Raw genomic sequence first — 71,299 nt, 5'->3', positions numbered from 1 at the left:
AGACTCTTTGCAGAGGAAGCAAGATTAACAAGTTTTATAAACCTTCCAAAAAGTATGGTACTTATTAGCTTTGAACTCTCATTGCCCCTATCATAAGCATCTTTAATGGTTAAAGTTAATGTGAGTCAAATATGATCTATATGCTTGCAAATCACAAGTTGAAAATCTCATGCCCCTTGAATACAAGTACCTAAACCTCATGCTACTCAACTTAATCCCAAATAAGTTCTTATCATTGTAAGTATACATGTATCATTGAGAACCGCCAACGGGGTACCTCTTGCCCGATGATATGGAGGTACTCTTGTAAGAGCAATCCCATGCCAAAATGACAAGACAAACAGATAATGAGCATCTCAACAATTTTTTATTTACTATGGGTATAGCTTTTTATTGCAAATACTTCGTAGAATGCTCACTATGGTTTAGATGTAAATTTCCATCATGAATGATGCATGTCTTAGATTAGCGGCTCAGGCGTTCTCTAACTCATATACAAACTCCATGGACTTACAAGTTTCCCTTTTATTTTGCACCGCTAGGAATCCATAAACAAAAGAACATGACATCAACTAAATATAAGTGCAATGTCGAAAGTGTTCCCCATGAAAGCATGGTTATACTAACTCCCAACTTGCAATTTGCAAACATATAAACTTCATAAGATAGGCACAATGATCAAGTTTATTAAATGCAAGAAAGTAAATGTGCCATCAAGTTCGTGAGAGCTTTACTGACTAATTTTCTCATGCCAAAATTTAATTTAGAAGATAAATAAAAACATGATGAATTACTTGGAATAACAATAATGCTACTAGGTAGATATGGTGGACACAATTGACAAATTTTGTTTAATGGTGGTTGGATGCACGAGCAGCGTTCATACTCAGTACAAGCGAAGGCTAAAAAAAGACTGGGAGCGACCAACTAAGAGAGCAATAATGGCCATAATCATGCATAGCGACAAAACATTATCAATCAAAGCATAAAGTGATATTACAAGTCAAAAACTAAATGATCATAGAGGCTTTAGTTGACTGGTTACAGTCATAACATGGTATAAGCATGCGCCAAGTCAACCCAATAAAGCATCAAAGGAGAATACCACAATATTATGCTTTTATGATAGAAACAGCACATGATTCTTTCAATGACACATTATGCACTCTCAGCTATTTGAAACAAGTCATGCTACAACAATAAATACTAAGCATATGACAAGAATAACATCCAACATGACATGCCAAAGTCTATGCCACGGTCTAGACAAGCTTCCTTTTTTGCATCACTATAGTCATGAAACATTATACTCGTATCCAACACCAATCAACTTATTTGAAATAGCTCTCAGAGATGAAATACATTATGGACCAGAGAGCTAATCATACATACATAAATAATAGTAACGAGCTCTGAACAAAATTTAAGTGAAAGAACAAGAGCTAAACGCAGTACTAGCAAATTAGAACACTCGCAGAACAATAACAATGACAAAAACTAGAACGTTCTATGCAATTAAAATGGAGTGGGTCTTTCTCCGAAACTAATGTGCCGGGATCCAACATATGCTACAGCAAACAAAATAAAACTAAACTAAAAATAAAAATAAAGACGCTCCAAGAAAAACACATAGCGTATGAAGCAATAAAAATGTAGCGCAAAGAGAGATGACATGTTGCTTTGTTGATGAAAAGGGGATGCCTTGGGCATCCCCATGCTTTGATGCTTGTACCTCTTAAATATTTCTTGGGGTGCAGGGGAATCCTCAAGCTTGAGCGTTTGTTCATTCTTCATCTCATCACATCATTCTTCTCTCCCTACACTTGAAAACTTCCTTCATACTTACACAATTCTTTATTAGCAGCATTAGTACAATCAAAATAAACAAATCCACTTGGGTTCAGTTCTAACATATATCAAACATCTATTAAAGAATTAGCTATTGTAGCAACCTTTCAAAAATATCTTTGATCAAAAGAACTCAAAAATAAAGACATTTAAGAGGCAAATGCAAATATTGCAGAAATGTGTCAAAACAGACAACAGGTAAAGATTGTTTTTTTCGAAAATCCTCTGTTGGTCATCTCGAAAAGTGGTCAACTAACGAAAGTTACATAATAACCTGAGGCATAAACATAAAAAATGACAGCTCAAAATTATGCTCTAGCTTTTTTACGAATTTTTATGTAACTGCACAGAATCTGTTTTCAGGAAAACAACTTCCCCAAATCTTATTGTCTTCCTATATATTAGAGACTATTCTTGGCACAAAACGAAATAAAAATGATAAGGAGAGGTTATTACATAGGTAATAACTTCCAAGACTCAACAAAAAGAAAAAATACAGAAAATAAACATGGGTTATTGATACGTCTCAAACGTATCTATAATTTCTTATGTTCCATGCTAGTTTTATGACAATACCTACATGTTTTATTCATACTTTATATCATTTTTATGCATTTTTCGGTACTAACCTATTAACAAGATGCCGAAGCGCTAGTTCCTGTTTTCTGCTGTTTTTGGTTTCAGAAATCTTACACAGGAAATATTCTCGGAATTGGACGAAACAAAAGCCCACGGCCTTATTTTCCACGGAAGATTCCAGAACATCGAAGAAGAGTCGGAGGCGGCCAGCTGGGGGGCCACCCCATAGGGCAGCGCGCCCCCCCCTGGGGAGCCCACCCTCTGGCTCCCCCGACGCTGCCTCTTCGCCTATATATTCCTTCGTATCGGAAAACCCTAGTACCGAGAGCCAAAATACGAGAAAAGTTACTGAGACACCGCCGCCGTCAATCCCATCTCGGGGGATTCTGGAGATCTCCTCCCGCACCCTGCCGGAGAGGGGAATCATCGCCGGAGGGCTCTACATCACCATGCCCGCCTCCGAACTGATGCGTGAGTAGTTCATCCTTGGACTATGGGTCCATAGCAGTAGCTAGATGGTTGTCTTCTCCTATTGTGCCATCATGTTTAGATCTTGTGAGCTGCCTATCATGATCAAGATCATCTATTTGTAATGCTACATGTTGTGTTTGTTGGGATCCGATGAATATGGAATACTATGTCAAGTTGATTATCGATCTATCATATATGTGTTGTTTATGATCTTGCATGCTCTCCGTTGCTAGTAGAGGCTCTGGCCAAGTTGATACTTGTAACTCCAAGAGGGGGTATTTATTCTAGATAGTGGGTTCATGTCTCCATTGAATCTGGGGGAGTGACAGCAACCCCTAAGGTTGTGGATGTGCTGTTGCCACTAGGGATAAAACATCAATTCTTTGTCTAAGGATATTTGTATTGTTTACATTATGCACAGTACTTAATGCAATTGTCTGTTGTTTGCAACTTAATACTGGAAGGGGTGCGGATGCTAACCCGAAGGTGGACTTTTTAGGCATAGATGCATGCTGGATGGCGGTCTATGTTCTTTGTCCTAATGCCCTAAGTAAATCTCATAGTAGTCATCATGATATGTATGTGCATTGTTATGCCCTCTCTATTTGTCAATTGCCCAACTGTAATTTGTTCACCCAACATGTTATTTATCTTATTGGAGAGACACCACTAGTGAACTGTGGACCCCGGTCCATTCTTTTACATCTGAAATACAACCTACTACAATCATTGTTCTCTGTTGTTCTTTGCAAGCAAACATCATTCTCCACACCATACGTTCAATCCTTTGTTTTCAGCAAGCCGGTGAGATTGACAACCTCACTGTTATGTTGGGGCAAAGTATCTTGATTGTGTTGTGCAGGTTCCACGTTGGCGCCGGAATCCCTGGTGTTGCGCCGCACTACACTCCTTCGCCAACAACCTTCACGTGGCCTTCATCTCCTACTGGTTCGATAAACCTTGGTTTCTTATTGAGGGAAAACTTGCTGCTGTACGCATCATAGATTCCTCTTGGGGTTCCCAACGGACGTGTGCTTTACCGTCACAAGCAGCTTTGCTGGTGCCGTCGCCGGGAAGGAATCAACACTCCATCACCGTCACGCGGCATCAGTTATCTCCCAAGAGTGATTTTTTAACGCCTTTCAGCTAGGCACAGAAAAAGAGCGATCATCAAGTATTATCAAGTGAAGAAGCATAAACATCATAATTGGCGGGAGCCTTGCGCCTGCGCCTCCTACCTTTACGCTTTTTCTTAGGGAAACAATGAGAAGTACCCGGTGAGGAAGGTGAAAGTCATGGTACCTTCCCCAACATCAATCCTTGCTCCCATGAGTTTTAGCAGTGATCGCCCAAGCGTGATTCGTCCTTTCACTACACATTCAATGACAAGATAATCAGTGGATAGAATTTTAGCAAAATTAAAACTAAGGAACAGAAATAACAGCTATAATAGAAACTACTTTTGTGTGTTTTTCATATAAAGACAACTATGAAAGAAACTAATTTTTTGTGTATTTGATATAATGAAGCAAACAAAACAAAATAAAATAAACTAAGCAAAACAATAACAAAGTAAAGAGATTGGAGATGAGAGATTCCCCTTGCAGAAATCATCTTTCTCACCGGCAATAGCGCCAGAAAAAGAGCTTGATGGTTCTTATCGTAACGCCGACTTCACACTGTTGGGGAACCCAAAGTGGAAGGTATGATGAGCACAGTAGAAAGTTGTCCCTCAGTAAGAAACCAAGGTTTAATCGACCAGTAGGAGAAATGCATGACTTCTGAAGATGCTGCTAGCTGAGTAGTGGCAGGGCGCACTACCGGCGTCAGCAACAATGTGGAACCTACACACAATACAACCAAAATACTTTGCCCCAACTTACAGTGAGGTTGTCAATCTCACTGGTTTTGCTGAACACAAAGGATTAAATGTATCGAGTGGAAGGAGATGTTTGCAGTAATTAAAGAGAATATAGCTTTGCAGTAAGTAACATAGAAGGATTGCAGTGGTTGAATTTATCAGTGTAAAAGAAAGGACCGGGGTCCACAGTTCACTAGAGGTGTCTCTCCATAAAGATAAATATCATGTTGGGTGAACAAATTACAGCTGGGCAATTGACATAATATCGACCATACATGACAAGATGATTACTATGAGATTTGTTTGCGTATTACAACATAATACATAGACCGTAATCCAATTGCGTCTATGAATAATAATCCACCTTTCGGTTATCGTCCGAACCCCTTCCAGTATTAAGTTGCAAGCAACAGATTATCACACTAAGCAATGTGTGTAAAGTAAACAATAGAATTACCCTTGGATAAAACATTGTTGTTTTCTCTCTAGTAGCAACAACACATCTACAATCTTAAAAGTTACTGTCACTCTCCCAGATTACTAGAGGCATGAACCTGCTATCGAGTATAAATACCCCCTCTTGGAGTCACAAGCATCTACTTGGCCAAAGTATCTACTAGCAATGGAGAGGATGCGCGATCACAAATAACATATGACATGAATATATAATCGACCTCAACATAGTATACAGTATTCATTGGATCCCAGCAAACACAACATGTAGGATTACATAAAGATTATCTTGATCATGTGGGGAAGCTCACAAGATCTAAACATGAGGCACAAATTGGAGAAGACAACCATCTAGCTACTGCTATGGACCCATAGTCCAGGGATGAACTACTCACACATCACTTCGGAGGGGGGCATGGCGATGTAGATGCCTCTAGCGATGATTCCCCCTCCTAGTGGTGCCGTGAAGAGCTTCAGAACCCCCCGAGATGGGTTCTGCAATGGCGGCCGCGACGGAACTTTTCGTGGATGGAGGATTGGGTATTTAGTGTTTTCCCGAGATTGTGATTAAATAGGCGGAGAGACGATGTCGGTGGAGGCCAGGGTGGCCCACAGCACCCCTAGGCGCGGGCCAGGGCCAGGCCGCACCTAGGGTAGGTGTGGCCACCCTGCTACCCCCCTTCGACTCCCCTCTGGACTCTGCCTTCGTTACGGTAAAATATTGACTTCGGCTTTTGTTTTGTCCAATTCCGAGAATATTTCCTGTGCAACTTTTCTGAAATACAAAAATAGCAGAAAACTAGGAACTAGCATTGTGGCATCTGGTTAATAGGTTAGTGCCGTAAAATATATAAAAGTGCAACGAAGTATGAGCAAAACATATATAAATTGGTATATATAAAAAATTATAGATACATTTGAGGCGTATCACATACCACATCACCTTGGCAGGAACCCTCTTCCTTGACGCTCGCCCTCAACATCACCAGGGTCATCTCGTCTGATTTTATACCACAATGCAGTGCATACCAGGCATGCATCCAAATTCTCGTACTCCTCACCGCGGTCTTGGAAGCTGCTTCTTCATTATTTTCAGCAACTTTTCAAATCCCTTATCAGTCACACCGTTTTCTGCCTTCCATTACAACAATTTCAATGTGCTACCAAGCTTCTTCTGGCCATCTTCGCACGTTGGGTATAACAATTTCTTGTGATCCTCTAACATCTGCTCGAACTTCAACCTCTCCTTTTCAGTTTCACAATCTCTCTTTGCATCAGCAATGGCCCGACGAAGATCATAAGTGGGCTCATCTGATACCTCCTGGTCTTCTGCTTCCATGTTGTGGTATCACCGTATTCAGGGAACATATGATATGTGTCATCATCATCCTCATCTTCTTCTTCTTCATTGTCTTCAATCATAACCCCTCTTTCTTCGTGCTTGGTCCAACAATTATAGCTAGGCATGAAACCAGACTTAAGAAGGTGGATGTGAAGGGTGTCCGAGGAAGAGTAATCCTTCTTATTCTGACAGACAACACATAAAACCTCCCCGTTTGTTTTCCACGGCCACACGGAGAAAACTTTTCAGGCCCTCAATGTACTCATCAATGTGTCGGTCAACGTACATCCATTGCCGGTTCATCTGCATTATACAATTAAGTACATCAAAAACCATTACAGAACATCATGAATAATGAAGCGATGTATATCGACACATGGATTTTATCAATGACAGATGAAAGGATAAAGTTGTTAACCTCGATCGAGAAGGAAAAAAAGGAGAAGAAAGCTTAAGTGTGGCTCGGGCACTTCATATCATTTTTTATGTGAACTCAAGTGGTAACATGCTTTGAGCCATTTAATCGAAAACCTCTTGTGCATAATAAGAGAAAGCAAACCAACATACACCTCTTGTGCTTGGAAAGGAAAAAACTAAGTGTGGCTCACAACCCTGGGCAGGGCTGGGGTATATATAATCGGGACTAAAGGTGATCGCGACCTGCCGCACCCGCCGAATTTCCTTTAGTCCGGGACTAAAGGTCCCGATCGAACCAAGACTAGAGGTGGCTGCGCGTCCTAGCCGTTGGAACCGAGTCTATTCTTAGCAATAGTCCCAATTCAAAACATGGCCCAAACTAATGCTCCTTGCAGCCCTAAGAAAAGACCTGTTTTCTACTAGTGGTGGTAGATGGCACGCCGCTCCACATCCTGGCCACCTCATGAGAGCAAGCAAATATATGCGCCCATTACCAAAGCCATCCACTGAACCCTCCGGCCGATATACGGCTCCAAAGATGATACTCCCAGGTGGGTACGCCGCAGGCACATTGCCATCATCCTATCCGCTCCCCCCCAAACGAGGGGAAGCAGAAATGGAAACAATTGAACAACATATTCAATGAAGTAACAATGCCCACGGGTGTTGCCGTCGACGGTCCCGGCCAATGCCAAAATAAGCTTTCGCTGGCATACTTGCACCAACCGTTACCAGTTGAACCACCGAGCCCATACTCGCTAGCATGCCCCCACAAGAGCGTCTGAACCGTTGCTGGGAAGTATGGGTGCACAGCCAAAGCCACGATCCTGCCCGCACTGCCTAGGTGAGCCATTAACGGTGGCAGAGGCCACATCATTGATCCACTGATGCCGGACAGCTCACACACCGAGCTGTGGAAATCCACGCTGCCGCCGCCACCCTCCCCTATCCAGGCTTTTCCCAGTGGCACTGCAATGGCATCGGCGATATCAGCGGTGGATAGTGGACCCTAGATCGATCGCTAGGAGGAATCTCCATATAATCTATATCTATATCTATATCTATACCTACTAATCTATACCTAATAATAAAGGAGCTAAGGTTTCTGCCAAAAAGTTCCGTCAATCCTTTTTTTGACCGTTTTACCCTCCCACCAAAATACATAATACGCAACTTGCCATGATACCGGTTCGTTTTTAGTTTCTTTCCCCACGGCAGCCTAACCCCAACTCTGCCTCCACCATATCTGATCCAGCCGACACAAGCCGCGTGCATCTCGCCGCCGGCCCTCTCCGACCGCGTTCGGCCAGGCCCCTGCGGCCGGCGCCCCACCTGCGTGTCTCCCGCCGCCGGACATGCCCGCAGACCGCCTTCGGCCAGGCCCCCACCGGCAGCACCTACGCGTGGGATTGCAGATTGAAGAGCCCCAGCAGCCGCCACTCCAAAGTCCCGCCACCGGCCGTCCTCAAGGCTGTACGCTCGCAGCTGGTGGTCACGTTCGCTGTCTCTGATTGAGGGGAGCAGCAACGGGAAGCCGAGCAACGCTGGATGCTGCGACCCGATGGCGTGCCACGACGTGCACACGCCGGCGAAGCGTGCACGATCGTACATCGAGGAGTAGCATCGATGGTAGACCGTGATGTGGAGGTCGTCCGGGAGCTCGGACCATCCGGCCCGTTGGAGGCCTCCGCCGTCCTAGCCATTGCTTGGTCTAAATGCCCGAGCAGTTCATACTTGGTTTCCTACATACAACCAAAACCAGAGGGGAGCAGCGGAAATTTCAGTTGCTGGTTGATGAGGGAGACATGGGAAACGGAATTGAGCCCTCGGGTTCGCAGAATCCAAGGCTTCGCCCGAGAACTCGAGCGGACTGGCACCGGTGGTCTATGGTCTTCTAGGACCTAGGTGATTCACTAATTATTTTGGGGTGAGAGATTGAGTGAGAGGTGAGAGGTAACAGATGGTGTCTGGATTGGCGGGGCGGAGAGCCACAAATCCATGGCCGTGGCCAATGATGCTGCCACTTTTGCTTAGGAGTATTTTGGAGACGAAAGATGTATAGGGAGAGAGAGGATGGACAAGAATTTGGGAATAATTGGAGAGAGAGAGGAGAAAACTGGTGGACGCACTAACTTGGTGCATAGTTTCATGCGTTGGATGAGAAAATCAAACCGGGTCCTATGTCAATTGCACACCGCAGCATCAAGAAGATACGCACGTCGTGATATGACCAGCTATATAATATACTCTCTCCGTTTCTAAACATAAGCCACACCGAAATTAAAGAACACGGACACGTGGAACGAAAATTACATGAGATTTATGTGATAGAACAAAATTCTTGAGATGTTTTTCGTCTTCAAGCTACAGATTGTGTCGATGGCACGCCACCGGTTCCGCTGCTCCCTGAGCTTGCCTGGCCTTGTTGGATGCAAACGGGAAGTTGCCCAAGGAGTTAAGAAGACCACATCCGTCCCAGAGACGTGGAAGAAGGAATAACCGCTGATGAAGCTTCGTGATGATCCGAAGATCCCCCAGCCAGAAAGGTCCTTGTTGACGCGTAAAGCACACGCCCGTTGGGAACCCCAAGTGGAAGGTGTGATGCGTACAGCAGCAAGTTTCCCTCAGTAAGAAACCAAGGTTTATCGAACCAGTAGGAGTCAAGGGCCACGTGAAGGTCGTTGGTGACGGAGTGTAGTGCGGCGCAACACCAGGGATTCCGGTGCCAACGTGGAACCTGCATAACACAATCAAAATACTTTGCCCCAACTTAACAGTGAGGTTGTCAATCTCACCGGCTTGCTGTAAACAAAGGATTAAATGTATGGTGTGGAAAATGATGTTTGTTTGCGAAGAACAGTAGAGAATAATGATTGCAGTAGATTGTATTCAGATGTAAAAGAATGGACCGGGGTCCACAGTTCACTAGTGGTGTCTCTCCAATAAGAAATAGCATGTTGGGTGAACAAATTATAGTTGGGCAATTGACAAATAAAGAGGGCATAACAATGCACATACATATCATGATGAGTAATATGAGATTTAATTGGGCATTACGACAAACTACATAGACCGCTATCCAGCATGCATCTATGCCTAAAAAGTCCACCTTCGGGTTAGCATCCGCACCCCTTCCAGTATTAAGTTGCAAACAACAGACAATAGCATTAAGTATGGTGCGTAATGTAATCAACACAAATATCCTTAGACAAAGCATTGATGTTTTATCCCTAGTGGCAACAACACATCCACAACCTTAGAACTTTCTCACACGTCCTGCATTCAATGGAGGCATGAACCCACTATCGAGCATAAATACTCCCTCTTGGAGTCACAAGTATCAACTTGGCCAGAGCCTCTACTAGCAACGGAGAGCATGCAAGATCATAAACAACACATATATATGATAGATTGATAATCAACTTGACATAGTATTCCATATTCATCGGATCCCAACAAACACAACATGTAGCATTACAAATAGATGATCTTGATCATGATAGGCAGCTCACAAGATCTAACATGATAGCACAATGAGGAGAAGACAACCATCTAGCTACTGCTATGGACCCATAGTCCAAGGATGAACTACTCACACATCAGTCCGGAGGCGATCATGGTGATGTAGAGTCCTCCAGGAGATGATTCCCCTCTCCGGCAGGGTGCCGGAGATGATCTCCTGAATCCCCCGAGATGGGATTGGCGGTGGCGGCGTCTCTGGAACTTTTTCTGTATCTTGGCTCTCGGTGATAGGGTTTTCGCGACGGAGAGTATAAGTAGGCGGAAGGGCAGAGTCGGAGGGCTGACAGGGGCCCCACACCATAGGCCGGGGCGGGCCCCATGCTGGCTACGCCGCCCTATGGTTAGGGCGCCTCGTGGCCCCACTTCGTATGCTCTTCGGTCTTCTGGAAGCTCCGTGCAAAAATAAGACCCTGGGCATTGATTTCGTCCAATTCCGAGAATATTTCCTTTGTAGGATTTCTGAAACCAAAAACAGCAGAAAACAGGAACTGGCGCTTCGGCATCTCGTTAATAGGTTAGTGCCGGAAAATGCATATAAATGATGTAAAGTATGTATAAAACATGTGAGTATTGTCATAAAACTAGCATGGAACATAAGAAATTATAAATACGTTTGAGACGTATCAAGCATCCCCAAGCTTAGTTCCTACTCGCCCTCGAGTAGGTAAACGATAACAAGGATAATTTCTGAAGTGACATGCTATCATAATCTTAATCAATACTATTGTAAAGCATATGAGATGAATGAAGTGATTCGAAGCAATGGTAAAGACAATGATTAAACAACTGAATCATATAGCAAAGACTCTTCATGAATAGTACTTTCAAGATAAGCATCAATAAGACTTAAATAGGAGTTAACTCACAAAGCAATAAATTCTTAGTAGAAAGTTTTGAAGCAACACAAAGGAAGATATAAGTTTCAGCAGTTGCTTTCAACTTCAACATGTATATCTCATGGATAATTGTCAACACAAAGTAATATGATGAATGCAAATAAGCAAATATGTAGGAATCAATGCACACAGTTGACACAAGTGTTTGCTTCTAAGATAGAAAGAAGTAGATAAACTGACTCAACAAAAAGTAAAAGAAAGGCCCTTCGTAGAGGGAAGCATAGATTGCTATATTTGTGCTAGAGCTTTTATTTTGAAAACATAGAAACAATTTTGTCAACGGTAGTAATAATTCATATGTGTTATGCATAAGACATCCTATAAGTTGCAAGCCTCATGCATAGAATACCAATAGTGCTCGCACCTTGTCCTAATTAGCTTGGATTTACATGGATTATCATTGCATAACATATGTTTCAACCAAGTGTCACAAAGGGGTACCTCTATGCCGCCTGTACAAAGGTCCAAGGAGATAGATCGCATTTGATTTCTCGTTTTTGATAGATCTCAACTTAGGAAATTCATACCGGGACAACATAGAAAACAGATAATGGACTCCTCTTTAATGCATAAGCGTTCAACAACAGATATTATTCTCATAAGAGATTGAGGGTTAATGTCCAAACTGAAACTTCCACCATGATACATGGCTTTAGTTGGCGGCCCAATGTTCTTCTCTAACAATATGCATACTCAAACCATTTGATCATGATAAATCACCCTTACTTCAGACAAGACGAACATGCATAGCAACTCACATGATATTCAACAAAGGTGTAATAGTTGATGGCGTCCCCAGAAACATGGTTACCGCTCAACAAGCAACTTATAAGAAATAAGATACATAAGCTACATATTCTTTACCACAATAGTTTTTAAGCTATTTTCCCATGAGCTATATATTGCAAAGACAAGGAATGAAATTTTAAAGGTAGCACTCAAGCAGATTACTTTGGAATGGCAGAGAAATACCATGTAGTAGCTAGGTATGGTGGACACAAATGGCATAGTTTTTGGCTCAAGGATTTGGATGCACGAGAAGTATTACCTCTCAATACAAGGCTTAGGCTAGCAAGGTTGTTTGAAGCAAACTCAAGTATGAACCGGTACAGCAAAACTTACATAAGAACATATTGCAAGCATTATAAGACTCTACACTGTCTTCCTTGTTGTTCAAATACCTCACCAGAAAATATCTAGACTTTAGAGAGACCAATCATGCAAACCAAATTTCAACAAGCTCTATGGTAGTTCTTCATTAATAGGTGCAAAGTACATGATGCAAGAGCTTAAACATGATCTATTTGAGCACAACAATTGCCAAGTATCAAATTATTCAAGACAATATACCAATTACCACATGAAGAATTTTCTGTTTCCAACCATATAACAATGAACGAAGCAGTTTCAACCTTCGCCATGAACATTAAAAGTAAAGCTAAGAACACCAGTGTTCATATGCAACAGCGGAGCGTGTCTCTCTCCCACACAAAGAATGCTAGGATCCGATTTTATTCAAACAAAAACAAAAATAAAAACATACAGACGCTCCAAGTAAAGCACATAAGATGTGACGGAATAAAAATATAGTTTCATTAGAGGTGACCTGATAAGTTGTCGATGAAGAAGGGGATGCTTTGGGCATCCCCAAGCTTAGATGCTTGAGTTTTCTTGAAATATGCAGGGATGAACCACGGGGGCATCCCCAAGCTTAGAGTTTTCACTCTTCTTGATCATATTGTATCATCCTTCTCTCTTGATCCTTGAAAACTTCCTCCACACCAAACTCAAAACAAACTCATTAGAGGGTTAGTGCATAATCAAAAATTCACATATTCAGAGGTTACATAATCATTCTTAACACTTCTGGACATTGCACAAAGCTACTGAAAGTTAATGGAACAAATAAATCAATCCAACATAGCAAAACAGGCAATGCGAAATAAAAGGCAGAATCTGTCAAAACAGAACAGTCCGTAAAGACGAATTTTTAGTGGCACTTAACATGCTCAGATGAAAACTCTCAAATTGAATGAAAGTTGCGTACATATCTGAGGATCATTCACGTAAATTGGCAGAATTTTTTGAGTTACCTACGAAGGGGCTACTCAAATTCGTGACAGCAAGAAATCTGTTTCTGCGCAGTAATCCAAATCTAGTATCAACCTTACTATCAAAGACTTTACTTGGCACAACAATGCAATAAAATAAAGATAAGAAGAGGTTGCTACAGTAGTAACAACTTCCAAGAATCAAATATAAAACAAAAGTGCAGAAGTAAAATAATGGGTTGTCTCCCATAAGCGATTTTCTTTAACGCCTTTCAGCTAGGCGCAGAAAGTGTGAATCAAGTATTATCAAGAGATGAAGCATCAACATCATAATTTGTTCTAATAATAGAATCAAAAGGTAACTTCATTCTCTTTCTAGGGAAGTGTTCCATACCTTTCTTGAGAGGAAATTGATACTTAATATTCCCTTCCTTCATATCAATAATAGCACCAACAGTTCGAAGAAAAGATCTTCCCAAAATAATGGGACAAGATGCATTGCATTCAATATCCAAGACAACAAAATCAACGGGGACAAGGTTATTGTTAACCGTAATGCGAACATTATCAATCCTCCCCAAAGGTTTCTTTATAGAATTATCAGCAAGATTAACATCCAAATAACAATTTTTCAATGGTGGCAAGTCAAGCATATTATAGACATAGTTTTAAAAACCGGACCGGACCGGTGGTTCAACCGGAAAAAACCAGAACCAGAGCCTCCACTGGTTCTATAAGCGCACTGGACCGTCCGCGCAAGTGAACCGGGAAAAACCGAGGGAACCGCGGTCTGACCGGTGGTTCTACACAATAAACCGGACATTCGGTCCGTCCGGCTCGATGGTCAAGTAGTCGAAAAATCTTTTTTTGTGGGGAGCATGATTTGTACCTTGAATCTGACGAGAGAGCGCGCGGTGCGAACATGTCTGCTGACCAGATGGGCTTGTTACTACTTGTTGACATTGAAGAGAAAGGATTGTTTTGTACCTTGTTGCACCATAGAACTGCCTATCACTTTACTGCTTTGGCTGTTTAGCTATTAACTAACTGCTTTCTAGGGGCGCTACTGAACTTTTAGTTAACATGCGTATTAGGAAGTTAGTCTACTTATCTTGGAATGGCAAATTACACCTTGATTGCTAATCCTGTAGTTGAAAAAACGATAACATGTTATCTTTACACATGCAGTGCTGGAGGGTTCTGGTCAGACCGAGGGACAGGGACTTGCTGGACTTGGCGGTGAGCGACGTCAGGAGGCTCTACGCTCGGACGCGGTCTGAGTCGACATGAGGACGACACCGCGCCCGTGATCACCTACAACGAGGCTGTGGCTACTTCGAGGGCCGGGCCGGGGTGTTTGTGTTTTATCATGTCTTGTGTTGCTGGGAGCTACGAGATGTAAGAACTGGTTTTTGAACATTCCTTGACGCGTGTGTGTGGAGTTGTACCGAACCATGTTGATCCCATGTGGGGCTTTATATAAAGCCGGGCCGGAGGGCCTTATATTTAAAAATATACATATTATTTTGTTGCTTATGTATTTGTATGTGAATTATTATGTCAAGTTTGAAATATTTTTACATATTTATATGTTTATTACAGCATTTATAATTAAATTTATATTATTTTATATCTTAAAAAACCAGACAATGAACCGGTGAACCAATGGTTCGACCGGTAAAAACCTAAACCGATAGCCACGCCGGTTCGATCACCGGTCCGGTTTTTAAAACTATGATTATAGAGTTTCTTAGGCATAACAGAAATACTTGCACCAAGATCACATAAAGCATTACAATCAAAATCATTGACCTTCATCTTAATGATGGGCTCCCAACCATCTTCCAACTTCCTAGGAATAGAAGTTTCAAGTTTTAATTTATCTTCTCTAGCTTTAATGAGAGCATTTGTAATATGTTTTGTAAAGATCAAGTTTATAGCACTAGCATTAGGACTTCTAGCAAGTTTTTGTAAGAACTTAATAACTTCAGAGATGTGACAATCATCAAAATCTAAACCATTATGATCTAAAGTAATGGGATCATTGTCCCCAATATTCTGAAAAATTTCAGCAGTTTTATCACAAACAGTTTCATCAGTTTTAGCAGTTTCAGGCAGTTTTGCACGCTTTGCATTAGGATTAGAAACATTGCTAACACCAATTATTTTACCATTGATAGTAGGAGGTTTGGCAACATGTGAAGCATCAACATTACTAGTGGTGGTAATAATCCAAACTTTAGCTACATTATTCTCTTTAGCAAAATTTTCTTCTCTTTCTCACCTAGCATGCAATTCAGCCATCAATCTAATATTTTCATTAATTCGAACTTGGATAGAGTTTGCTGTAGCAAATGACTTAATATCTTTAGTTTCATTAGGCATAGCTTTTAATTTTAAAAGATCAACATCAGCAGCAAGACTATCAACCTTAGAAGCGAGAATATCAATTTTACCGAGTTTTTCTTCAACAGTTTTGTTAAAAGCAGTTTGTGTACTAATAAATTCTTTAAGCATGGCTTCAAGACCAGGGGGTACACTCCTATTATTGTTGTAAGAATTACCATAACCGTTACTATTATTAGAAGGCTATGGCCTATAGTTGTTGTTAGAATTATTCCTATAAGCATTGTTGTTGAAATTATTATTTTTAATGAAGTTCACATCAACATGCTCTTCTTGAGCAACCAATGAAGCTAAAGGAACATTATTAGGATCACCATTAGATCTACCATTAACAAGCATAGACATAATAGCATTAATGTTATCACGCAAGGAGGAGGTTTCTTCAACAGAATTTACCTTCTTACCTTGTGGAGTCCTTTCTGTGTGCCATTCAGAGTAGTTGATCATCATATTATCAAGAAGCTTTGTTGCGGCGCCTAAGGTGATGGACATAAAAGTACCTCCAGCTGCTGAATCCAATAGGTTCCGCGAAGAAAAATTCAATCCTGCATAAAAGGTTTGGATGATCATCCAAGTAGTCAGTCCATGGGTAGGGCAATTCTTGACCAAAGATTTCATTCTTTCCCATGCTTCAACAACATGCTCATTATCCAATCGCTTAAAATTCATTATGCTACTTGTCAAAAATATAATTTTAGCGGGAGGATAATATCTACCAAAGAAAGCATCCTTACATTTAGTCCATGAATCAATACTATTTTTAGGCAAAGATAGCAACCAATCTTTAGCTCTTCCTCTTAAGGAGAAAGGAAACAATTTCAATTTTATAATGTCACCATCTACATCCTTATACTTTTGCATTTCACAAAGTTCAACAAAATTATTAAGATGGGCAGCAACATCATCAGAACTAACACCAGAAAATTGCTCTCTCATATCAAGATTTAGTAAAGCAGGTTTAATTTCATAAAATTCTGCTGTAGCAGCAGGTGGAGCAATAGGTGTGCATAGGAAATCATTATTATTTGTGCTAGTGAAGTCACACAACTTAGTATTCTCAGGAGTACCCATTTTAGCAGTAGTAAATAAAGCAAACTAGATAAAGTAAATGCAAGTAACTAATTTTTTGTGTTTTTAATATAGAGAACGCAAACAAGACAGTAAATAAAGTAAAGCAAGTAACTAATTTTTTTGTATTTGATATAGAGAAAGCAAACAAAACAGTAAATAAAGTAAAGTAAAGCAAGACAAAAACAAAGTAAAGAGATTGGATGTGAGAGACTCCCCTTGCAGCGTGTCTTGATCTCCCCGGCAACGGCGCCAGAAATTTAGCTTGTTGACGCGTAAAGCACACGCCCGTTGAGAACCCCAAGTGGAAGGTGTGATGCGTACAGCAGCAAGTTTCCCTCAGTAAGAAACCAAGGTTTATCGAACCAGTAGGAGTCAAGGGCCACGTGAAGGTCGTTGGTGACGGAGTGTAGTGCGGCGCAACACCAGGGATTCCGGCACCAACGTGGAACCTGCACAACACAATCAAAATACTTTGCCCCAACTTAACAGTGAGGTTGTCAATCTCACCGGCTTGCTGTAAACAAAGGATTAAATGTATGGTGTGGAAAAAGATGTTTGTTTGCGAAGAACAGTAGAGAACAATGATTGCAGTAGACTGTATTCAGATGTAAAAGAATTGAGCGGGGTCCACAGTTCACTAGTGGTGTCTCTCCAATAAGAAATAGCATGTTGGGTGAACAAATTACAGTTGGGCAATTGACAAATAAAGAGGGCATAACAATGCATATACATATCATGATGAGTAATATGAGATTTAATTGGGCATTACGACAAAGTACATAGACCGCTATCCAGCATGCATCTATGCCTAAAAAGTCCACCTTCGGGTTAGCATCCGCACCCCTTCCAGTATTAAGTTGCAAACAACAGACAATTGCATTAAGTATGGTGCGTAATGTAATCAACACAAATATCCTTAGACAAAGCATTGATGTTTTATCCCTAGTGGCAACAGCACATCCACAACCTTAGAACTTTCTATCACTGTCCCAGATTCAATGGAGGCATGAACCCACTATCGAGCATAAATACTCCCTCTTGGAGTCACAAGTATCAACTTGGCCAGAGCCTCTACTAGCAACGGAGAGCATGCAAGATCATAAACAACACATATATGATTGATTGATAATCAACTTGACATAGTATTCCATATTCATCGGATCCCAACAAACACAACATGTAGCATTACAAATAGATGATCTTGATCATGATAGGCAGCTCACAAGATCTAACATGATAGCACAATGAGGAGAAGACAACTATCTAGCTACTGCTATGGACCCATAGTCCAAGGATGAACTACTCACACATCAGTCCGGAGGCGATCATGGTGATGTAGAGTCCTCCGGGAGATGATTCCCCTCTCCGGCAGGGTGCCGGAGGTGATCTCCTGAATCCCCCGAGATGGGATTGGTGGCGGTGTCTCTGGAACTTTTTCCATATCGTGGCTCTCGGTGATAGGGTTTTCGCGACGGAGAGTATAAATAGGCGGAAGGGCAGAGTCGGAGGGCTGACAGGGGCCCCACACCATAGGCCGGCGCGGGTCCCATGCTGGCCGCGCCGCCCTATGGTTAGGGCGCCTCGTGGCCCCACTTTGTATGCTCTTCGGTCTTCTGGAAGCTCCGTGGAAAAATAAGACCCTGGGCGTTGATTTCGTCCAATTCCGAGAATATTTCCTTTGTAGGATTTCTGAAACCAAAAACAGCAGAAAACAGGAACTGGCGCTTCGGCATCTCGTTAATAGGTTAGTGCCGGAAAATGCATATAAATGATGTAAAGTATGTATAAAACATGTGGGTATTGTCATAAAACTAGCATGGAACATAAGAAATTATAGATACGTGAGAGACGTATCAGTTCTCGAAAATCACACCACTCCCACAAGCTTCTCGACATCGCCGTTGAGATGGGGTTGAAGCTGAGAAGACTTTATTAGAGAAGACGCCGCCCCACCCAACATTCACCCTAAAACCAAAAATACGAAGCCCTCCTACTGACGGGGGATAGATCCACCCCTCCTCTATGGCCCAAAGGCCATCGACTTGGGGTAGATCGGCGCGCCGACAGGAGGCAGCTGGGAATCACCGCGATCGCCTCTTGATCGCGCGTCCCGGACGATTATCCTTGTTTTAAGAACTTTTCATTTTAGCCTGTCATAAATTCTCGATGAGCGGTGCAATGGAGACAATGAGAGAGCGATGAACGAAAGAGGTATGGTCGGTACGAGTGTACGATACAACCATGTAACCTCGCCCAAGTGTGGTGGGGCTAGCAGAAAGACGATGTGTGTGTCCTAGGCGACAACCAAGAACTATAGGATAGATTTGCGATTTGCTCCATAGGGAAGCACGGGTTTTGTCCTAGTTACTAATAAAGGAAGTATAAGGCTTATCCCATTTTTTCGTCCGGTTTGGAACTACTCCTAGTTTTCAGTTGAATTTACGAAGCAATGCCACCGCTCACGTAAAATAACGTTTCACGTGAAAGATGCGCAGTTCTCCATTCCCCTGTTAGCGCCCCTACCATCTACCCGCCGCCATGCCCTCTTGGATTCTAAAGCAGATTCTAAAGCAGCGCTCCTGCGTCGCTGGCCCGGAACACACTACCTCACGTGCCGGTATTGCCGGCACATTTCTTGCCGGCACTTTAAAATATGCCGCTGATGCTAGTGATTAGGGGCACTTTTTTGATGAGTGCTTCAAATTATCACCTAATTACTGGCATATGTTAGGAAGTGCCGTTAATGTTGATGTATACTGGCATTTAGTAAAAATGCCGGCATTTCCCCTCCCCCCAAATATTTTCTGAAGGGCCTAAGTGCAAAATTCGAACAGACTTTCCCGACCCAAATCAACTCCTCTCCCGCACCTACCTCTCTGTCGCGACCTTGGTTCCTCGGTCCCCGATGCCCGCCGTCTCTCGCCGTCGTGCCGTCCAACGCCGCCGCATCCTCCGCCTCCACGCACTGAGCAAGCTTCTTCGTAGGCCCCTCCACCGGATACCTACCAGCGCCCCGCCTTTCTGCCCCCGAGTGCGGCGTGGCGGCTAACCCTAGGTGTGGGGTTCGGCACGGTCGCCGCCGCGGTACCGCGCCGCCGCTCCCATCGACGAAATCGAAGCTTCCAGACCCCACGCACGCGGCGGCGACCCGCGCCGGGAGCGGAGGGCATGGCGGAGCCGCGGAGGGTCTCGTTCCGGGACGGCCGCCTCGCGTCGCGGAAGGCGGAGGAGGCTGGTAAGCGCAGATCCCTCGCTACCTCCATCGGGGCGCTAGCTCCTCCCGTTGCCTGATGGATTCACTCCCCCTGCTATGCTGTGGCTTTGAGATTTCCTGGCCTCGTTTTGGTTGGGGTTTGGATGGGTTTGCGCTGCGGCGAGCTGCAGGTCATCGCCGGGACGTTTCTAGCGGTAGTACTAGTAGTAATTTTTGGCGGACTGGTCGCGAGAATCGCGCGCGTGGGAGGTCGTAAATCACGGCAGTCCCCGGCGTGGTTACTGCGCGATTTGCTGAAATTAACTCCTGCTTTGCTTACTGCTTCTACTGCTACTATTGGTGAAATTAACTGAGTCCCCGGCGTGGTTACTGCGCGATTTGCTGCGCAGCTATATCTTTTCCTACTGCTTCTGTTGGTGAAATTAGCAGTGTCGTACTCTACTTCTTAGCCGAATGTTCGATGCAATGTTTTTCTAGAGGATATTGTGGTCTGTGGTGCCCAGATTACCACACGGTTCGATGTGAGTTGAACCTCGATTCTTCAAAAAAAAAAAGTTTTTACTGTATTGTACTTCGGTTATTCCTGAAACTGCCACTCTGTCCTGCTCCAAGCACTGAACATTCGTACACAGTAGAAGAGAGTGCAGGTTTAGTTTCGATGACGATACATGCTTTAATTTCTCAACTAAAAAAAACTTTAACCAGCTTGTCCAGCTAATCCCAAAAAAAACACACACGCTCTTGCTGCTAGATTACTGCGTTTCCTTGCATATAAAGTCAATGCCATGTCCAATGTGCAGCAATTTGCAAATACTACATCAAGTCGAGGTCTGTGTAAATTTCTTTGGCTGATTCTACTTTTTTTGTTGCTTTGCTTTCTGCAAGCATGGAGACGGCACCAGGCTGCAGCCACGAGCATCGTCCATTCCCATCGACGATGAGGGGCACGCATCATCTGGTGAGTCCACTAATGTGTTTGGGATTTGATGTTCAGTTGCATACATGGATTAGTCTTCAAATCTAGCCCCTATCGTGCAGTTCATTAGTTGATCCATTCAATTCTGATTTGGGGATAATTGTTGCCCACGATGTATTCGTTAAAATGCCTACACCCACCATTGATTTGTTCGTTAAAATGCCCATACCCACCATTGATATGTATTTATGTTCAAATGGTGTGATCTTGTTATCGAATTTATAGTTGCCATGAACATGATTCATTATTAGTTGATATGAGGCACAATCTCTAGTTGTTACAAACTGTATATGCAATATGTAGGTTTTGAAGAACAGTAAGCATTGCAGAGCGTGCTGATGGCTTTGATCAGCATTTCAGAGTAAGATACATTTTCATTGCTTGTGTATTCTTCATTGCTTGAGCATCACATTGAAGTATTGTGTAGTGACTTCGAAGGCAGCAGTATAACTATCTGCCACTCCGCTCAACAGGGTAATAGTAGTTTCGTTGTCTCCTTTGCTAGCATTCTTCCAAGTGAAAGGGAAGCAACGTGGGTTCATCAGTAGCGGTCGATGAGACATTGTCTTGTTCATACTTCTGAGTGCAATCGGGCACACGGAGTACTATGGGTAGGTACACTGACAATCAAGGCATGGCATATCTGTACAGGTTCTTATTTCTTCAAAATCCCTCATATAACTGAATTTTGTTTCTCCAATACACTTACAGTCAACTTACATGCTCATCATGATTATTTATATGTAACTTATGTTTTATTGGGAGTCTGAATTTTCTCTTGCTACTTTCAACTTATGTTTGATCAATTTCCATGCTCATGGTGATTATTTAAATGCAACTGTTGCTGATCTATAATTGGCATGGGAACATTTAAAAAAGAGCTTGTAGTTTGTGCAACTCTATCACTTAATAATTCTTGATTTCCTGTACTGCAAAGTTTAAAATGCATAGACAATGCTGCAACCATAGGAAATATACAAATAGACATGCTGGGCTTCTGTACACAATTTCACTGTGTCAATATTTTTTGTTACTGGCTTCAAGTTGTTGTGAAATGTATATGTGGATTGCCTAGCCCTTTCCATCAGTTCGGACTTTTGGTTCAAGTGGCTAGTGCATGAAGCTTAACATGGTATCAGAGCCCCAGGTCTCGAGTTCAAATCCTGGTTTTCACATGGTTTTCGCAATTAAGCCTAAAAATTGTTGTTGCCCCCCTCTTTAGCCACCGTTGATGCCCTGTTTCGGTGTGCTCTTCTTCTTTCACGTGTTGACTTTCTCTTCTCCCGTCACACGCGAGTGGGGGTGTTGTGAAATGTATATGTGGATTGCCTAGCCCTTTCCATCAGTTCGGACTTTTGGTTCAAGTGGCTAGTGCATGAAGCTTAACACAAGTAACCTGCTTTCTTTAATATTGACAGTGCTCCTGTACATGCTGGGTTTTGGTTTTTCTTATGGCTGCCACTTGTAGATTAACTGTATCGATATTGCCGGAAAGGGTGTTGATTGAAAGGGTTGGAAATGTCACCACCTTCTTGCCTTGTTCAGGGTACCGTTTTACATTTATTATTATCCAGTGCTCTATTGGTAGGCTGTAGAGACTTCGATGTTTATTGTAGTACAATCTTTTCTGTGTTTCTAGGTCCTCCTAGAGGGGACACCACATGGGTGACTTCGTTCCTCAGGAAGAACTTGAGAAGTTCATGGCACGTTGTACTGATCCTGCAGCACAAAAGGCTACCAAAGAAGCTGCGAGAAGGCTAAGATTCAAGCTGACAATATTGGGCACACGCTTCTGTCTAAGATGGGCCGGAGGGAAGGTTAGTCCTTGAATACTTGATACCAGAGTTCCACTTCTCTAGTAAATGCCTTTTGGCATTATAGAATCTTACTTAACCTATTGGATATTTGGTATACCTGACAAGGTTGGTTGGAAAGCACATTTACAAACTCGTGTAGGATGATTTACTTGTCTAGTTGCACATATGAGCAGTTTCTAAATGTTGCTTCATTTCATACTGAAATTGGTCCTACTGTTAGGGGTGCAAGCGGCGTCCCTCAAACAACCCCGCCAAACCAAAATTAGGCAAAAAACGTGTGTGCTGCAATGGCTAGATAAAAAGCTGAATTAGGCAAAAGCATCTGCCTGCATCCTGTGCCCTACCTACTGTTGCTCTCTGTCTTTCTTATCTTATCTTTTGAAACTGCATAATCTGTATTTGTCATTTGAGTAGGACAGTGCCTATTTGGCCTATGTCCACAAGTTCATAAACAATCAAATTGCTTGATTTGTTTTTAAATTTCTAAACCAACTTAGCTGGAGAGTGCCTTAACCTGTACGTAGTTGCTTGGACATAAATAAACTCTAAGTGCAGTCACTATAAATACCACTCTAAAACTCAAGTGGTAGTGACAGGATACTTGTGTCAAACCTGACACAACATGTACTTGGTGTATTTATGCAGTACATAAAGAGTGGAACAGAAATGGATGTTACTGCATTCCCCTTGAAATCAACTGGGTACAGTAATACTGATAGGTAATTTTTATCTGTTGTACCCATCAGTGACTAGCAGTCATCAGTATGTTTGCGTTACTGTTTGTGCTAAAGCTTTTCCATAGAAGCTGCCATTGTTATCATGTTGTAGGTTCAAGATTGATAATCTCCTTACCTTGTTTCATTTGCATGCAGCACATTTGTATTAATCATAATTCACTGATTTTTTCACATGTGTTATGTTGAAATTGCAGTGTCATTGATAAGATTGAAGGCAAGGTATAAATGATGCTTCGTTGCTTAAAGTCTACTACTATATACTTTTTCCTATAGAACCCAATTTTCTATAATGCACGACCTACTTTTTAGCCACTTTAAACATGCATGGGTTAATCTCTTCAACGAGCATGGTTAAGCTAACCCCCTAATTCTTATTCATGTGCTCAGAGCCTTAACTGTCTAATAACACATCTCTGTTGAGCTTTTGCTCTCTATATACATTTCGATACGAGGTATTGTTACAGGATAAAAGTAATTATTCTTTAAGCCATTATGTTTAGTTTTGGCCTATTACCTGTGTAGAACCAACTAATATTTAGTTGCTACAAATGATTTTATTTTGTACTCTAATATCTTTCCTGTAATAGGCTCCATAAAGCTTTTGACCTACTGAATTTGTAAGTGCGAATATTAGACGATTTTCTTCACATTATTGCTGCAATTGGATTTTATTTTCGCAATGGGTAATATATCTACTTCCCTGGTATAAGGAACATAACTACTTCTGTGTTTAGTCTGTTTATTCTAGATGTGATGGTAGGATGCTGACATTGGAGGAACAAGCAAGCGAATCGGGAACAAAGAACCTTGTTGGTCAGACAAGTAAGATGGAAGCCAGTTAGATGAACCATGTTAGATGAACCTTGTTGTGTATTTTATCTAATGGTTTCAAACCATGTTGTTCATGATGTGGCGATGAACACTGTTGGTCATGGAAGTTAATTAGATGCATGGATTGTGAATCCTTGAATGTTTCAAATGTTGGTTTCAAACCTAGATTGCTTGGAAATATTGGTTTTAAACATTGCTTGATTTGTTGAGTGTGATGTATGCTTAATTGTAGATTGCTTAAATGTTTGCAAGCAGTATAGCAACCTTAAAAATGCCTAAGAAAATAATCAGCGGCACCAGAATTAAAAGCCTGAAAAAGTAATTGTATGCATCTTTTAAAAGTGCCGGCAAAAAATTTAGATGGTATCCCTAGAAAAGTGCTAGTAAAAAGATTTCGTGATATTTTTCGAAAAGTGCCGGCAAAAAGATTTTATGGCATTTTCGGAAAGTGGCAGCAAAAAGATTCCATGGCATCTTTCAAAAGTGCCGGTAATACTAACTAGCGGCACTTTTGGAAGTGTCTTAAAATACAATTAACGGCACTTTTCTAAAAATGCCGGCAAAGACCTACCTCGACTGGAATAAACGCAACACTTTTTTTTTATGCCTTGAAAAATCTTTGCCGGCACTTTTTTGTGCCGGCAATCTGGGTACCTGACGCAGTGACACCGCGTGGTCCCGTTGCAGCGCCACGCGCCGCCCCGGCTACCCTACCGCCGGCCGGGAGCCCGTCGAAGGTTCTGCCTCCTCTGCCCCGCTGGCCCGGTCCCACCTCCGCTAGCCATGTGTTCCCCGCTCTTCTTCCCGGCGAGATGCCATGTCCGATGTCCCCGATTCACTTCTCCTTCTCCACGGTCCGCTCCAGCGCCCAGACTTCCTGTGTCTTCGTGCGCCACCGCGTGCTGCGTGCCTGCGTCGCTGGTTCGAAGTCCTAGCTAGCGAGCTGCGGCACCGCGTGGTCTGTCACTAGTTCGAAGGCCTTTTCTTTTTCTCATGTTCGAAAGCCTAGCTAGCGTGTTGCGATACAACCTCGAGCTCGCGGCAACGGAGGCAACTAGACCACCTGCTCTATACATCATGGCAAAGCTCGATCAAATTTGCTTTCTTTGATCGAATTTTTTTGCCGCTACCTTCAATGAAAGAAAGAGAGAGAATATTATGTGGTGAAAAGATAAGAATGAAAAGAAGTGGCAGATAGGATGCCCCGTGCTTCGTTCTAGCAGCTGCTAATTGTGTGACTTGTGTGTGCCTTTGTGCCGCGTGTAGGCCACTAACTTGTTGTGTATTCCCCTCGCGAGGGCCACCTGATCGATTACAGTCAGAATCTGGTCGTTCACAGTCAGGCTGTAAATAGATGGCTGAACATCTGGATTCTGGAGCATCAGGGGATTTAGTCCCAGAGTGTATGAGTCTGCCCATCGGTAGAGATAATGACCCTGCTAAAACATGAAAGGTAGAGATAATGACCCTGCTAAAACATGAAACGTAAAGGCTGATTAGCTAGCTACAGCTCTCGGAAGGTGCTTTTGGCTCTCGAGCTATAGGTGTGCCATCATCTGCACCATTGATGATTAACCCGCAGCAAGGTCCTTGTATTTGTGGACAACTTATTTTTTATGGTAATATTGATTAAAAGTTAATCCGCCGCAACGCGCGGGCATATTTACTAGTTATTAATACAGCGGGGTTAGCCTTGAAAATAATCAAATCTTCAAAACTGTGACCTGAACAAATCTGTATTCTGGAGGTAATGGAGTTTGCAGACAACATCATATACCCTAAAAAACAGAAAAAATATATATCAAATATTTCATCGCACACGGAGTTCACAATACCAGGCACGGGCTTTGACATGCCAAAGGAAAGGCAACAACAGTCTTGAGATATCTATATTCTTAACCAGCTACAGATACTTATTGATAACGACGTCTCAAGTGCCATGAAAACATGGTTCTCAAATTTTTGGGAAAAAACTAATTGGTAACGATAACCTTGTGAAGGCTGATTCAGTCATTCAGATACAATCCCAAAATGCTGGTGGGGAGAAAGTTCAGATTGGCGCAGCGGCTCTAGTTTGTCGCCGGGAGGTAGAGCCGGTGGAAACCGCGCAGGGTCAGCTTCTTCCGGCAGGTAGGGCACTTTCTCTGAGCCTGGATAGAGGCCTTGATGCAGTTCTCGCAGAAGATGTGGCCGCATATGGTGGATGATGCATCCACCAGCTCGTTCATGCAGACTGGGCAGCTGAACTTTAGTTCCCTTGGGACCTCCTTCGCCTCCATCACCTTGGGATGTTTTCCTGGAAAGAAGGGAGCACAAACAACTTAGTAAATGGGAAACATGGTCTATAATACAAACTAGAAAAAGAAAAAAATATACATGTGCGGATCATATATAAATCTGTAAGAACGAATAGTATATGGAGCATAATTTTAAAGTGCAATAGATGAATATTTGAAAGCGCCTAAGGATATGGTATGAGCAGCATTTTTTGTTAAATTATGTGCACTCTGTGGAAGCAACATGCCTATTAGAGATGAAGAAGCAAGTCCCATCTTAAATTTCACATCTGAATACATCATAGGATTTCCACTTTCGCCCTTGATACTACCAGGTGCGCAAAAATCTGTTCCTATTGCAGGGAAAGTTTGGATATTCCTTGACAGTTCTTGATTTTGTGGGTTCTGGACACTCAAGAGCTGGATAGCAAGCTGCAATTCTGGCTCAAACAGCCGCTCCACCATATTGTAGTACTCCCTCTGTCCAAAAAACATAAATACCAGTAACTAAAATGGTGAAACAGTATATATTTTTTTGCTTGGAGATTAACTTGATTGTTTGAAAATCGAATCACAAAAGGAAAAAAAAAACACCTTGCATCCATGAACTTTAAACAATATTTCCTCGAGCTGTGTCGCAAGGTCTGGCAGCATCCCTTGCAAGTTAGCCAAGTATTTCTTACTCTCTATATGCTCGGATCTGTGATTTTCAAGAACAAGGTATCAGATCAAAATCAGCGGCGGAGGACAAGAACGGGGAAGGTTCAATTACATCACAAAGTTTCATAATTGCTGCGCAAAGGCCTCGTATACAACACTACTGTTTCAGGTATGCAATCAAAACCCTTAGCCATTAAATTAGTTAGTGAATAAACTACATAGTATATATTCTAGTCATCCCAATCGGAGCGAATAAAAGTAACGAATGCTTACATCCTGTCTCGGTTAATGCTGCGCCTCATCGCCAACTTGGTATCCACCCCCATGGTGAGGCCTACCGCATCCAACATCTGTTGCTGTTCTGGTGGTGGCGGCACATCAGACCCGCCAATGGCGCTGGAGCTCACCTGATTCATCTGCGCTGCCAAGTGATGCCAAACGCATATCGCACAGATACTATATAGCCAGATGATGGAAACGATAATTAAGGACATTAATAATTGTATACCCTTTCATATTTTCTACAATTACATTCGGCCAAAAGAGTGTGATAGAATAAATTCCAGCCAGAGAAATCTTTCAAAATTTCTGCACGTGACAAACGTTTCAATATTGCGTGTTTGTAACCGTAACTTTGACCGGTCAATCATTTTCTTACAAAGTCAAAACTCAAGCCTACCAAGGTCTCATGGCTCAACATGCTAAAGAACTTCATATTGTAAGTAAACAGATGTGGTGTGCTTGTTCAAGCATGTACCACGGGTATGTCGTCTGTCCTCTCAAACCAAAACTATGTTAAATAGCTGATGATACAAAAGAACAAGGAAACGAGAGAGATGTCTCGTTGGTATGAGATGATCCATTCACATCTACGGAGCAACAACTACTTTATCGCAATGTAGTTAATGAATTTCGGTTGGTGCATTCTAACGCGTCTTTATTTCCATAAGAACAACACATTCTGAGGATATTCGTGCATTGTACCAAATGACATGCTTATCTAAGTAAGCCCAAGAAGATTCTTGCATAGGTTCAATCACGAGCCTAACTTGATAGTTTACTCTTCAAAAAATAGGGAAGAGTAAAACCGAGGACGGGGAGATGTGAAATGGTTGGTTTCCTGGACATTACCATATCAAGCGCTCCAATTTGTGACATGACAACATGGCCTTCAGACGTGAATCTTCTCCTTCTCCTTTATGTGTGTCCATCTCCTATTCACTTGGACTAAATACTACTTGAACCTCCTTGCCATTGCATTGTTAGGTTGAACCGAAGAGGACGGAAGTAAAGGACAATGTTGAGGAAGCACGTGAATAAGTGTGGAAGTGAAGGAAGAGGTGGCATGACAGATGATGGCTCTTCAAACACCCAAACTGTCTGAACCTTGGCTGCCAGAGGTGACAAGGTCGCCAGACACAACCCCCGGCCACTGGTGTTCCGCCCATACACGGCGCAGTGGACCAACATGTCAGCCCAGTGGCAGTACTGTTCAACACCTAGAGCAACACCTAAAGAACCCCCATCGTGGAGAAGCCTAAAGATATGAATTATCCGCCAGTTGTGGAGCTATTTTGTGGAAAAACGATTTTTTGGGTGGGATTGTCTTGGATGGTTTGGTTATAAATACGTAGAAAGTTATTAAGAAACTGAAAATAGCAGAAAGTGCTACAATTCAAAATACAGTACTATCGTACACTCCAGTGTTGCACTACAGTTACTCTTTTGAAGTTTTCAAACTTGACACGAAGCCACGGAAGGCCTGCTGGGCGGCAGCATGCGCTTTTGCAGGAGAGAAAAAAAAATGGTACAAACAGAGTTGCAGGCTCATCTATTGAGCGATCGAAGCAACTGACTGGCTTGCCAAAGAAAAAGAAAGAAGGAACGGACTGGAACTGGACCTAGTGAAAGCTACCAATTTTCCACCGCCCTCAAGTGGCCAATGATTTGGCCAGGACTAGCACAGGCACGGCATCGTGGGCTGGACGAGCCAAAATCCGCTACCCGGCACCGCCGGACTTCCACGCGCCGGGAGGATGGCGACTCAGCGCGGGCGGCGTCCCGATCCCGCCGCTACCGATGGGTCGGGCCGCCCTCAAGGCGGAGATCGACGCGGTGCTCGTCACTCTCAGTGACGAGCAGCGCGGGGAGCCACGCTTCTTCCCCGACAACTACGAGGCGTGGACCGACTTTTTCCGGTGTAGGTACGAGCACGAGCTCGCCGCTTACGACGGCCCCCCTCCTCCTCCCGCTAGGAACAACGCCGCCGGTCGCCGCCAATGGTGGAGCGCGCCTAACCGCACCCTCGCGAATGTGCTCGCGCACATCGAGGGTGGGAACTACCCCCCTCTGGGGATGCCGCCGTCGGAGGCGGCTACCGTGTCGCGCCGACACGGTAGTTCCTGGACGCCGAGGAGGATGACGCCGTCCTCCTCCTCGTCTGGGTCGAGGTCCGCGTCGAGGTCCGGCGGATCTGCGCCCTCGACCTTCATCAAGAAGGAGCCGGCGTCTCCGTCGACACCGGCCTTCGTCAAGAAGGAGCCAGCGTCTCCACCGTCGACCAGAGGGCGCAGGAGCGGCGCCCTCGTCATCCACGACCAACCCTCCTCTCCGCAGCGCGGGCGGAAGAGGAAGTCGTCGAAGAAGGAGGCCGCCGCCGCCAACCAGCTCGCCGAGGAGGAGGCCAAGCGCGCAGAGGACGCCGCGGTGGAGGTGGCGATCGCCGTGTCGGCTGCGGGACCTGGTGCCCGCCGACAACAGCCCTCCCCATTGACGCCGCGGCCGAGTGGTCCATGCGGGGACCAGGAGCGCCAGAAGCGGAAGCGACGCGGCGGCGGGCTGCCGGACACGGCCGCCGCGCGCAACTCGCTCGCCGTCCGTGCCGCCGCACCGCGGGGGAAGGAGCGCCGCGCCCGGGACCGTCGAGCTGATCAAGCTCGAGGAGAGCGGCGACGACGACATCTACCGGTCGACGCCGCCACGCGCCGCGATGCTTTGGCGAGTACGAGCCGGCCGGTACGAAGCGGCGCCACCCCGGGACACCGCCCATTGAGCGACGACGATGACGGCACGGAGTACACGGCCTTCTACGGCCATTTAGCATGTAGAACGCCGGTTTTAGTTTAAGTTTAAGTTATCCCATCGCCAAATTCAAATATATATACGAATTCGGCCTATTTATGTACGAACTCGCCTATATATGTTAAATATCATTAAATTTCGCTTATGTTTGAACGAGTTTCGTCCAATTTTATCTGAATTCGTCGTATTTCGTCAAAAACTTTCATCCATCCTGGGCTCGCCACTGGAAAAATGGGCCTCCCAAGACCAAAAATTACATCTATCCGACGCTATTTAGCGCCGGATTTCGGCCTGGGAGCCCCAACGGCTGGGATGCTCTAAGGAGAGGACCCTCACTAGCTAAGAAAAGGAGTAAATCGAATCCTAGAGTCCTCCGCGTGAACCATGCTCGCCGAGCAATGATGTCCTTCGTCGATGCCAAAGCCGAAGCCGGCACCGGATCAGGAAAGTGTCGCCGACGAAGCCTATCCCTGAACCTGAAGAAGCCCCTTGCACATAGGCATTGATGAGCCGCAGTCTAAAGCAGAAGAAAATATAGGCCGGAGGCGATCTCCCTTCTGAAGATGCACTCCGAGCTGCTCCAGATCCGAATCTGGGGTCAACGCCAAAGCGTTCCACATGAAGCGCCCAGATACTTCCACCGCAACCACAAGCCATTGACAGCAGCCACCGTTGTCCATCCCGAACAACGTCCCGCCGCAACTGATTGCCAGCATGCCAAGCACACGCTGCTCCAAAAGAAACGCCGCCGCCACATCCCCGCAGAGCCAAAACATCGAACAAGTCGATGCCACCTCTCTGTAGAGCTGAAGCAGTGGACGAGACACAACTCGCAGGACCCAGATGCCCAGATCCACGAGACCAAAAGGTCCACAGCTTTTCACCGGTGTCGCCGGACGGGCGTAGAAGAAGCCAGGACCACCTTATTCCGCACGCCACTGTCAACTCCTCCGGGACAGCAGCGCCATGGACACTAACACTAGCTACTCTAGAACTATATACAAAGTTTGAGAATAGAATTGGGGTTTCGTGGGGTCTAAGCCCTCACGGTCTCACTTTATATATGCATGATCAGGTTACATACGTGTATAATACGACTCATACAATACGTACATCTAGGGGCTAAATACAACTCTAACATACCCCTCAATCTTAACCACTATACAAGGTTTAGATTGGACTTAAATCTATCTAGCATGAGTCGTGTGGCTGGTTTAGTAAATACATCAGCTACCTGATCGTTAGTGGAAATAAATCTGACATCCAGTTCACCTTTAGCTACTCGTTCCCGCACAAAATGGAAATCGATCTCAATGTGCTTCGTTCGAGATTGGAAGACTGGATTCGCAGTCAGATACGTTGCCCCAAGATTATCACACCATAATATCGGTGTTCGCTGCTTAGTCACACCAAGTTCCTTGAGTAGTGAGTCTACCCACTTGGCTTCAGCAGCGCCATTAGCCAAAGCTTTATACTCAGCCTCGGTGCTTGATCTAGACACTGTAGGCTGCTTCTTCGAACTCCAGGAGATGAGATTCGGACCAACAAACACAGCAAAGCCACTTGTGGAGCACCTATCATCAACATCACCTGCCTGCATCGCATCTCAGTAAATATATCGATGCCAGTCAGTGGAGACTTGCGGATTTGCAGGCCAGTCTGCAATGTCCCTTTAACATACCGCAGTATACGCTTCACTGCCTCCCAATGCACTTCAGTGGGCTGTGAGAGAAACTGACACACCTTGTTAACAGCAAAGGAGAGGTCAGGACGCGTGAGCGTCAGGTACTGCAATGCTCCAACAACACTGCGATATCTGAAAGAGTCATCCGCACCAAGAGGTGCTCCTTCATTCCGAGACAATCTCTCCGATGGAACAAGCGGTGTAGGAGCTGCATTACAATTCTCCATATTGACTCTATGCGGGCAACAACGATCCCGGTCCGCTGCTGGTACACCACCGGAGGAGCCTCTCTCACCTGCGCCTGCTGTGCCCGAGCGTCGGATGGTTACGCGCCACCAGGACAACACTCGGAAGGAGAAGGTGTACACCGATGGCACGGTCCGATATGATCCGCGTCGCCGCGCTTTCTTTGCCGCGCCGCACTCTCATCGGGATGCCTTGCAGGAGCCAGCGTGGCATGCCGCCATGAGCGAGGAATTTGCTGCACTGTGCCAGAATCAGACCTGGGTGTTGGTACCTCGTCCGCCTGGAGTGAATGTCGTTGGCAGCAAATGGATATTCAAGACAAAACATCGTCCCGATGGCACCATTGATAAACACAATCCTCTTCCTCAGTCCCGACCGGCGTGATCAGCACAACGATCCCGGTCCGACTAGATGGCAACAACTTCACCTTGTGGAGAGGCCTAGCGCTGCCCAATCTGGCAGGCGCAAACCTCCACTTGCATCTCGAAAAGACCGCGGTCGTGGCTGGAGAGAGGAGATGCGGGCCGCAGGGGGGAATGGCGTGCGGGATGGGGTCTGGGGGGTACTCGGGCCACTGCTACAGTACTCTGCGGGATTAGCTCATCCCGGATGAGCAGCAAAGCTCGATTCGGGCTTCGCTCTTCATCCCGGCTCTGGGCAGTTTTTCGTATCTCTTCGGCAGTGTGGAGATGGGAAGAGCCGGTCTAACAAACACCGGATCCTCTTAAAATCTTGGTTGGGAGGAGAGTTTCTGAGTAGCCCCGGGCTACCAAACACACCCTTAGTTGATTAACCTAGATTGAGTTCTTGTTCTCCGTTCGTGTGTCCCGCGTCATCTTGTTCGTTTTTTTAGACCGAAGGCACAAAGTGCCCGACTTTAAATTAATAAAGCCCTAAGGCGCAAACGAATACAAAGGTTTAGGGCACACCCCACAGAACACACAAGACGAAAGATTCAGGCCACACTGGCCACGAAAGTAGCATATTACAACCCAGGACGAACAAGAAGCGAAAAACTAAGTAGCAGGCCGGCTTGGCTGGCGAGGCTGAGGTGGAGCACAGGTCTGATCAAAGAGAGCTTTAAGCATCGCCTCCAGCTGGGTCAGCAGTGGTTCGTCCTTGTCCCTTTGTTTGGGAAAAACAGCTTCGATTGTGAATTTATTTCGGATTTTCCAAAGCGCCCAGCAGATTGCCGTGAAAAGAACTCGTAGAAAGCGTTTGGATTTGATATTCAGGTTTTGGATACACCTTTCCCAGGTGGTAAAACAGGAGGGGTTCCATGTCACGCCGAGCATGTCCCTAACTCCAGCCCAGACAAATTGCGCCAAGACGCAGCGGAAGAAGATGTGATTTACGTTTTCAGGAAGCCCACACAGAGCACACAGCCCATCGGAGGGGCCCCTGCGCTTAAGGATCTGGTCATTTGAGGGTAGGCGGCCTCTGGACATTTGCCACAGGAAGATTTTAATTTTTGTGGGAATCCTGCCTTTCCAAATCGCAGAGCCCAAGGGCGACACTGGGCCCTGCACCAAAGAGTTGTAGAGGGACTTGACAGAGAAACGGCCTGAGGCTTCCAATTTCCAGAGCACTTTGTCTCCTCCTTCCGACGGAACCACGTCCTCTAAATCCTGAACCAGTTGTTGCCAAAGGGTGGTTTCTTCCTGACCAAAAGAGCGCCTAAAGAAGATGCGCCAACCATCACCTTCATAGGCACGTTCAATTGATATCTCTGGGTCTGCACAAATTTGAAACAGCCTAGGGTACCTCACACTGAGGGCTTCCTCCCCAGTCCAGTGGTCAGTCCAGAACCGGACATCAGAGTTGCTACCAGGGAAGAATCTCGCACCCTGTTTGAAGACGGCCTTAAGTTTGTGTAAACTGTGCCAGAAGGGCGAACCTCCCACCGCTGTAGACGAGAAGAACTGGTCCACGGGGTATTTAGCCTTGAGCAGCTGCAGCCAGAGCAGTTTGCTGTCATCCTCTGTAAGCATTCTCCAAATCCATTTTGTCATAAGGGCGAGATTCATAAGTTTTGTGTTCATAACGCCAAGTCCACCCTGGGCCTTGGGTTTACATATGTCCTCCCAGGCCACCATGTGGTATTTCATCTTGTTTCCTTGCCCTTCCCAGAAAAATCTGCATCTGTGTCTGTCAAAACCTTCATGAGTACCATCCGATAGCAGGAACAAACCCATAGAGTAGATCGGGAGGTTTGACAGACAAGCATTGATCAGAGTTAAGCGGGCAGCGGACGACATGAACCTGCCCTGCCAGGGTTCCATCTTAAGAGCCACCGCATTCACCAATGGCTCCATCTCAGCCATAGTAACTCTGCGGTCGCACAACGGGAAGCCGAGATATTTGAAGGGAAGGGTGCCCTGTGTGCAGTTCAGCAGGTTGGCCACTCTGGCCTGTTCAGCCTGTGGCGCCCCCAGCACCAGCACTTCACTCTTGTGAAAGTTAATCTTCATGCCCGATAACAGTTCAAAGCAGATGAGTAAGAATTTCAGGTTTGTGATGCCCAACTGTGTGTTCTGAATGAGGATGATGGTGTCATCCGCGTACTGGAGGTGGGACACCCCCCCTCGATCAGATGAGGAACAACCCCTGCAAAGTGGCCAGCTTCCTTTGCCCTGGTAAGCATCCCATCAAGAGCATCCGCCACCAGGTCAAAGAGTAACGGGGAAATTGGGTCCCCCTGCCTTACTCCACGTTTGTTTCGAAAAAATGGACAAATCTCTCCATTAATCGAAATGGCTGTCTGGCCCCCGCTAACCAGCTGCAAGATTCTATGCATATAGGCCCCACTAAAGCCTTTCCTGAGGAGCACTTCCTTCAGGAAGTCCCAATTCACCCTATCGTAGGCCTTCTCGAAGTCCAGTTTAAGAACTATAGCCTGCATATTCTTGCTTGTGATCTCATGAAGAATCTCATGTAGAGCTAGGGCTCCGTCATGAATGAATCTTCCCTTGATGAAAGCTGTCTGGGTTTGGGAGACAATCCTGTGCGCCACAGGAGAAAGTCTTGTAGCATACGCCTTAGCCACAAGCTTGAAGATTACTTTGATCAGCGCAATCGGACGGTACTGCTTAATCGAGTCTGCTCCCACTACCTTTGGGATAAGAGACAGAACTCCAAAATTCAATCTGGCAACATCCACCGTTCCCAGGGCAAAACCGTTAACAATCTGTAGGACCAACCCTCTGAGTCCAGGCCAGAAGTGTTTGAAGAAGCTCACAGAGAAGCCATCTGGGCCTGGGGCTGTGTCAGTTTTGGTGTCCTTAAGCACTTCTTCCAGTTCCTCCATGGAAAAGGAACGAAGCAGCGCCTCATTCTCCTGATCCGTGACCCTGGCCCCTGCTGCCCAGAAATCCTGCTGTAGACAAAGCATTTTTGGTTCCTCAGCCCCCATCAGAGCTCGATAGAAGTCATAGACGTGTTGCGTGATCGCCTGCTGATCAGTGATTTCCCCATCCTCTGTCCTCAGGCTTGAGATGTGGCAACGGCGCCTTCTGCCATTGGCCACCGCATGGAAATATTTGGTATTTGCATCCCCTTGGAGGGTCCATCTCAATTTCCCCCTTTGTCTCCAATACTCTTCTTCCTCACTGAAAAACTGGATCAGTTGGTCCTCCAAGTGGTATCTCAGAGCCCAACCCCCTTCATCCAAACCCTGCTCGTCAGCAATCCTATCCAAACTTTGAATGTGGGCCAGGACCTCCGCCTTGATCACCCTACGATCCTTTCCCAGGTTGGCACTCCAACCCTTCAGCGCCTGGCGCAGCCCACTGGCCTGCCCATGCCACACGTCAATAGGATCCCTAGGATTCGTGTTGCTGGCGAGCAACTCCGCCCACCACAGCTTCACCTTCTCCACAAACCCAGGCACCACGAGCCAGCTGTTCTCAAAGGCAAACCTGGCCATCCTGCGAGATGCATTCTCCCCTGAATCCAGAATCAACGGCGTATGGTCCGAACCAATCCTGGTTTCAGCAGTTAGGCGTGCCAAAGGGAAACGCAGTTCCCACTCCGGGGAGACAAACGCACGGTCCAGGAGACTCCTCACCGGGTTTGTTTGTTTATTAGTCCATGTATAGGCAGCGCCCGTTCTTGCAACTTCCAACAAGGCCCATCTGGCAATCGCATCATTGAAAAGATTCACCAACGCCCAGTTGATATTGCTATTGTTCTTGTCTTGGGCTCCCCGAATCAGGTTGAAATCCCCCATCAACATGATCGGGAATTGACTATTATCCACCCTTCCCTCTAACTCTTGGAGGAAAGAAGCAGAGCGGGAATGATCTGCCGGCCCATATACCCCAATAAATTCACATTTGAACTTGGTCGGCCTATGGTAAAGCTTGGCGCTGAGGAAGAACTCACCCTGAGCCAGCGCGCCCACCTCGAACAGACTATCTCTGATCCCCATCAGCATGCCCCCTGATCGACCATTGGCAGGAGTCCAATGCCACACAAACTGTTCCCCTTCAACCAAATTCCGCAGTTCCTGATCTGTAAAGTCCTGACGCATAGTTTCCTGTAGGAAGATAATATCGATCCTTTCCTTTCTAATGTATTCTTTAAGCTGGGTTTTTCGGCCACTCCGACCAAATCCCCGGAAATTCCAACCAAGGGCCTTCATTTGGAAACCCCAGCAGAGGCTCGTGCTTGGCGAGCTGGAGTATCCCTCAGATTGGGCCGGGGGCCAGTGTAAGCCACCCCTTTCTTCCTCCTCAGGCCTCTTGAGGAGCTCGCGATATCTGCGAGCGTGATCCGCTCTGGATCAGCCCCAGCCGAGCTTGAAGAGTCGTCCGTTGCCAGATCCTGCGCAACACTTGCTGGATTGGCCACGCTCTCTGCGAGTTTTTGTTTCTGCACTTCTTCCTCCTTCAGCTTGGCCTTCACGCTAGCCTCGGTGAGCCTAGCTTGGGCAAGTTCCTTCGCACGGACAAGGGATAACAGAGGGGAAAGCGAACCAGCAGAGGAATCCAACCCCAAACCCGCATCCCGCGCAACTCCCCAGAGATGTGTGTCCGAGACCGAAGGAAGAACCAAGAAAGGGTCAAAAGCATATGGCGCAGAAGGCGTACCTTGATCTTTTTCTGCCGCCCGCTTGGAGGCCGTAAGCAGCACATGCTCCGAGCTCGCTCCTTTGCCCCTGGTGCTACGGCGCATCGCAGTGACTGGCGAAGACGTCACTGCGGCACGCGGGGGCTTGACGCCAAGCTTCTTCTTGTTGCGGGATGGTGGGTTGTCCACCTCGCCATCTTGCTTGCGCTTGAGCTTAGCGATCTTCTCCGCGAGCGTCTCCTGATCAGTTTCCCAGTCCTCCGGGCTCTCCCAACCCACCTCCTCCCTGTCCTCCACCGACAGCCTCTGGCGCTTAAGAATGTTTGGAGAGATGGGCTCCTCTGACTTTGACTCGCTGGAGGTTTGGGCCAGGTTCTCCGACGGTGGTTCTTCATCTTGGGGAACTGGAGAGAGGCACTTCTTAGCATTGGGGAACAGCTCCGTTTCAGTCAGGTTAGAGCCATACTGGTTGAACGGAATCGGCTTCAGGTTGGACTTGGGTGGGGCAGAGGCAGGTTTTGTGGCTGAGTGGTCTTTGAGCGAGGGGATAGGGACGCTGCTGCTACCAACCGAAGACTTGGAGCCAGGTGGCTTGGAGGGAAACGCCAGCGGTTGGAAGAGGAGGGGCTTCTGCGGCTGCTCTTTCGGTGGCGGACTCTTGTCAGCAGACCCATCCTTGCCTGCTTCCGCTCCACCTGCCTTGTTGCTCGTAACATCACCCATTGGCCCCTTGTCCTTGCTCTTCAGGTTGCTCCTTTTCCAGTGAGGAGCAGAGCGGCTCTGATCCTCGGTGTCTTCATCTTCTTCATCATCCTCCCCATTACTCGGGCCTGGGGGAGGGGGCTTGGGCAAATCGCTAGCACTGGCTTTGGAGCACTCCACAGACACCCCAAGTCGAAAACCTTGCATGTTGACGAACAGCAAGATCGAGGGAGGGATCTTGTCGGGGGCGTGCGTGTGGAAGAGCATCCTCACCGGGCCGTTCGGAACCGCCAGAGAATCCTCATCCACCACACGAGGGCGCCCCAGCATCTTGGTACCTTCCAGGAGCAGGTCGACGGAGCGTAGCACCTCAGGTACTCCAGAGAGATGAACCCAGATCTTGGTTAGAGCCAAAGAGGCCTGCGGAGTCGCAGAGGCGTCCGCGAACAGCACCGAAATCTTGCTGACGGGGAGGGCAATACCCCCAGCATGCTTGCAAAGGTTCTTGCAGAGCTTGAGGCTGGCCTTGGTGGGGAAGACCACTGCAAAGTCCGTGTCGCTGATGCGCCTGACCCGCCAGTCCCAGTTGTCCTCCACCAGCGCCTTCAGATCTTGAGTCAGCAACTCGCAAGTCATGGTATTTTCCACCGCAATGACCAGCGCCGCATGGTCAGTGCCTCCGCCGGCCCCCACCGGCAGCGCCTCCTCTTCTAACTCCAGGCAGTGAAAACCGACCCCATCGATCGCGTACCCATACCACTGCAAGGTGGCCTTCTTGGAGTTCTTGGGGCACATGCCCGTGGTGTGCCCGTCCAGATCACACACGCCACAGTGCGCAGGGAAGTGGCAGCCCGACTGGTAGTGGCCATCTCTGCTGCAATTGAAACACTTGATGTTCGCCTTCTTTCCGGCCGGCACCACCTCAGCCGCATCAGAGAGAGTGACCGGCGGCGGAGTCGGAGCCGACGGCGCCTGAGGTGTGGAGTGCGACATCGACTTGGCCTTGGGTGGCTGGGCCCCCTGGCGGTTGTTCCCCCACTTCTTCTTGTGTTGTTCCCGCACGCCGGACGACCCCGCGGCGAGCTGGTCCTCCTCCTCGCGCCACCGGCCAGCGTCCCTCCACCACTCTGGCGCTCGGGTACGCTCGCGGTCCCAGTCGCGGTCGCGGTCACGGCGGCGGCCTTCATCCGCAAAGCTCCTCCTTTCACGAACCTCCCGCTCGTAGCCGCGCCCCTCATCGGAGTTGAACTCGTCGAAGCTTCTCTTGCTGCTCCCCACCCTCTGCTCTCCACGCCCACAATCCATACCTACCGGCGGAGACCCTACGGCGGCAGGGGCGGAGAGACGGCGAGGGATTTGACCGGTGAATCTGGTGGATCTGAGCCAGACGCGAACGTCCGAGAGAGTGGCGGCGTGGCTGCGAGTGAGATCTAGGGTTCCCACGGGGATCCATCGCCACTTAAATAGAGGAGCGGGGCCGCCGCCCACACTTGGGCTGGGCTGAACAGGTGGGTTGGGCCTTTGAAGAGCCACACACGTCCCTTGACCACAGCCCACCTCCAAGATAGAAATGTCCGCGGGCCCAGGAACAGCCTCCACGCGAGAAACGCTGGGAGTGGGGACAGAAGGGCCCACCTGTCTCAGGCCCACCACATCGTCTACCAACAGCTCTTCCCCACCCACGCCGTTGACTGGCGAGCCCGGCGGCGCCACCCGCGCCCCGCCGGCGCACGCCGGCGTCAGATCTGCTGCACTCGGTGCCACACCGGCACTCCCCACTGGTCGCGAGTGGATCTGCTGGTCCTTGACCAACACCGCGCCCCTATTCCCTGGAGATCGAGCGGCACCAACTCCGGCACCACCTCCGGCCACAGTCCGGAACAGCGAGCCGCGCCCGCCCGGCGCCCAGGCTCTGCGACGACCTCCCCGGAGCCTCGCTCTACCCACCTTGGTCCACGCATGGTCAAGGAAATCGCCCAAGCACGCCGGAGTAGGTCCAGATCTGGGAGGCGCGGGTGACTCCGGCCCCTCCAACGGCACCAAAACCTCCTCCTCCTCATCAGAACTTTCCCCTGCCAAGGCCCAGAACCGCGACCGACCTTGAGGCACCGCCGCCGCCGGCGGAGGAGCCACAGGAGAGCCTAGCCGACGCTCGGCGAGGGAGGAGGCCACGGAATCGCCACCCGCGTCGCCCTTCCCGTCGCAGGAGCCCGTTCCAACGGTCATATTTCCCCTATAGAACCTTGATGGCCCGTCTTGTTCGTTCGAACAGAACAACCCCGTCTAGAGGAGTTGGGTGGTGCCCGCCCTCTCGTAGTGCCTCCCCTCCGGCCCAATCCTCGCAGGTGACCGAGAGCCTCCCCTCCCCTCCACCCCAATCCTCTTTCGCGCTCGCCCGCTCTCCGTAGTGCTCGCGTTCGGTAAATCAGCCTGTCCACGCGCGGCAAGCGGGGCAGCAGCTAACGGATGATGTGTAGCTGTCTATAGGGAGGTGCAGCAGCGAGCGCCGGCGTGGACGGAAGCTTCGCGGCCAGTATTGAGCTAGGGTTCTTCCGCCCCGTTGTAAACAGAGGAGACAAGTGCAGTTGATTTGTTTTGTTTGAGTCGGGACGGCCAGGGTAATTTTGTATGGAAAATGATCCTAATCCCCCGGGGGATAACACGCTTACAACCCCCGGGTTGCTGGCCGCACGATAGAAGCGGGTCAAAACAACTCCTACGCACCACGTCACCTATCTCTATCCTTTCCTTTTCACACACACGCAGGAGCGACGACACGCAGGAGCCATTGCTGCCGGCCGCCGCCGAGTCGCCTTCTACCGCCGGCGACCCCGTCCGCAGCAGCCTCAGCAAGCGTTTCCGCTCCTGGTTCCGGCGGTCCAGTCGCGAGAAGAAGCCCCCGTCGTCGCCGCCGAGCAGCACGGCCGCCACCGCGCCCCCTCTACGCCCCAATGCCCTTGCCGCCGCCGCTGCCGGACTCGCTGAAGAGGCGGCACGCGGTCCAGCGCTCGTCGACGAGGCCAAGAGCTTGGCGAAGGCTGCCCGGGTCTTCGCGGAGGCCGAGGAACCCCGCCCCCCCCCCCCCGCCTCGCCGAGGACCTCATGGAGAGGGCGTCGGCGCTCGCCGTCGCGGCCGACCTGCTCCTTCAGAAATGGATTTCCACGCCGATGTCGGCGACGAAGGCTGGCGGTCAAGGCGCTGAGGCTGTCGATGGACTCGCAAGTGCTGGTACCTGGGTTCGCGCTGTTCGCGGCTCCCAGGGCGTCGATGCTACAAGCGGTCGCCGCCGATGCTACCAGCGCCGCCTCCATCTCGCGCTTCTCGGCTTCGTGAGGAGTTTTGCTGCCTTAGGCCTGCGGCGTTGCTACCTGCGGAGATCGGTTTTGCTATTTAAGGTGTCCAGCATTGCTACCGGCGGAGGGTGGATTTTTTCTACCATAGGCATAGGGCATTGCTACTAGCAGCTTGTGGCGTTGCTGTCTTGGACGGACGGAGTTGCTGCAACCTCGGACGGCGTTGCTGCCGGCTGCAGGCGATGTCTCTGTTGATATCTTAGAGGATTTGCAGCATATGAATAAAAGAATTTGCTACAATTTATTTGCGGTTTTGCTACATCTGCGTAATATGTTTGCTACGTGGTCTCCGGCGAGGTCTCCGGCGAGCCCAGCCTTTTTATTTTCTTTTCTGAACGAACCGTTTTTAGCTTCAGTCATTTGCTGCCGGGGGTGATTTTTTGCTGCCGGAGATGTTTTTTTGCTACATGCAAATCTAACCGTTAAAATGGTTGATCCGACGGCTGGGAACCCGGGGGCTGGGGAATCAGATCCCCCGGGGGACGCCCAGCAGTTTCCATTTTGTATTCAGTCTTTCGATCGTCAAAAGAAATGAAAATAATTTAGATGGGCAAATTATCGAGTGCCCATTGTAAAGTGGCAAAAAGGAAAGCTCAATGTAATGGAGGGCAAATCGAAGAAGTAGAAAGCTAAGTTGGGCAAAAAATAAATTCCCCATTTCCTGAAAATCATAGGAGTTGCGGCACGCTGCTGGACCCTTTTTAGTTCACACGGTAAAACTTCCAAATGGGGCAGCTAAGAGCATGTTTAGTCGTCTCTCCCAAAGCAGAAACAACGTCTTCATGTCGCGTTTAGGTGGCATCGTTGCCTAGTCGTTTTTCCTAAATGAGGTCCTAATTTTACTTTTTATTAGAGTATTCAAAACACAATCATTTACTAAACATACCATACAAATAAATATATTTGTAAAAAATTATTTTCGAATTAAAACACAACAAACAATAAGAAATTGAACAAATATAATAAGTGGGGCTAGATCAAGGGTGCTGCCACATTTGTTGATAATCTTTTGACACTCCACATACGCTCAACAAGATCATGTTGAAGTTGCTCGTGAACATTGTTGTCATGGATATTTTCGTTCATGGCGAGAAAATCAGTAAAATCTGCAGGCACCTCATGATCAACCTCCGCAAGAGAGCTCTGACACTCATAGGAACCAACATACATGTGTCCTAACCCGATTCTTGCGGTCATCCTCGATGATCATGTTGTGCATGATCACACAAGCCTGCATCACCTCCCACATTTGGTCGTGAGACCAGCTTAGAGCAGGGTACCGAATAATAGCAAATAAAGCTTGAAGCACACCAAATGTCCGCTCGATATCCTTACTGCAAGCCTCCTGTCGCGAAGCAAAGTGACAATTCTTCTGACCTGATGGCACCGGAATTGTTTTGACAAAAGTCGCCCATTTTGAATATATACCATCATCTAGATAATAGCCTTTTGGTATATTGGAGGCCATTGATCATAGTTGCTTGGTGGAGCATAACCTTCCACTAGTTTGTTGAACACCGGAGACCGCTGCAACACGTTGATGTCATTGTGTGATCCTGCCATGCCAAAGAAAGAATGCCAAATTTATAAGTCATAATCTGCCACAGCTTCAAGTACCACACTGCAATATCATTGACGCCCTTTGCATATACCTTTCCAAGCAAACGGGCAGTTCTTCATGACCAGTGCATACAATCGATGCTTCCAAGCATCTCAGGGAATCCTTTCGTTGCATTTTGGTGCATGATCCCTGTAGTCTCTTCTTCAGTTAGCCCTCTCAACTAGTATCTGTCAAACTTTCCCACCACAGCTCGACAGAACTTATACATGCACTCAATGGCAGTAGACTCACTCATACGACGGTAATCGTCATGTGTCGGTAGATGCTCTGTATGCAAGCATCCTTATGGCGGCGGTGCACTTCTGAATCGACGAGAACCCGGCCGTGCCAACTGCGCCGTGCTTCAGCTTGAAGTAGGGATCGAACCCTCGAACGCCATGGAGGATATTCATGAACAAACCTTTGCTCATCCTATATTGGCTCGAAAATTGTCAGCCTCTGGCCATTTGCGAAGTAGTCGTTGTGCAGCATGGTATGCCCCTCCATCCTCTGCCGAGGCTTTGGCTTCTTTCTTCCCGCATGTGAACCTTCGCGGAGCACTCTCTTCCTCTTCTCCGCGTTGGCGTCAAGCATGTTTTCGAGGGACGCGATGATCGACAAATTCTCTCAAAGGTTGTTGTCGAAGGCTTGCTCGTCCTCCATCATTTGGACGATCATATCGTCCTCGCTATCCATGTCTGAAGCAAAACAAATGGTTAAAATTCATCCGCGGCAGAGGAGTGATGCGTGCAGTTAACACACGTCCATTGGGAACCCCAAGAGGAAGGTGTGATGCATACAGTAGCAAGTTTTCCCTCAATAAGAAACCAAGGTTATCGAACCAGTAGGAGTCAAGGATCACGTGAAGGTTGTTGGTGATGGAGTGTAGTGCGGCGTAACACCAGGGATTCCGGCACCAACGTGGATCCTGCACAACACAATCAAAGTACTTTGCCCCAACATAACAGTGAGGTTGTCAATCTCACCGGCTTGCTGAAAACAAATGATTAACCGCATAGTGTGGAAGATGATATTTGTTTGCGAAGAACAGTAAAGAACAATTGCAGTAGATTGTATTTCAGATGTAAAGAATGGACCGGGGTCCACAATTCACTAGTGGTGTCTCTCCCATAAGATAAATAGCATGTTGGATGAACAAATTACAGTTGAGCAATTGACAAATAAAGAAGGCATAACAATGCACATACATATATCATGATAAGTACTATGAGATTTAATCAGGGTATTACGACAAAGTACATAGACCGCTATCCAGCATGCATCTATGCCTAAAAAGTCCACTTTCAGGTTATCATCCGAACCCCTTCCAGTATTAAGTTGCAAACAACAGACAATTACATTAAGAATGGTGCGTAATGTAATCAACACAAATATCCTTAGACAAAGCATCGATGTTTTATCCCTAGTGGCAACAACACATCCACAACTTTAGAACTTTCTGTCACTATCCCAGATTCAATGGAGGCATGAACCCACTATCGAGCATAAATACTCCCTCTTGGAGTTACAAGTATCAACTTGGCCAGAGCCTCTACTAGCTACGGAAAGCATGCAAGAACATAAACAACATATATGATAGATTGATAATCAACTTGACATAGTATTCAATATTCATCGGATCCCAACAAACACAACATGTAGCATTACAAATAGATGATCTTGATCATGATAGGCAGCTCACAAGATCTAACATGATAGCACAATGAGGAAAAGACAACCATCTAGCTACTGCTATGGACCCATAGTCCAGGGGTGAACTACTCACACATCGATCCGGAGGCGATCATGGCGATGAAGAGCCCTCCGGGAGATGATTCCCCTCTCCGGCAGGGTGCCGGAGGCGATCTCCTGAATCCCCCGAGATGGGATTGGCGGCGGCGGCGTCTCTGGAAGGTTTTCCGTATCGTGGCTCTCGGTACTGGGGGTTTCGCGACGAAGGCTTTAAGTAGGCGGAAGGGCGGAGTCGGAGGGCTGACTGGGGCCCCACACGCTAGGGCGGCGCGGCCCCCCTTGGGCCGCGCGGCCCTAGTGTGGCGGCGCCTCGTCGTCCCACTTCGTAATCCTTTCGGTCTTCTGGAAGCTTCGTGGAAAAATAAGACCCTGGGCGTTGATTTCGTCCAATTCCGAGAATATTTCCTTTGTAGGATTTCTGAAACCAAAAACAGCAGAAAACAGCAACTGGCTCTTCGGCATCTGGTCAATAGGTTAGTGCCGGAAAATGCATAATAATGACATAAAGTGTGTATGAAACATGTGAGTATCATCATAAAAGTAGCATGGAACATAAGAAATTATGGATACGTTTGAGACGTATCAAGGAGGCAACGAACAGCGACCTGTCGCGTCTACCAGACAAGCCGTCGAACACCTTATGTGCGTGGAGGATGGGCGGTTTTGCTGGCGCGTTCTGGGATGCGTTGGCGAAGCGGCAGCGGCGGAAAGCGCGGCGAGGTCTTGACGTTGCCCGACTCAAGAGAGATTGGCCGTCGAGACGACCGGCAAATCGAGCGGCTGCGGAGGGGTGGGAAGCGCGACGAGAAATAAAAAGCGGGAACCAACCGTTCTGGATTTGGTCGCCGACAGGTGGGTACCCGCATGTTTCTCGCTTTGTCCGGCGCGCTTGAAGCATCTCTTGTTGATCGGGGACGGCCTCGGGGCGCTGGACAGCGTATAGGGCCGCGCCAGGCGGAAAGAGTCTTTGAGACGCACGACTGGGACCGATAAAATATCCGACGCGACCAAAAATCTTTCGGGGGTGCCACTGAAGATGCTCTAATTTGTGGGATTTGCTACTTCTCCATTTAAAATATAAGTGACCCTGTGTGGATATGTTCCAACTTTATCTGATATAAAATATATCTAAAAATATTTTAGTGTTTTAGATAAAATTAGGATTAGTCAAATAAGTATAATTATATTGTTTTGCCAAAAAAGTGCAACCGAAATAATTTTGTGGGTGACTGGAATTTAAAAAGTTCTAAATTGACCGAGACATATTCACATTTTTTCAGAACAAATGTTATATGACATATATCAATAATATACATGATCCGATATTATATCCATTGGGTACGGGCTCTGAAAATTATTGGCTACCACAAATATTCTTGGGCATACCTATTTAATTATAAGTTCAATTTTTTTAAAGAAACGCAGACACTTACAGATAGTATTCATGTTAGTTAATCGCCTTTGTGTCGCAAGGGGTATAAATATTCAAACATTAGAGCATCTTCGCTCCCTGCATACCCACACACCCACCCCAAAGCCCCCAAACGGCTTTGGTGGGTGGGGGGAGCCAGACGATTTTGTCGAGTCACCTACCGTAAGCCTATTTTTGGCTCGCAGGCCGCACCCAACCCACAAGGTGGGGAGATGGAACAGAAAAGCGGGCGGTCAATCTTGTCGGCGATGGAACAGAAAAGCAGGGGGGGGGGGGGGGGGGGAGCCAGACGATTTTGTCGAGTCACCTACCGTAAGCCTATTTTTGGCTCGCAGGCCGCACCCAACCCACAAGGTGGGGAGATGGAACAGAAAAGCGGGCGGTCAATCTTGTCGGCGATGGTAGAGAAAAACTCTATTTCGCCCCTCTCTGCACCCACCCCACTAGATCCCTGCCTGCACCACCCCTCTTCGCCTCCGCCATTTCCCACCGTTGGAGTAGGCTGGGCCGTCGAGCAACCGACTTCCTCGCCGTCCATCGGTCCTAGTTCCGCCGTCCAGAGGAGTTCGCCAACAGTTCCGGGGGGCCCTCGTGGCCATCCTGCCCGTGTGGTGTTCGGCGTTTTGCCTGGGCATGGATTCAGACGATGAGGAGGTGGTCGCCGCTCTACTGGAGGAAGAGGCCGATACCGTTGTCATTGCCGCTGACGAGCATATGAAGATTATCTCTTGGCTCCTAGACATGTACACCTAGGATTTGAAGCCGCGACGTAGAAGCTCGAGGCCAGGGCAGCGCAAGAGCAAGCCGAGGCAGAGACTGGAGGGCTACTGCATGTTGTATGCTGGCTACTTTACGGATGACCGTTGCACGACAAAGTGACATTTTGGCGTTGTTTCATGATGAAGTGGAGGCTGTTTATGAAGACTAGTTAAATGCCTATGCTTTGCCACAGGTGATAAACTACTCTAATCTTCAAAACTACTTTGCTAACGTGTAATTTGAGGCATGGCCTTTTATGATTCCACTTTGTTTATGATCTCTTGTGATTCAACTTTGTTCATATGGTGGAGACAGCTTCAAGTAATATATTTCATACACATATGGTGTGCAAAAGGTCTTGTTACGTTGTTAAGGCCCTCAGTCATGTAACTCCTTTGTCATCAAGACAGCGCCATGTGATTGTCTTGACATGTCGATTAAAACGTGTAAAACGCCTCCACATCTTTGTGTTGCTACAGTACTAAAATACTAAAAATAAACACCAAGTTGCTATCAATATGAAATTCTACTTGTGGTCTCGGATTGCCTTTCAGTGATTCAACGAATCAATTCCCCAGTGTTGGATCGAAGCCCTGGAGTTGTCATCCAGGATGTGAAGGACCTCGCCAATTCTTTCTCTGACATTTCGTTCAGTCATATTCGTCATGAGTTTAACGAATCGACATATTCTAGCTCGCTCTACGGAGCATTTTATTTCTTCTGTTTTTAGAAACTTTGCTCCAGAATGCATCCCTTATGTAATGATTTGTTATGATTAATAAAGTGCCGTAATTCTCTAAAAAAAAAATTCAACTTCATGAACACAAGCCAAATTGGTTGTGTTTGCAATCATTAGAGCTGGCTTTGTCTACAACAACTGATCTTTTGATAGTGCCATTGCAAGGCAACAAAAAAATGGTTACGTTGATCATTGATCAGACGAACACATATATCTTCCTCCAATCCTACGCCTCTACAAACGCTTTTCGATTCCTTACGCCTGGTCCTGGTGGGATAATGTATTTTCCACTTTGAACTGGCATGAGAACAATATGTTTCCTTCACTCTACTAATACTATGCAAGACCCTCTTGATGATACATGCATCTTTGAAGAAATATCTAACATTCACCCAAGTTAAAGAGGCATTAGAACAAACATACTAATGACAGTGTGCAAAAAATGAGCATGATTAAATAATCCACGTATTACCGTGTGCATCAAATATACATTATTAAAAGACATATGTCCGGTGACAAAATGCAAAAATAACCATTGCAAGGCAGACTAAGATAGAAGAATCAACTTTATTAGCTATAAACTGAAATCACGCCCATAGATGATGAATGCAAAAAATTATAAATGATAAGATGATGTGACGGAGTTATATGCAATAGAAGAATCCTTGTCTTCTACTTTTCTAAATTCTTCCTATGATATATTACATGAAATGAGTAGGAAGATAGTGAAAACGTATATATCCTGAAAATGATCTCTACCCAGTGTAATATTTAGCATTACAAATAGGCCAGCTACACAAGCGTACATGTTTCTAACCAGGACCCATCTCACTCGTATGATAATTTATCATGTGTTGCATTGCCGCATAAAAGCATGTAAATGATCTCAAAGTTAAAGCAACCGAGTTCACAAGCAATAATGTATTTTCACTCCGTCAAAAAGAGTAACATTTTTGTAGCTATGATTCAAGTATAGGCTGAATAATCCACAAGGAACATACATGAATGCGTGTAGAAATTTAGTAGGTAAATAATCAACCATCATTGGAGTGTTACTATTCATACATAAATTTTAGCACTTGCTTAAACTAAACATGGCATGCATAGCCCATAGTGAAATTACAATTGCTATATGTCAGACTCATAATCAAGAAAAATAATAATAGTCTAACCTTTGAAGTTGTAGCTATTGAAGTTGTACTACACGAGAAGATTCATGTGGGCACCATTTTGAAAGTAAAACAGACAAGGTGTGTAAAAAATTAATTATGGCTGCTGGAAAGTATTATTGGTATAAGAATTTTTGTATTATTACATTTTCTTAGTCTATCCTTTATGATATACCACATGGTCATCTAAAATTAAATATCAACATTTGTAATTGCAGTATGCTCAGAGCAGGTGTCACATGGCCTTGGAAAACACAAGCAGTGTTAAGAGAGTAGTTGTGCACATGCAATGCATGTTCTTCACTCTTCACAACATATATATCTCTATGAATTATGTTATCATATACTACCTCTATCCACAAATAGACGTCTGAGATTTGTCTAAATCTGGATGTATCTAGATGCTATTTAGTGTCTAGATACATCCAGATTTAGACAAACCTCAGGCATCTATATATGGACGGAGGGAGTACAAAATTAAATTAAGAATCATAATGTGGTACATCGCATGCCTGTGAAATATTGTAATCAAATACAAAATTAACATAATCATACTTTCCAAATGTACTCCTACAAGATAACAATACAAACACTTAAGCAAGACAAAAATATGAGAATGGAATTTACACTGGGTCTTCTCATATTGTATATACTGCATGGGAAAAAGTAAGCCTTGCTATTTATTTGGATCCAAGTGAAGTAACAAAACTCAGTTAATGTTTATCATCCAAACTGTACAGATCTTAGTTTCAGTAAAGCCAGTTCAAACAAATTAGTTCATGTATTTAGTGGTGTTACAAATTTAGGTTTATGCCAATAGATGTCCATTTCCTCAATCATTTTATTACCTTTCTGCAAAGCTACTGAGTTGTAGATATACCAGACATACATGAAGTAACTATGGAATTTCATATTATGTATTCCAAAAAAGAAAAACTTGATTGCGAGTAATGATACAAATCTACAGGTTAAGAACCATCTGGATGACATGTGAGGCTGCATCTTGCAAACAATTATTTGAATTGCAACATGTACTTGGAAAATAAATATATAGTACACACTCGGAGATGCATGTGAAAAACTAAGTAATAAAATATGCACCTGGGGAGGGAAATACTATATTGGCACACGCGTTTGATTTTTTTTTGCAAAGCTTGCTTATCACGTCATGAGGTTGGTGTAGATAACAATGGCTTCAACAAGCAAGAATATGAACACCCTGAGCCCAATCTTGGCAAGTTAGACAAAGTCACGGATGCACACTTCTCATTGCCTCACTTCTTCTGCAAAGCCACCAAAATCCATAAATCCATTAAGCCCTTCATATGGAGCCTCTAAGATTTTAGTCAAACAAAACAAGAAACAAATAGTCAAATTGGTATTCCAGAACAATTGATCTTCTCTTGTATGTATTTTCATCTGAGAATTGGAGAAACTTGGCATGTGCCTCCACATTTTTTTTTCGCTTTCCATGCTGAATAGCAGGTCCATGGTGTCCATCTTGACTTTTTTGTACACCTGAATCCATCACACATGGTTTTCTTACAAATAGATGGATAAGAGGGAGTAGCACAAGGCAGCCTTAAAGATCAAATCATTTTTTTAAAGTACAACACTTGTTTTGTTACCCCTGCAACTCTTATGTTCTTTAAGGACCAATAAAATTTCTTATGCTGGTGATGTCTCTCTTATACGTCTAACTAAATCAAAGTAGACTCCTGCACATGCATCGCGCAATGGTTTGAATCCTACACTTGCTTGGGGACCAAAAATCATCCATGTGCTAGCAGTAAATAAAATGCACATCTAACGTCAAATGAGAGAAGGCATTGCAATAGCAGAGTGTGGTCGTATAATCCTGGAGCAGACCATGTCACGGGAATAGTCTAGGCAATGCTCGACAAAGCTAGAACAATCAGTTTCGTCAGTGTATATGCAGTACTTCTAGCCCCGGCTCCATATATGGAGGATGGTCCAGGTGTGATGAGGATCTCAGTGACAATCGGAGGGACAGCTTCAGAGACTGGCCCGAGCTTCAGAGACTGGCCCGGAAAGTGACGACACTTGGAAGGATGGTCGAGCAGTATCCTGAAGTATGGCGGCGAAAGTTCCGTTAGGGCGCGGATCATACTCCAGCTCCGCAATCACATGTCAGAAGTCTGAGCTATCAGGCAAGCACGTCGACGAATCAACTCAACTCTGAATCATAGCAAATCTAGACGAAACGAATAACCATCAAATCAGAGCCTGCAAAGCACCCGAGTCGCAGAGGAAAGGGGGAAACAGACCTAACCACGAGAGCCAAATCGAGGCGTGAATTCGGCGCTGGGAGTGGCACCGGAGTCCTTCTACTCTGCTTCAGCGGCGCCGGCCTTGTCGTCGACCCGGATACGGAGCGTGAGGGCCTCGGTGGTGGGCATGGGCGGCACAAGCGAGAAGGCCGTCCATCCCTCGTCGTCCTCGACCCAAAAGCTACGCGGCTTCTCCATCAGCACGGAGGAGCTTGCCAGACGCCGCCGGTGGGTTGGAGGTGAGATGAGGACTGCTTCGAGGGGCGCTGTAACAATCGCTTGCCCCGATGGATCTGGCACGTGAGTTAACGCTAGATACCATGCGTGACAGGAGGATTGTTTCCGGATATCTTGCTCGGGAGTAATGGGGAAACGTGGATTGCGCGCTGAGCGAAGCGGGGCATGACGAAGCGCGACGAAAGACGAACGTACCGTCCGTATCGATTGATGACGGAACCACGAGATTGTGTTGGCCTTCAGGGAGTACGACACCTACTTCATTTATCATGTGTTGGGAAATCTGAGACTCAACTACTCATCACCTACTACAAGACGATCTAGTGGATCATTTGTGGATGCTCAAAGGAGGGGCCTAGTTTTATGTGTTTCAAAACTTGTTAACTATTTTACGAACTTGCCTTGCTGAACATTTTAATGTAAAACTATGATTTTATATTGCCATTTATGGCTGTTTGGGAGGTCGTTTGGAGGTCATACGATTGGCAAAACGGCTCTACCGGACACCAAATGGGGGGGGGGGGGGGGGGGAGAGAATCGGAGCTGGCATAGAGGAGATTGTCGACCTCGACGTGCAGTTCATGGCTGGTGCGGAGCAAGAGGCGGAGGTAGATGCAGAAGTGGAGGAGGAAGAGTATGAGGGGGACGATGACCTGGAGGACTGGAGCGACGGGCCGGACCTCGAGGAGCAGAAGACCATCATTCAGTCATGAGTCGTTGAAGTAGCTCCAGGATTTTACGTAAAAAAAAGTAGCTCCATGATGACACTCACGTCTAGGAGGAGGGAGTTCGTGGCCACATGGCGGCGTATCGTCGAAATCTCCATCGAAGAGGCGCCTATTGAGGAGGGGGTCGCCTCTTCATGGCGGTCGAGCGGTAGAGGCTCCTCGAGGAGGCGCTAGAACGCCTGGCGCATGATTTTATGCTTCGGAAGGAGCGGAGGGCACGGGAGCACCAGAGGAGGAAGGGGAACGAAAGCGAAGCTGGCCGTTTTGAGGACGTGACTGAAGATGCTTTTATATTTTTAAATTTTCCACATTTTTTGAGTTAGTACCTTTTGCCACATACTACCTCCATTTTGAAATAAAATCTTTTTTTAAAATCTAATTTCTAATAAGTTTTAAGTTTCGGAAGGGAGGTAATATTACTTAGCATTTTATTATTTACCGCATATTAGTCTCTTTACGGAAATCACATTTGATAGTTTCTTGTTGGAAAAAGAGAGTAAAAAAAGACGTATGCCTTTTGTCGGTCTCTAGATGGTATTTTCACATCAACGAACATACATTTTTTTCTCAATTGTTCACCGCAGGTTTACTTAGCGAATAGTACCAATGGTTCATAACATACTGAAAGTATTAACTATCAAATATAATTATAAAAATATCTATTATATAGGGTATGTCTAATTCTCAGTCAAATGAGAATTAATTAATTCTTAGGCAAATGACGTTATCTCTATAAAATTCGTACTATATACGATCTTTTTACGATGCACGGGTGTTATCGTCGTGTGATCGAAGATCTTAAATTTTTACCCTGAAAAATAGCCAAGTTTTCAAAACAATGCCATAACTAAGATCATTGTCAGGTACAACCAATGAAGGCCAAACTTTGGATTTCATCTTGCAAATCGCGGCTCGGTGCTCGAGAAGCACCAACAAATATATGATATTCTCCAACGTACAAGATGTTTCTCTTAGATTTTTTTCCTAGTTTTATTTAATCACCAAATATTTTGAAAGCATACAAATATTAATTGTTAGAGATAGCAGTAAGAAATAGTCAAATTGTGTTTTCATTCTGTATGACGTGGAGGTTGCATATGCCATTCGGATTCAAATGGACGCCGTATTGGTACTAGGGTTCCTTTGATAAACTCATAATTTATTTTATTGGCCCCAAACAGAATTTAGCCTGGATTTAGGTGATTAGTTCAAAACCCATTAAGGTGTGAGTTGTGACATCCACAGAGCCATATGCCAGTGTTGTGCATATTAAGGCTCGCGAAGATGTGACATCCACTTGGATTTAGATGCATGGCCACCCATACGATCCAAATTATGTACGATGGAAACTGACATCACAAAACGGAATGGCTTTGCGTACGACAAACTTTGTCCGAAGTATGTACGAAACACCAATGGAACGGAGGCAGATTGCTAGCCAGCTGAAACGGACGGACATGCAGTGCATCGTACATGTCACATGTGTCGGACAAAAAGTCATCGTACATATAGCACTACATTACAAACTCATGTAAGAGAAGTCCTTACAAATTTCCAACATCAGAAAAATATTGGATATTTCTTTGCGCACGAATTACAAATTAAGTAGCAAGCACAGGCTTCCACAATAAAACACTACAGACATTTGTATGGTAACAACGTCTCAAAGCTTCTAGCAGCAACATCGCTTGTTATACTACTGAGAGGGGACACTAAAAGGTGATGATAACCCTGTGGAGAACAAATCAGATAGCAATACAACATCGTCACGATGGCAGCAAGGAAAAGGGCCGGGTGCTGAGGCTCCAGTACTGTGCCCAGAATGGCTGGATCAGTTCAGTCCATCGTCGGAAGGTGGACCCGGTGGATGTTTCTCAGGTTCAGCTTCGTCCTGCAGGTAGGGCACTTCTTCTGAGCCTTGATGGAGGCCCTAATGCACTCCTTGCAGAAGATGTGGCCGCAGATAGTCGATGACGCGTCCGCAATTTCGTGTAAGCAGACTGGGCAAATGAACTTCGGTTCGTTTGGGACCTCCTCCACAGTTACAGGGGGTGGCGGCGACACCATGGACTGCAGTTTTTAAGTGGAGCCTTAGGGAGCTGGTACCCACTACATATAGTATTGGTAATGTATATATAGCGTAGAGTCCTTACCAAAATTCTGTTGGTTTCAGATGTGTCTACCATTCTTGTTACATGATTGTTGTTGGACACTCTCGAGCTGTGATGTGTAGGGTTCATCCCCAAAGATAACTCTGTGTTCACATGCTCATTGTGAGCTTGTAGAAAGAAAACAAGGCAAAAGAAACTAAGTTAGTAGAAGGGAAAATATTATGCTGGCTATTGGATTTCTAGTCTACAGCTCTATTTAATGGCTACAATTATCAAGATTAATTAGGCACACATTCCTAAGGACATGATATAAGCACAATTTCAGTAAAACCATACGTACCTGACTGGGAGGTGCCCATGTTAGTACTCTGTGGAACCAAGCTTGCACCAACTGAAGGACCCATGTTGTATGGTACGTAAGACATTCCAGAATTTTCATTTGCACCCTGCGTGACACCTTGTGTCAGAGTCATCGTCCCATACCCACCGGAAAATGCTATATGCCTTAATAATTGCTGGGTTTGTTCAACTTCTTGGTGCTGAGCACTCAAGATCGTGAGAGCAAACAGGAAGTGTCGCTCACTTGGTTCCTTCGTCATATTGTGGTAATCCCTCTGCCCAAACAACCACAAAATATCAATAGCTAAAATGATTACACGGAAATATTTACTTTGCTCAGAGAAGGGACTTGATTGCTTAAAAACCAAATCTAAAATATTACTACTAGAAGGAAAGAGAGCAACACCTTGTTTGGGTATCTTCTAAACAAGATTTCCTCGAGCTGCCTCACTAGATCCGGCAGTCTTGGCCACCACGTAGGATCCGTTGTTCTCCTTCCTAAATACTCAAATCTGCCAATTCAACAAGAAGTACCCAATTAGAAAATTATTCTCTTACTTCATATTACTTTCAGACAAACAACTTAAATAACATGTTGGAACATAGAAGATAATTGAAGTTCACCCTCCATTTTCCAGAATTCATATATAATCCATAATGAACTTCATGGGAGTTATTATTAACTTCGATAGTATGTAGACCACTTATGTAATTTTTGGAATGAAATGAAGTAATAAAACTTCATACTGCTAATATTTATAGCACGTAATTAAAACCACTAACCAATGATTTAGTAGTAATGTTCATTCGATCACTCCAAACTATAATTTTTTTAATGAACTTCTATTCATACGAATTGGAGCACATTAAAGGAACAAGAGCTTACATCTTCTCTCGGGTATCCTGGCGCAACATCACGAACTCGTGATCAAACTCTGTAGCCAGGCCAACCACATTGTGTGTCTGCTGATGCTGCAGTGGCGTAGTGTCAGCACGGCCAATGTCACTGCCACCGACTTGATCCATCAGCTTCACCTGCTCCGGTATCTAGAGGTGGTAGGGTTTGGATGGTGGAAATGTCGGGAGGAGGAAGGAGGTGACTTTACTAATGGCGGACTCCTCGACCCAAAGTCACGAATTGTGGAGCCCTCGTGGTCCCACTTATATAGTATAATCACCAAACGATAAGTAGAGGCAAACTTAATTACCTCTTAATCATTAATTTTGCAAAATTAATTCCTACCAAATAAGCGTTGCAAAATTATTTTCTGCTATCGAACATTAGTGTTGCACAATTACTTTCTTCCAAAAAATGTTATAAAATAAAATTTGTAACATTGTTTGGCAGAAAATAATTGTGCATCATTATTATTTGGTAGTACCAATTAATATCACAATAATTCTTTGGTACAAATTAACTCCGCTCTTTGAAGATAATGATGTGAAATTACTTACTACCAAAAAAAGACGTGAAATTACTCCCTACCACCAAACAATATATTTGCATAATTTTTTCAGCCAAAGAATGTTGTGCAATTAATATGAAACATTGTTTGGAAGAAACTAACTTTGCAACATTATTTTTCAGCAGTAGCAAATATTTTCACAATTTGTTTTTTGTACAGATTATTCCACATCATTATCCACTTAGAGCGGAATTACTTTCTACCAAACAATTGTTGTGAAATCAAATGAGGCTACCAAATAGTAATGTTGCACAATTATTTTATGCCAAACAATATCGTGAAATTAATTCTGCAACAGTGTTTGTAAGAAAATAACTTTCCAACATTATTGTTTGATGGCAGAAAATGATTTAAAAACTATTGTTTGGCAGGAATTAATTCCGAAATATTGGTGACTAAGATATAATTATGTATGCCTCTACTTATCCTTCGGTGATCAGACAATATAAGTGGGGCCATGAAAGGGTCCACTTGTAGTGACTGTGTCTCGAGGAGTTCTCCATTGGTCAAGTACACCCATTACTAGCTCTCCCAACATGAAAGAGTTGCGACATTTATACAATAATTGCAGATCTCTAAACTTAACGTGAACCAATTATGCATCAAACTTGTCATGCGATTTTAATTCAAACCAATCTTTAACTCCACAGGTGTTCCAAGTATAGCAATTTTGAACTTCATCTTGTCACTTAAAAATGAACAAAAATAACAAAGTGAAATTCTAGATCTAGCCGACTCACCATCTTGACTGGCGCTAGGGTGATGGTGGTAGCCAACAACGCAACAGATCTTCCATGCGAGAGGTGCAAAGGCTGCCAACGATGCTGGTGCGGAGCAATGGGAGGGGGCTGACTAGACCGGTAGGAATCTCTTAAGAGGGTGGGCGGGGGGGGGGGGGAGGGGGAGGAGGGAGGGGTTGGAGAGCCGAGAGGGGGCTGACCGGCTGCGGTAGACCGATAGCAATCTCTTCAGACGGGGGGGGGGGGGGGTTGGAGAGCCGATGGACTACATCGATGCGCGTTTTATACTGAAAGGGGAGGGGCGGTATGCCTTATGTTGGAGTCTCATGCGCGACGCACGTGCTCGCCAAATATATGTCTCAACGTTTGAGTATTATATCTTTCTAATGATAGGTTTGACCGATGTTTTCTACGACGCGAAATAACGTAGAGCCTCATGCAAATATGGCAATAGGTCAGGTTACACACAAATTGAACAATGTAATATCCATACCCATAAAAGTGACTGCCACGTACCCAAGAAGATATCCATATGGATGTAAAATGATGCCCATACTAACATGTATCGATGCATGATATTCACATTTGCATCGCAAAACCAACATTTCATCATGTATACTTCAATTGTTACTTAATATACTTTGATCTTATTTTATAAAGTATCACCTATTTTAATGGAATTACACCGACAAGTCTTTGATGATGCTTGAATTATATTCAAGTATAATGCTCATTGATGATTGTTGACAAATGATACCTTAAGCGCATTAACATGATCATCCTTAGAGTTCTCTTCATGTACCTTAACAGAAAGATCAGATATGATGACTGTAGTGGGGGTTACTAGGAGTTGAGAAAAATTCATGCAAATTAATAAACAAATGCGGAAGCTTCAAGCAGGCACTATATATTCAAAGTATGAACATGATGAGTAAAGCATAAGATTGATGACCATGGAAAAACAGAGCTACATAGATCAATCTAAGTCTTCAAACGAGTAAATAGAGTAGTAAAGAAAGAACATGTTGAGAAAAATAACATAGTCAACAAGAGAAGAGTAAGTCTAGAGCCTCAAGCTGACGTACAAAACTGAATAAGTGATGAAAGTAAAAGAGATGAAGAAATAAACCAATTTGTTTACCAAAGTTCAACTTGTTGGCACACCAGATCTCCTTCTTCGTATGGAGAGGCTATTGGTGGCAACGGAACCGTATACATATATATACCAACGTGTTGGGACTCAAATTGCAGAGTAATGTAGCAATGGTGATTTTTTCCACAAGGGTGACTCGAGGGTTTAGATCGAACTCTCAGAGAATTAAGTGGTTCTATCTTCCTATCCTCTACAAGCAACATGTAATGTGAAGAGAAATGGTTTTGTGTCCCCAACTCAACCAGAGTGTTTATATAGAGGATGAAAAAAATTAGTCCTTCTCTGAATGTGACGGACAAGAAGAAACTGTTATCACCAGAATTTAACCAAGTCTGGAGATGGGCCGTGATTAAATGGGCTTAGAGGATATGCACGGAAAATATTCCCGAACCAGCCTTGTACAAGAAGTTTGGGCAAGATTGCCCGTGTATCTGTAAATTATAGTAGGATACGTGTCGGTTTAGAATTAAAGAGATAGAGTTTAGCTCGTACACGGTTGGGTTTATTCCCAAGTTAGAAAGTCTACGGACTATAAATATGTATCTAGGGTTATTGAGAAAGAAGGACGATCACGTTCACAACAAATCAATCTAGGCGCATCGCCACCCCTTGTTTCGAGGGTTTCTCCCGGGTAAGCAACATGCTGCCTAGATCGCATCTTGCGATCTAGGCAGTATCAGTTTATTCGTCATTGGTGTTGTTCGTGCTGAAGCCTTTTTGATGGCGAGCAACACCCTTATCTTAGGTGTTTTGGGGCTGACGTCGATGCTTTTACGATGTACTTATTTAGCTACGCTGCCCCTCGATATCTAGCTGCCCTTACACCTATTTTAGGTGTAAGGGCAGCATCTTGCTTGATCTTTATCTAGTAGATCTAATCCGTTATAGTTGCTCCTTGTTCTTCAAGGATTGGTTTGATATCCGTATGGTTAGGCCTTATAAACGGGTTGAACGATTCGGTAGTGCGTAAGGTGTGGTTTATTAAGCTCTAGAGGGATTGTTCCGGGGATCAACTTCACGTTGGTTTTTAGGCCTCTTTAGGGCTGGTTTTCCATTATCTTACGTATCTGTTAGGCTCAACTACGCATAGGATGTTCCGATTATACGGTGAAAACCCTAGACTATCGTAGATTAGTTTAGCTTGATATTGACAAAGCATGATCCCCATGTCCTTATAAATCTAACATGAACCATGGGGCAATCGGCTCTTTGAGCCGATCCACAGAACAACTTAAGAGCCGATCGGGGCTCGTATTTAATGTTTACGTGTTTGCCATGCAGGAAGCTAGTCGAAGCAATCCATCACCTTCCTGACCAGGTATAGGTCAGGTGGCACGCCCTCGTAAGCACCAGGACGTGTGCCAGAAGGCGTTGCGGGCCGTCGCCCGAGGGACCAGGGTCCACCGCAATCCTAGGAGCCTCCCGGCTCTACGGTGTTGCCCGTCGATACTCGCCGGTGGGTTTTTGACCGCAACACATTCTGGCACGCCCGGTGGGACACTCTACAGCAACCACTACGTCGACATCTGCAGCAACCATGTCAAAAGCCGCGGATGAGGTGGTGGGCGAACCAGTCACGTACGCAGATCTGCCGGAGGAACACAAGAAGAAGTACGATGAGATGAAAGCCATCTTGGAAGCCGATCTCATCGGCTCTTTCATGAAGAGCCGTTCACATGGCATCAGATGGAAAGGGTTTTCCCCTGAAGGTGCTCTCGATGAACTAGACCTCTCTACCTCTTCAGAGGAACGCACCAGAGCTCTACGCCAGGAAATCAATTACATGGTGGCTCATTCTCTACACCGCCATTCTGAGAGTCCGGTGAACGCTTTCGAGCGCGTTGCGGTTCGAGTGGTGCAAGAGATCATGAAGCATCAGTACTCTCCGTCCGGACCTGCCCTGGGAACTCACCAGGGAGAGATACCGCTCCAGATCAGACCGCCGCTGCCATTCGCTCTTGCCGCGCCAGAGCCGCCGGGTTCACCGGCGTACGTTGTCTATAAGGTTGGAGGCGATCCTAGCGATTGCCAATTCCTATGTGAGCCGCCCAAGGAGATCCCACATGGATACGTGTGCACATACGTACCGGACTGCAACGCCTTGGCGCGCACAAACCAGATCGCACCAACAGGGATTTCTGGAGTAGATGCTGACAAACAAGCATGGCTGGCTAAATACGCTACTGGAACGAGTCATGAAGGCTCGGTCCCTACAGCTAATACCATGGAGCAGATCAGCACTATCTTGAGAGACCAGTTCGGCATCTTGCCGAAGTGGAAAGCAATCGGCTATTCCAAGCCGTACCCCGACGAGTACGATCTGATCCCGCTGCCACCCAAATATCGGCTCCCTGAATTCTCAAAATTCAATGGAGCAGAAGGATCTAGCTCAATAGAGCACGTAAGCCGATATTTGGCACAGCTGGGCATGATTTCAGTGTCAGACCCATTGCGTGTGAGGTTTTTTGCACAATCTCTTACGGGATCAGCCTTTGGGTGGTACACCTCGTTGCCACCAAACTCAGTACGCACATGGAAACAGCTGGAAGAGCAGTTTCATGTGCAATATCACTCAGAAGCTACCGAAGCTGGCATTGCCGATCTAGCGCAGGTGCGGCAGAAGCGGGGAGAAACAGTGTCTGAATACATCCAACGTTTCAGGACTGTCAGGAACCGATGTTATTCGGTTCGTTTGTCTGAGAAGGAAGCGATCGAGCTGGCAGCATTGGGCCTCGCAACGCCGATCAAGGATCTGACTTCCCAAGCTGAGTACAGTTCATTGTCGCACATGGTGCAGAAACTCACATTGTATGAGCAGCGACACCCTGAATTGTACCAAGACAAGTTCAAACGTCCGGTAGGCCTGGTCGAGATGGAAGAAGCTGAAGATCCTGCACCAGACCTGGAGGTTGTTGTAGCTGAATGGGCTCGGGGGGCAAACCCCGTGTCCTGCAAATGGGTAAAACCTCAAGGGCCTGCAAGAGGGTTTGACTTCGATGTGAGCAAGGCTGAGCAGATTTTTGATCTTTTGCTTAAGGAAAAACAGCTGAAGTTACCCGAAGGCCATAAAATCCCTACAGCACAGGAAATGAACGGGAGGCCGTATTGCAAATGGCATCACTCGTTCACCCATACCACCAATGACTGCAAGGTGTTTCGTCAGCAGATCCAAATGGCGATAGAACAAGGCCGATTGCTCTTCGGGCAGTTTGCCATGAAAGTGGACACACATCCGTTCCCTGGAGTCAACATGGTGGAACCTAACCACTCCGCGAGGCGTCGACTGGATTTCTCGTTCGATGTCAACATGGCAGGGCCTGTGCGCCACCATGGCAAGGATAAAGAGGAAAGCAGTCACTCCCGCAGCAAGGAAAAGGAGGAGGCCGATCCACGCGACCGGCCCCAATATGGTGACAAGCGGTACCTCACCAAGGAACAAGTGAGAAGCGTGCGATACCAAAAACCACTCTCCACGCATCTCCTCAACAAATATGAATATCAGTATGACCGACGTCGGCAGTACGACAGAAACGACGAGAGACACAATCGGTTTGATGAAGACAAAGGAAGGTACCGTCGGCGTGACAGAGACGACGAAGAACGTGAGCACCGCGCTAAGGAGAGGTCAAGGGAGCAGGAAGACATGGATAGGCACTGGGACTGTCCCTTCTTTAAACACTGCTGGGATTCAGGGATGAGCCGATTGCCTACAATCGACAATTGCCCGGAGTGTAGACGCCGGAAGAAAGATGCAGGGGAAGTTTCAGTTTTCAAGCGTCTAGGACCTCTCCCGCCACAGAACAAACGAGCTGAGTCATCTCAAGATGAAGACTTTGAGGAGTCAGAAGATGAAGAAGAGGATAGGTAGCACCGGCCAAGGTGGTGCCCCGATGGGCTCAGCCACTCCCAAAAGCGTAGGGTGCAGCGGCTATGTAGCTTGGAGCAAGCCGAAGCGCGATACTTGCACACGTTGAGGAAAGCGCGGCCCGATCTGGCCGTGAAAATTCAGCAGACTTTGGACGAAGAGGGTCGTCCACCAAAGAAGGTTTGGCGGCCCAAGCAAGAAAAAGCCGATGTGAGTACATCGGCTGGCACAAACATGGTGTTCTTCCTCCCATCAGAGTTTCGTGCCCCAGGAATTGAAGAAGTGCCGATAGCACAGTTTGACTGCGGTCCACAGCCAGTCATCTTTGAAAAGCCACGAGAGAAGGGCTACAAACACATGAAGGCCCTGGACCTAAAGGGTTATATCAATGGGCAGCCCGTTGGCAGGATGTTGGTTGACACGGGAGCGGCGGTCAATATAATGCCATATTCCATGCTACGGCGTTTGGGACGCTCCAGTGCCGATCTGATCAAGACCAACGTCACACTAAACGACTTCAACGGCCAAGCATCAGGGACGCAAGGTGTCCTGAACGTGGATCTAACCATAGGCCGAAAGACGATCCCAACGACATTCTTCATCGTCGACAGCAAGAGCACCTACGCTACCCTACTAGGAAGGGATTGGATTCACGCTAACTGCTGCATTCCATCTACAATGCACCAATGCCTGATACAGTGGGATGGAGACGACGTAGAAGTCGTACATGCAGATGACTCGATCGACGTCTCAATAGCCGACATGAACATTTGGGACTCGGCAGACCAAGAGCCGCTCTCTGGAATCAGTTTGGACGGCTGTGATCGCATCGAGGTGTCAAAAAACGGGGTGAGGCTGGTCTTATCCACCGGCCTGATAGAGTAGCAAGAGCAACATCCATCGACATACGTGGCAAGGCCGATCCCTGCGATTGGCCCCAAAAAATAAAAAGCAAGGATCTTACTTCAAACATGTCACGTAGTCGTGGTAGGGAGACTCCCTCCTTTAAGGGAGCACGTACAAGTTGTGGACCTTCGTTGAGCAATTCAATCAACATGGAGGCCGATTCTAGCAATCGGCCAAAATTATTCTCGCCATACGTTTTGCCTGTATTCAACGTTGATCTAACAGGCGACGGAAAGCTAGGATATGGGTTTATGTCAGCTGATGAGCTAGAAGAGATCGACATTGGTCCTGGGGATAAGCCACGACCAACATTTATCAGCAAAAAGTTGGATCCACATCTGAGGGGCCGGATGATAGCTTTACTGAAAGAGTACCCAGATTGTTTTGCATGGGATTATACAGAGATGCCTGGGTTAGACAGGAGCATCATTGAGCATCGGCTCCCTCTGAAGAAAGGATTTCGGTCGTTCCAGCAGCGAGCACAACAGATGAAGGCCGAAATTTTAGTAGAAGTCAAAAAAGAGATCGAGAAAATGTTGAACGCCGGGTTCATCAGGCCATGTAGGTATGCTGAGTGGATTTCCAATGTCGTACCTGTAGAGAAAAAGGATGGCCGATGGCGCGTCGCCATAGATTTTCGGAATCTCAATAGTGCCACTCCAAAGGATGAATACCCAATGCCAGTAGCAGAGACATTGATCAATGCAGCTGCTGGTCATAAAATTTTAAGTTTCATGGATGGCAATGCCGGCTACAACCAAATTTTTATGGCCCCAGAAGATATACACAAGACTGCATTCAGAGTACCAGGCTCAGTAGGCTTGTTTGAATATGTGGTCATGACGTTTGGGCTGAAGAATGCCGGTGCAACGTACCAACGAGCCATGAATTACATCTTTCATGATCTGATCGGCAAGTTGGTAGAGATCTACATTGATGACGTGGTGGTCAAGTCTGTCTCAGTGGAAGGGCACCTGGAGGATTTGCGACGCATCCTGGACCGAACCAGAAAGTTCGAACTTAGAATGAATCCAAAGAAGCGTGCTTTTGGTGTGACAGCCGGTCAATTCCTGGGCTTCCTAGTTCATGAACGTGGAATTGAGATCGGCCTGAAAAGTCAAGAGGCAGTGCGAACAATGAAACCACCTACCACCAAGAAGGAACTCCAAAGTCTCATCGGCAAAATCAATTTCGTCAGAAGGTTCATCTCTAATCTGTCAGGACGAATTGAGCCGTTCATGGGATTGGTAAAAATCAAACCTGATGAGGAGTTTCACTGGGGGGCAGAGCAACAGCGAGCGTTTGATGAGATTAAAGAGTATCTAACGAAGCCGCCCGTGTTGGTTCCGCCCCAGCAAGACAGGCCATTCCATATTTACCTGTCAGTAGCCGATACTTCTATCGCCTCAATGGTGGTGCAAATCTATGATGGCATGGAAAGAGTTGCTTTCTACCTCAGCAGAAGGATGTTGGATGCAGAGACGAGGTACCCGGAGATCGAGAAGTTGTGCCTCTGCCTATTTTTTACCTGCACCAAGCTTCGTCACATCTTTTTGACGGCGGAAATCGTCATCATTTGCAAGTCAGACGTCATCAAGCACATGCTGTCGGCCCCTGTTCTGAAAGGCCGACTCGGCAAATGGATGTTTGCATTATCGGAGTTGGATCTCCGGTATCAACCTGCGAAAGCAGTTAAAGGATAGGCCCTGGCCGATCTGATCACTGAGCGAATCAACACCAATATAGCTGCACTGTCTATACGTGCATGGGCCATGTTCTTCGATGGATCGGTTTGCGACGATGGTTGCGGCATCGGTGTCCTACTCGTGTCGCCCCGGGGGGCAACCTACAACTTCTCCATCAGGCTATCTACCCCTTGCACTAATAATGTTGCTGAGTATGTGATACGTCCAAAACGTATCTACTTTCCCGAACACTTTTGCTATTGTTTTGCCTCTAATTTGTGTATTTTGGATGCAACTAACACGGACTAACGCTGTTTTCAGCAGAACTGTTCTGGTGTCTCGTTTTTGTGCAGAAATCCAACTTTCAGGAAAATCCTCGGAATTTATGCAGAAGGTCCTATTTTCCCAGAATATTGGCGGAGCCAGAAGGGCAAGCCAGGTGGGGGCACGAGGGCCCCACACACTAGGCCGGCGCGGCCCAGGAGGGGCCCGCGCGGCCCTAGTGTGTGGTGGCCTCGGCTGGCCCCCGACGCCCTCCTTCGGACTACTTATTGCCTTCGACCTAAAAACGCACGGGAGGAAGTCAAAGTCGCCAGAAACCCTCCAGAACGCCGCCACATCGCGAAACTCCGTCTCAGGAGCCAGAAGTCTCCGTTCTGGCACTCCGCCGGGACGGGGAATTGGAGGAGATCATCGCCATCATCACCACCGACGCCTCTCCATCGACCAGCCATGTTTCCCCCATCCATGTGTGAGTAATTCCCCCGCTGTAGGCTGAAGGGGATGGTAGGGATTGGATGAGATTGGTCATGTAATAGTATAAGATTGTTAGGGCATAGTGCCTAGTGTCCGTAATTGGTACTTTGATGATATTGTTGCAACTTGTTATGCTTAATGCTTGTCACTAGGGCCCGAGTGCCATGATCTCAGATCTGAACATGTTATTATTTCATCATGATATTCATTGTTTATGGTCTTACCTGCAAGTTGTATACACATGTCGCTGTCCGGAACCAATGGCCCCGAAGTGACAGAAATCGGGACAACCGGAGGGGATGGTAGTGATGTGAGGATCACATGTGTTCACGGAGTGTTAATGCTTTGCTCCGGTACTCTATTAAAAGGATTACCTTAATATCCAGTAGATTCCCTTGAGGCCCGGCTGCCACCGGCTGGTAGGACAAAAGATGTTGTGCAAGTTTCTCATTGCGAGCACGTACGACTATAATTGGAACACATGCTTATTGATTGCTTTGTACTTAGACACCGTTTTATTATTATCTGCAAATGCCCTGCTTGATTGTTACATGAGTTTCTCTCATCCATGCAACGCCCGTTCATCCGTCCCCGTGCCTACAGTATTTTAATCCTGCTGTTTACTATAATCACTGCTGCTGTCTTTGTTACTCTGCTCTTTGTTATTTCACTCGCTCTTGCTATAAAACTGTTACTACTGATAAACTCTTGCGAGCAAGTCTGTTTCCAGGTGCAGCTGAATTGACAACTCCGCTGTTAAGGCTTTCAAGTATTCTTTGTCTCCCCTTGTGTCGAATCAATAAATTAGGTTTTACTACCCGCGAAGACTGCTGCGATCCCCTATACTTGTGGGTCATCAAGACTGTTTTCTGGCGCCGTTGCCGGGGAGCATAGCTTTATTTGGAAGTTCACTTGGATTGATATTGTTCGCTGCAAATTCTCCATCATGGGTAAACCTCGCGATACTAAAGTCGCCATATTACCATCCACTACAAGAAAAGGTACAACTCTGAGTACCTCTGCTGCTCTTGATTCACTATCTGTGATAAGTAAACTTGTTTCACCACCACAAGCTTCAAATGCTGATACTTCTGCTGAATCTGAAAACTCTTCTTATAATTTTGATGATGCTTCTGCTGTGCTTGATAATGATTGTTCGTTAGGATCTTTTCTAGATGCTACAATTGCTAAGTCTAGACAAATTGAAAATACTGAAACTCCTAATGAAAATGTTGCTACGCCTGTTAATTCACCTGAGTTTGTTGAATATTCTAGTGATGATCTTGATGAAGATTATGTGGAACTTGATGATGATTTTATTGAAAAATGCAATGCTACTACTGATGCAAGAAAAATTAAAAAGTTGCTTGCAGAACATGCTGTTAGATATAAACTGTCTCCTGATCCTAAATTTGCCACATCTCCTATAAACATTAAGGATAAGGATTATGATTTTTCTCTTGATCTATCTCATATAGCTATTGTTGAGAAAACACCCTTTTGTGGTACTGAAAAAGAAAGTGATGTTGAACACATGATTGAGTTATCTACTCTGAGTAGCTTGTTTTCTGATGATGTAAAGAAGCGTACTTACTTTGTTGCTAAAATCTTTCCATTCTCATTAAAGGATGACACTAAAACTTGGTATAATAGTTTGCCACCTGATTCTATTAAAAGTCTAAAAGAATTGCTTGATGTTTTCTTCCGGAAATACTTTCCTGCTAGTGCTCAACATATTGCTTTGCAGAGAATTTATAATTTTGACCAGGAAGATGGAGAGAAATTGCCTGAAGCTTGGGCGAGATTTTGCTCTCTTATTAGAGCTCGGCCTGAACATGATTTGGAAAAGCATGATTTACTTGATATATTTTATAGTGGACTAACCATTGAGTCTAGGGCATACCTGGATAGTTGTGCTGGTTGTGTTTTCAGAAAAAGAACTCCAGACGACGCTGAAGAATTATTGGCTAAAATAGGCCGGAATCATGATGATTGGACTACACCTGAACCAACCCCGACACCGATATTGAAGAAGAGGGGTACGATTAAATTAAATGATGAAGATATGAGGGAAGCCAAGAAGTCTCTTAAGGAGAAGGGTATTAAACCTGAAGATGTGAAGAATTTACCTCCTATAGAAGATTTATGTAAGATAACTCCCCCTTCATCCATGATTGAGGTACACTCTCTTCAACGCTTTACTAGGGAAGATATTCTGTATTCGAAACCTCCTGCACAATGCCTAGATGAGTTTGATAATTATATTGTGAAGCAAAATAATTTTAATATGAGAATAGAGAATCATTTAATGGAAAATTCTCGAGCTATTAGTGAATTGCATGATATTGTGGAGAGAACCTCCAATGATGTTAAGATGCTTGTTAAACATTTTCATATGGTTCAAACTCAAATTGATCAACTCACTAAAGTGCAAAATGACTTGTTGGAAAATAATTCTAAAGAAAAACATGCTTATGAAGTAACAACTAGAGGTGGTGTTTCTACTCAGGATCCTCTATATCCTGAAGGGCATCCCAAAAGAGTTGAACAAGATTCTCAACGAACTAAAACTAGTACTCCATCTAAGAAAAAGAAAAAGAAACATAAGAATGTTGTAGAATCCTCTGAACCTGTTAATGATCCTAATAGTATTTCTATTTCTGATGCTGAAACTGAAAGTGGTAATGAACATGATAAAGATAATGATAAGAATGAGGTTGAAGAAGAACCTGAAAAGCATGCTAAAAATATAAAGTATACTAAAGAAGATTTTATTGCTAAGAAACATGGTAATGAAAGGGAACCTTGGGTTCAAAAGCAAATGCCTTTTCCTGCTAAGAAACTAAAATCAAAGGAAGAGGAACACTATAATAAATTTTGTGATTGGATGAAACCTTTATTCTTGCAAATCCCTTTGACTGATGCTATTAAATTGCCTCCTTATTCAAAGTATATGAAAGATATTGTCACTAACAAAAGGAAAATTTCTAATGAGGAGATTTCCACTATGCTTGCTAATTACTCTTTCAATGGTAAGGTTCCAAAGAATCTTGGCGACCCAGGTATTCCGACTATTCCTTGTTCTATTAAGAATAATTATGTTAAAACTGCTCTATGTGACTTGGGAGCCGGCGTTAGTGTTATGCCTTTTTCTCTTTATAAGAGACTTTACTTAGATAAGTTGATACCTACTGATATATCTTTGCAGATGGCTGATAAATCTACTGCTATTCCTGTTGGTATATGTGAGGATGTTCCTGTTCGAGTTACTAATAACTGCTTGATATTAACTGATTTTGTTGTGTTGGAAATGCCTGAAGATGATAATATGTCTATTATTCTTGGGAGACCTTTTCTTAACACCGCAGGGGCTGTTATTGATTGCAATAAAGGAAAAGTTACTTTCAATGTTGATGACAAGGAGCATACCGTTTATTTTCCCAAGAGGATTGAGAAAGCATGTGGAGTTAATACAATTTCAAATGTGAGAACTATCAAAGTTGGAACTATCGATTGTCCTATATATGAGCCTAAAGAAGAATATCAAACTCTTGTGATTGGATCCATATCAATACAATTCAAGGTAACATGATTGATTTGAGGTTTATTTCTTCTTATGCTATGTAAAATTTATTTGGTGGCAAGACTTGATCAACCTTGTTAACAAATACTTTTTATATGCATAGAGGAGGTAAACAACATCTCTTTCTTCCTCCACTTGTTCTACTTGCTGTAGCACTCTTGTTTTGTAAAGTTCCTTAGTTAGTTAGAGATTTCAAAAAATTTCCTAGCCAGTAATAATAAACTTAATACCCAGAAATGTGCATTTTTCAAAGTTTTCAAAAATTCACAAAAATTATACTGTTGGTCCTATTTTTCGACGAGGCACCTGGGAGCACCTGGGGATGACCAGTGGGGCACCCCAGGGTGGCACCCCACAGGCCGGCGCGGCCAGCAAGGGGGGCGCGCCACCCTGGTGTGTGGGTCCCCCTTTGCCCCACTTCATCATCCCTTCCTCCCATTCTCTTCTCTCTCCCGAAAAAACTCGCACCAGGTTCTTCTCACTCGTGTTTTTGCTCAAGAGCTCCAGATTTCTCGATCTCTTTGCTCAGCCCAGATTTCTGTCTGAAATTTGGCACATTTGCTCTTCGGTATGTGATTCCTCCAACCATCCAAGTAGAATTTTGTTTGGTGGAGTATATCTTGAATATTTTGCTGCTGTAGGTAACATGTTTAGTGAGCTTGCATGCTTGTTCTAAGATGTATAAACTAGTTTTGATGCATGTTTAGTACTCTAGCAAGTTCCTATGGTAGTTTCTCTCGATTATATGTCACCAAATCAAATTTTATATTGTTTGTTGAAAAATTTCAAAAAATGGAAGGGAGTAGGCACCAACTCAACCAACAAGAATTGGAGGTGCAACAGGTTATGAGAGTTCACCGCGAAGAAGGAGTATACCCCGCTTACTACCCGTGCGTGGATTTTATGAGAAGTGCAGGAATCTTGCAAGATGTTCAAAGTCTAATCTCTCGTGCAGGGTTGGATGATTTTGTTGATGGTGAACCATGCCAATATGCAAAACTGACTATGTCTGTAGTGCAGGATTTTAAAATCAATTGGTCGCGATCTAACCCCATGGTTCAGTACAAAATTTATAATAAAAGCTGTCAACTTGCCATTCAATGATTTTTGTGCAGCAATCAGTGCCGCAATGGGGATCATGCGAGAAGATAAGAGGATCGCCGCAAGAGTTCTTGGACCTTTTCAAGATGATTTGTCATGGAAGAAGCTTCTCAGAGGATGGTGGTAAAATCAGTAGCATTCAACTCCCAGCTATTCGCTACTTTGCTTATTTCATCACCAAGTGCGTTCTAGCAAGAAAGAATGGAAGTAAAATATCTATCCAGGATTTAGCCTTTCTAACTGCTGCATTACAAGGTGATAAGACTTATAACTTGGGTGCTTTGATAGCCAACAGACTTGCTACTAACCGTGAGAAGGGAGGAATTTGTGGAGGTCTCATCGCCTCTCGTTTATTAGCTATGCATGGTGTGGAACCTCACCACCTTGATATTCAACTTCCCATAGAGAAACTTGATATAGTCTCCATGATTAAGCATGAATTTGTTTCTGATTCATCTAATTTGAGCAACCTGTCTTATAGAATAACATTTTACAAGAAAGCTTGGAGAATAACTAAGCAAACTGAAAAATTAGTAGGATTGCCTGCACCTGCTCTGTTTAACCTTGATTCCAGGGAGGATTGGTCAGTCACGGAAAGTGCAGTTAATGCACACATAGAGGGAGGAGGCCATCGTGCAAGAGACAACACGGAGGAGGACGAGGAACACCTCGACTCGTCATCCGATGCAGCAAGTTCTTCGCATCCACAAGCTGGGCATGAGGAGCCTCCACGCTTTTCTTCTGCATCGGGACTTTATTATGACTACGCCATGTATGATCCACCGGCATGGAACCCAGACCCTCGTTGGGGTTGATCTCCACTTAGGCAAAAGCCTAAGCTTGGGGGGGAGGTATACCGGCATCACTCATTCTTTGCATATTATGGTTGCTGGATACTTGTACATACTTGTTTAGTTTCTTTGAGTAGTTTTCTAATGAGAGGAAGATGATATTTGGGGAGGTGCTGCCTGAAAACAGATTCTGGACTGTTACTAGAAAAATTCTTGCGCACAGCCAGAACGTTATTTTGAGCTGCCAATTTTTGTGCATGTTCCCCAGGTTGTTATCTAACTTTCATTAGTTGAACACTTTTCGATCTGAGCAACGGAAGATTTTTGTAAAAATCGATTTCTGTACTGCTGTCAGGTTTTGGCAGATTTCTGTCATCCTGCTTTTATGTGTTTCTTCTAGTCTTCATTCTCTTGTTTTTGTTTTGTTTCTTTCCTAAAACACAAAAAGACCAAAAATATTTCTGTTGTTTCTCTTTACCATTTGTTATTTTGGTTTCTTGCTTTCATTTTGCTTTATTTGCTATCGTTGGT

At 45.4% G+C, this 71,299-nt stretch overlaps 3 protein-coding genes and 2 long non-coding RNA genes across 11 annotated transcripts; 1 reads left to right on the top strand and 4 right to left on the bottom strand.

The window, feature by feature from the left end:
* Nucleotides 1–19,736: 19,736 nt before the first annotated feature.
* LOC127345368 (SURP and G-patch domain-containing protein 1-like protein) lies at nucleotides 19,737–24,625 on the top strand. 6 transcript variants are annotated; one of them, XM_071828625.1, is made up of 8 exons: nucleotides 19,742–20,152; nucleotides 21,017–21,089; nucleotides 21,411–21,468; nucleotides 21,613–21,718; nucleotides 22,576–22,653; nucleotides 22,747–22,924; nucleotides 23,570–23,643; nucleotides 23,856–24,625. In XM_071828625.1, the coding sequence occupies exons 6-8, from the start codon at nucleotides 22,769–22,771 to the stop codon at nucleotides 23,884–23,886; spliced, it is 261 nt and encodes an 86-aa protein (XP_071684726.1). In that variant the 5' UTR covers nucleotides 19,742–20,152; nucleotides 21,017–21,089; nucleotides 21,411–21,468; nucleotides 21,613–21,718; nucleotides 22,576–22,653; nucleotides 22,747–22,768; the 3' UTR covers nucleotides 23,887–24,625. The 6 variants fall into 6 exon arrangements, 5 of the variants coding, with proteins under 5 accessions (XP_071684728.1, XP_071684727.1, XP_071684726.1 ...); XM_071828624.1 differs by having other exon boundaries at nucleotides 21,581–21,718; XM_071828623.1 differs by having other exon boundaries at nucleotides 21,581–21,718; nucleotides 22,526–22,653.
* A 1,646-nt stretch (nucleotides 24,626–26,271) lies between these two features.
* Nucleotides 26,272–27,943, bottom strand: LOC127345364 (uncharacterized). The gene is made up of 3 exons (XR_011754337.1): nucleotides 27,702–27,943; nucleotides 27,363–27,468; nucleotides 26,272–27,248 (listed from the first exon to the last, which is right to left on the bottom strand). It is a non-coding gene; the product is annotated as an uncharacterized lncRNA (long non-coding RNA).
* A 3,030-nt stretch (nucleotides 27,944–30,973) lies between these two features.
* LOC139838244 (uncharacterized) lies at nucleotides 30,974–36,970 on the bottom strand. The gene is made up of 5 exons (XM_071827628.1): nucleotides 35,216–36,970; nucleotides 33,688–34,904; nucleotides 32,253–32,325; nucleotides 31,744–32,103; nucleotides 30,974–31,315 (listed from the first exon to the last, which is right to left on the bottom strand). The coding sequence occupies exons 1-5, from the start codon at nucleotides 36,968–36,970 to the stop codon at nucleotides 30,974–30,976; spliced, it is 3,747 nt and encodes a 1,248-aa protein (XP_071683729.1).
* A 10,872-nt stretch (nucleotides 36,971–47,842) lies between these two features.
* Nucleotides 47,843–51,772, bottom strand: LOC127345366 (uncharacterized). Of its 2 annotated transcripts, none has more exons than XR_007878637.2 (2): nucleotides 51,305–51,772; nucleotides 47,843–51,231 (listed from the first exon to the last, which is right to left on the bottom strand). It is a non-coding gene; the product is annotated as an uncharacterized lncRNA (long non-coding RNA). The 2 variants fall into 2 exon arrangements; XR_007878638.2 differs by having other exon boundaries at nucleotides 51,310–51,772.
* A 2,336-nt stretch (nucleotides 51,773–54,108) lies between these two features.
* Nucleotides 54,109–55,748, bottom strand: LOC127340243 (probable histone acetyltransferase HAC-like 1). Its single transcript, XM_051366016.1, has 5 exons — nucleotides 55,609–55,748; nucleotides 55,129–55,234; nucleotides 54,715–54,997; nucleotides 54,426–54,550; nucleotides 54,109–54,342 (listed from the first exon to the last, which is right to left on the bottom strand). The coding sequence occupies exons 1-5, from the start codon at nucleotides 55,746–55,748 to the stop codon at nucleotides 54,109–54,111; spliced, it is 888 nt and encodes a 295-aa protein (XP_051221976.1).
* Nucleotides 55,749–71,299: the final 15,551 nt, after the last annotated feature.

This window comes from Lolium perenne, chromosome 3, assembly GCF_019359855.2.
Source record: "Lolium perenne isolate Kyuss_39 chromosome 3, Kyuss_2.0, whole genome shotgun sequence".
Classification (NCBI taxonomy): Eukaryota; Viridiplantae; Streptophyta; class Magnoliopsida; order Poales; family Poaceae; genus Lolium; species Lolium perenne.
This window is presented reverse-complemented; position numbering and strand designations above follow the sequence as displayed.

Excerpts from the sequence above, each read along its gene's own strand:
- LOC127340243 (XM_051366016.1), bottom strand. The coding sequence starts at position 55,748 with ATGGATCAAGTCGGTGGCAGTGACATTGGCCGTGCTGACACTACGCCA. Across the intron at positions 55,235-55,608 it reads CAGGATACCCGAGAGAAGAT|ATTTGAGTATTTAGGAAGGA; the intron begins GTAAGCTCTTGT and ends TTGAATTGGCAG. Across the intron at positions 54,998-55,128 it reads TTAGAAGATACCCAAACAAG|AGGGATTACCACAATATGAC; the intron begins GTGTTGCTCTCT and ends TTGTTTGGGCAG.
- LOC127345368 (XM_071828627.1), top strand. The coding sequence starts at position 22,769 with ATGGGTGACTTCGTTCCTCAGGAAGAACTTGAGAAGTTCATGGCACGT. Across the intron at positions 22,925-23,569 it reads TAAGATGGGCCGGAGGGAAG|TACATAAAGAGTGGAACAGA; the intron begins GTTAGTCCTTGA and ends GTATTTATGCAG. Across the intron at positions 23,644-23,855 it reads GGGTACAGTAATACTGATAG|TGTCATTGATAAGATTGAAG; the intron begins GTAATTTTTATC and ends TTGAAATTGCAG.
- LOC139838244 (XM_071827628.1), bottom strand. The coding sequence starts at position 36,970 with ATGCGTCAGGACTTTACAGATCAGGAACTGCGGAATTTGGTTGAAGGG. Across the intron at positions 32,326-33,687 it reads TGTTTTACCACCTGGGAAAG|ATATCGCAGTGTTGTTGGAG; the intron begins GTGTATCCAAAA and ends TGACTCTTTCAG. Across the intron at positions 31,316-31,743 it reads TTATTTCCACTAACGATCAG|CTCTACAGAGAGGTGGCATC; the intron begins GTAGCTGATGTA and ends CCACTGCTTCAG.